The following is a 72089-nucleotide window of genomic DNA, read 5'->3' as shown; positions in this document are numbered from 1 at the left end:
GACTGTTCCCATGAGGCACAGGGTCAAGGCTGATTTGCATATGGCCATGTCTGAACTGGGGTGGTGTGGAGTGTAAAAAAACAATGGATTTAGGCCCAGATCTCTGTAGTGGGGTGAATGTATGACATTGTTCTGCATTCTGTCCATCAACTGTTGTTTTTGCATTTGTCACCCCTAGTGGGACGGGTTTGCTCAGACGTGAGTCCCATGCTCTCCACACCACTGGAGTCAAGCTATCCTGGCTGATGACGGCTGATAGCCACAAACCGGTCCTAGGATGCTTGATTCCGGTCCAGGGAAGACATGGCATGGCAGTTCGGTCTGAACTGTTCCCATGAGGCACAGGGTCAAGGCTGATTTGCATATGGCCATGTCTGAACTGGGGTGGTGTGGAGTGCAAAAAAAGATGGATTTAGACCCAGATCTCTGTACTGGGGTGACTGTATGACATTGTTCTGCATTCTGTCCCTCAACTGTTGTTTTTGCATTTGTCACCCCGAGCGGGACGGGTATGCTCAGACGTGAGTCCCATGCTCTCCACACCACTGGAGTCAAGCTATCCTGGCTGATGATGGCTGATAGCCACAAACCGGTCCTAGGATGCTTGATTCCGGTCCAGGGAAGACATGGCTTGGCAGTTCGGGCTGGACTGTTCCCATGAGGCACAGGGTCAAAGCTGATTTGCATATGGCCATGTCTGAACTGGGGTGGTGTGGAGCGCAAAAAAACGATGGATTTAGGCCCAGATCTCTGTACTGGGTTGAATGTATGACATTGTTCTGCATTCTGTCCCTCAACTGTTGTTTTTGCATTTGTCACCCCGAGCGGGACGGGTATGCTCAGACGTGAGTCCCATGCTCTCCACAAGACTGGAGTCAAGCTATCCTGGCTGATGATGGCTGATAGCCAGAAACCGGTTCTAGGATGCTTGATTCCGGTCCAGGGAAGACATGCCTTAGCAGTTCGGGCTGGACTGTTCCCATGAGGCACAGGGTCAAGGTTGATTTGCATATGGCCATGTCTGAACTGGGGTGGTGTGGAGTGCAAAAGAACGATGGATTTAGGCCCAGATCTCTGTACTGGGGTGAATGTATGACATTGTCCTCCATTCTGTCCATCAACTGTTGTTTTTGCATTTATCACCCCGAGTGGGACGGGTATGCTCAGACGTGAGTCCCATGCTCTCCACACCACTGGAGTCAAGCTATCGTGGCTGATGACGGTTGATAGCCAGAAACCGGTCCTAGGATGCTTGATTCCGGTCCAGGGAAGACATGGCTTGGCAGTTCGGGCTGGACTGTTCACATGAGACACAGGGTCAAGGCTGATTTGCATATGGCCATGTCTAAACTGGGGTGGTGTGGAGTGCAAAAAAACAATGGATTTAGGCCCAGATCTCTGTACTGGGGTGAATGTATGACATTGTTCTGCATTCTGTCCATCAACTGTTGTTTTTGCATTTGTCACCCTGAGTGGGACGGGTTTGCTCAGACGTGAGTCCCATGCTCTCCACACCACTGGAGTCAAGCTATCCTGGCTGATGACGGCTGATAGCCAGAAACCGGTTCTAGGATGCTTGATTCCGGTCCAGGGAAGACATGGCTTGGCAGTTCAGGATGGACTGTTCCCATGAGGCACAGGGTCAAGGCTGATTTGCATATGGCCATGTCTGAACTTGGGTGGTGTGGAGTGCAAAAAAATGATGGATTTAGGCCCAGATCTCTGTACGGGGGTGAATGTATGACATTGTTCTGCTTTCTGTCCATCAACTGTTGTTTTTGCATTTGTCACCCCAAGTGGGACGGGTATGGTCAGACGTGAGTCCCATGCTCTCCACACCACTGGAGTCAAGCTATCCTGGCTGATGACGGCTGATAGCCAGAAACCGGTCCTAGGATGCTTGATTCCAGTCCAGGGAAGACATGGCTTGGCAGTTCGGGCTGGACTGTTCCCATGAGGCACAGGGTCAAGGCTGATTTGCATATGGCCATGTCTGAACTGGGGTGGTGTGGAGTGCAAAAAAAAGATGGATTTAGGCCCAGATCTCTGTACTGGGGTGAATGTATGACATTGTTCTGCATTCTGTCCATCATTTGTTGTTTTTGCATTTGTCACCCCGAGTGGGACGGGTATGCTCAGACGTGAGTCCCATGCTCTCCACACCACTGGAGTCAAGCTATCCTGGCTGATGACGGCAGAGATTCCGGTCCAGGGAAGACATGGCTTGGCAGTTCGGGCTGGACTGTTCCCATGAGGCACAGGGTCAAGGCTGATTTGCATATGGCCATGTCTGAACTGGGGTGGTGTGGAGTGCAAAAAACGATGGATTTAGGCCCAGATCTCTGTACTGGGGTGAATGTATGACATTGTTCTGCATTCTGTCCATCAACTGTTGTTTTTGCATACACAAACCTTGCAGCAGCAAGCTTAAATGCAGAGTTGACATCAGGTTACATTCCTTGTAAACCAAGTGTATGCTATGGTGGGTCTGCAGCTCCTTTTTTATTGCTGGCCTGCCGGCTGTGCAATACAGTTGAGTCCTAAGGGGTAGCTGCGCAGGTAGGCCAGTGTGCAGAGTGATTTATTTTGGCTAGGCTGTTTGTAGGCCTGTTAGGTCTGGTGCTCCGGTTTCACTTGTGGTGTCCGGATAAAACAACCAACCTTGTGCTAAAACACATTATCCTGCAGTGCCAGTGACGAGGTGGATCCACCCCTCACAGTGAATCTGTGTAAAGTTGGTCGGGTAGGCAGCACACAGGAGCCTGGAAGCTGTAAATTACACACCAGCGGAGGGTGCAGGAAGTGGGGGTACTGACCTGCGCTTTAAGTGGTGCAGGGCGCAGTGGCCAAGACTGCAGAAAAGGGGAAATAAAATGAATGAATGCAGCCAGGAAAAAGCTTCCTCTGCACATAGTTTTGGCTTAGAGGCTCCAGAGAGGTTTTTGTACAGTACAATGCTTGAGCAGGTTTTGCTGCACCATCCTGATCACAGTGTCTGGCATTAAGTAGAGCAATTATACATTAATAGCTGCACGTGGGCCCACTGTGCATCTGTCCATTGCCTGTGCTGGGGACCAAAGTCACCCACGGTCGATAGCAGCTTCAGCGCCTGTTCGCCCCCCAGGGACAGCTGCAGGGCTTTAAGTGGGCAGGGTCCTCAGCACTGGCAGTTCTAAAAAGTAAGTGCTGAGATGGGTCCCTATCGGGCTCTCCATTTTTGCCCTCACCCACAGGAAGAAAAAAATACTTCTTAACTCTGCAGCAGTACCACCCTTCACTGCCTTTGATGTAACTTCAAAGGGACTCTTTATGGTTCTTTCACAGTCTCATCCTTTCAGAATTGAAGCATTTTCAATATTCTATACAAGGAAGCCATAGTTGTTGCTTATTTATCTTATGCAGCTGACAACCATTGGCAAAGCCAATAGACCTGGCTTGTTGTAGGTGTAATGTTACTTGTTGTATTATTATATATCTGGATGCAATGACAAAAGCAGCAAATTACTAGTCTGACAACACTATGTTAAGCACAGATTTTCATCTTATGTGTTTTAAGCTGAGCCCTAATTACATTGGCCACACCCCTTTGAGAGACACCCCAGTTTTCTCATCCCATAATAAAACCGTGGATGGCTGCACAGTGGCTCTAGATCAATAACTCCTCCTCTGGGGCTATTAGAATAGTGAGCAAGTCTTATCAAATATCAGTCCAACAAACATCTGGGGTAGGGAAAGTGACATCATGCATGATTTGATCCCAAATGATGCCACATGGCTAAACCGTTTTCCCACTGTTACCTTTTCATTGAGGAAGAGTATCAGAGAGAAAAATGGGGAATGAGGGAGTGGGAAGGAGGGCAAATGCAAGAAAGGGGTGGGAAAGGGGAGAAGGAGAGAAAGAACATGAACAACACATATTTGCAAAACTGTATTTTATGAGGATTAGGTGTGAGTTACTGCATTTTACTATTCTAGTGCCCTTCCATTTCTGGTGCTTTACAGCAGCTTTGAGATCTTCTCAGAGTTTCTTAAGTGGGTGTAATTACTGATATCTATATGTTTCCTTCATCTTCTTTGCTTGTTTGTTGCTTGCAAGAAAGTGTCACTCATAGTTAATGAATGTTACTCATAATTGCACGGAAATTATGAAAATGTCACACATAAGCAATCTGAAACCTTGGCAGCTATAGATCTAGAATCAGCAGTTGTTATACCTCTGCTAAAAAGGCAGATGCCTGATCCTCATTTCAAGCCAACTACTGACTTGCCTCTCACCTTCCCCAACAATTCATGCACTGGCTGGTTTTCCTAAAGCTTAGCAAGCACACATTGACCCTTTTGAATCTGGATTACCATCTCCACTTCACTAGCATAGCCCCCACACATTTGCCCAGTTTACTAATTGTGCACTCCACTGCTACCTCTTCTATTTCCTCATTATTATCGCTTTCTCCACACTGTTATACATTGTTGTCCAGCAAGCCATGTTTGCTACCCTCACCCCCTAGTTATTTGTGGTAGGACACTGTATTGGTGACGAACTAGGTGGATTATTTCAACCACCTACTAGAGGGGTTCCCTTAGAACTGTTTCTGCCCCATTAAAAAAACTGGCTATATTTTGCCCCCACTCCCAGCTTAATTCAAATTATTGATATTACACATGTATAATTGCAATAGATAAGTCAAAGAAAGCATACTTTCATATCACACTTTTAAGAGTTCAACTTCTCCACGCTCGCTTCCATAACACCCCACAGACAACAAACAGGCTGGCTTTCGAATAATTAAAGGATCAAGTACGAACTTTTCTGCTTTGCATTCAAACCACACAACATTCTGAATTGCACACTACAGAGCCAATCAAAAGCTTACAGACAGTATAAAATCCATTCTGCTCCATCTTGGTTTTGGTCTTTTAAATTACTCTGATCCATCCTAGTTAATACCCTCATGCACTCTTAAGCTGCACCAAGTCTTCCAAAGTTAAAGTAAAACCTCAAAATCCATTAAGTCAGTCTTGTAAACACGGCAGACTAAGTATCTCTGCCTTTCTTTCATCGTCCCTCTGACTACCTTCACGGTCAATGGCATTCCATAATTACTTGTAACTTTTATTATCATTTTTAAATATTTAGGAATATGTGTTGCTTACAGCTTGGGTCAGTTCTCAACACTCATAACCGTGTCTTCATGCTATATAAATGCTGGTAGCCATGATCTTTTGTGTTACTACGATCAGGACTTCAGATAGAAAGGCTTTCACATAAATACATACAAAACACTAATAAGAGAATTTAGGCAACAATAATTTAAGTTAAGCTCTGTCTCAGTAGCAGACTCAAGGTAGTGGATGGATATCTAATGAACTACAAATGGTAGATGTTATTAAATTAGCCAGTGGAATGTGCATATATCATTCTGAGTTAAAATTACAAATGTAGATAAATTATACAATTTAATGAACTCTTATAAAATGTGGCATCACATTATATATGATTCTTTGTTTGTAGTAGCGAGGTCCCTTAATGAAGCAAGCAGGTATGTTTTAACTCTTTTAAAAAACTCAAAATGGTTAGTGAATATTCACAATGGGATTGAGGGAAGGGAATACTCTAAATAATACAAAAAATAGCAGCCTGTATATCTAGGTGGCAACCATCAGTTCTACATCTGCTGTAGCATGGAACTGGAATATGCAAGCATGAGCCAATAAGATCAAACTGGAGTCAGTCAATTAGAAAAGGGGACACAGTGTGATTAAAGACGTAATATATAATGGATAGGGTACTCTGTGCACCAGCTGTCAATCCAAAAATGACAAGACTGGCATGGGGTGGATCTGAAAAAGGATTTTTGTCAGAACTGTGCCATCACAATTTTGAAGGTCCTGCCCTTTAAGGACATATTTAAGTTCCTTGACACCAATGTCAAGGAAATACTGCACACAGGTCAGGACTATCTGGATGGTGGAAAGAATCTTTATAGAAAGTTTGAGCATTTTACTGAAATTTGCCTTTGCACCACATTCATCTGGGAAAAATGTTGTTATATTATCTGAGGACGTACTGCTGCAGTAGTATGCGAGGAAAAGAAGTGAGAGGGTGCAGCAGTTACGTGCAAAAAAAGATTACCAGGTATATAAAAAACTCTGAAAAGACAAGCTTTGAGATTTTTCATGAACTGTGAATGGCAGGGTACATATCTGAAAGTGAGACGTGATACATTTAATTTTTAATCATTTTCTTTATCTAACATTTGCTTTTTGACCTCAACCAAAGTATACAATCTTTACATAACATAATATGTGTATTTGTAAAGCGCACGTTCAGCCAAGGGTATCTTGGCGCTGAATAACAGATGTGTATTGTTATCCAACCTAAAGATACTCATTTTATCGACCTCAGAAGGATGAAAGACTGACTGACTCGCTAGGATTTGAACCTGTTACCATGAGGTCGAACACAGGCCCCTACAGTGGATGCATTAGTTTACTAAGTCAACTGACTCTGCTTCATCATAACAACAATGTCAAATCATTCCTGCCAGAATGCAGCAGAAACAAGGAGCAATATATTGTTAAAATGACACAATTTTAAACATAATCTCCTTTTCTTTCAAATATGTATAAGAGACATTTTAAATATGTGTACGCTCTAAAACAGATTTGTTCAATGGGTCCATTTTAAGCAGATCCATGAAACCTTGGGGTGCCACCCATGGTATATCTGCTTATTATGGGGGATAAGAATGTAATTCTAGCCTCATTCAGTGCTAGGCACAAGTGCAGCACGTGAAACATATTTCGACTATCTTTCTGACAAAGGTGACAGAGGGAGGTTTTTGGGGGATTAATACTCCATCTCGCAATTACATTATTTAAAGTAAGATTCCCAAAACAAATGGACATAATAAACCATCTAACATTATGCGGGGTTTTGAAGTAAAGCTACAGCTGTACCAAATCACAGGAGATATCAGTACACAATGAATTCTAAGATTTCAAAGAGGTACAATGGCTAATGTCCAGTGAATGGCTTAGTCACGAAGAGTGGGATTTAAGAAAAAAATGAAGATGATCAGGTGATCAACCGTTGAGCAGTCCCACGTTACTTTCGAACTACTTCACTGCACTGTTTAAATCTATCTGAAAGGCAGAATAAACTAAGGAGTCTTGCCGAACTTTGTCCTTAAGAAGAGACCTCAAAGAGCAGTTAGAAGCATGAAGAAGTTCGTATTTACAGCAAATTATATTTACAGCAAATTATATTAACTAGAGCAGGGACACTCAAAGTACAACCTGGGGGCTGCCTGCACCCTAATGACCTTTAATTGTGGCGCCCTAGTGAACAACAGCACTGAGCAGCTGTTCACTTGACAGGGCAGGAACAAACGGGCATACTTTATTTACACATTAGCTAAGTTTAGTTCGAAAACTTTATTTCGGCAATGCTGCCTTAAAAGCACCATAAGAAACCACATAGTTAAAAAAGAAAAAAAAAATGTCACAACATAGAGTAACATTATACAATATAAAAACAATTACAATAGTTATTCTCTCACATTTAAACCCTTGATATCAAAGACTAAACAATATAAAAAGGGAGACTACCCCTCTACAAGTTAACCCTTGGTAACAATTAGGGAGAATCGAGCATCCCAGATAATCAATCTTTAAAAACAAGATGTAAAAATACCATCATAGAATATTACATTTTTTGATTAAAATGAATAAATAAACTATATGGGGAGGTAAAAAGATTTCAATATCAAATAATATCTTTTAAAATCAGGAGATTGATCCGTGGAAAACAACACCATCTAGTACTCAGTCCAGACAACTCACTAAACATCTGCGCTTGCACCACATTGCAAATAAGAATTTTGCTATAGCAACAACAACAACCGGGTGCGTGTCAACTTTAGTAGCCTATAGACCTCTCTATAGTTTCTTGTTCCTAGGTTCTTGCAAAGTTGGAGAATCTATTTAGATCTAGCTGGACGGTATGCTAAGCAAAAAAAGATCACATGGATCTCCGTCTCTTCTGACTCATTGCACCCGGGACATAGACATTGCCTAAATTGAACAAACAATTTCTTAGCTACAAGCGGTTGTATCAAGTCTAAAGCCGGCTCCAGGGTATATTGACAGGGGAGAGGGACAAATATTAAAGAAAAGAGGAGACCTGTGGTATCCTGTTAGGCAAATTGCTGGTTGAGGTTTTGAAAAGTGGTAGTCTGATTGTCTGGGTTCTGTGGGAGAGAAAGGAGCAGAACCACTTCCGTGCAAGATTACACATGCATTTCACGTAATTTATTTAGCAGTGTGAGGTGAGAGATGGTGTTGGAGACTGCTGATGCGACTACTAATATGAGCTGCCGAGCGGCATTGATCTGGTTTCTCTACTGTGGGAGTGTTTGAACGGAGCAAATCTAGTTAATGTTTCTCCTCTAAATAGGTAGAGTGCTAGTTGTTAATAGCTTTTTCCAATTGTTTGGAGAAGATGGAGAGAAAAATAGTTCCCTAGACTTTCAGGGTCACCAGAGGATTTTTTTAAGTAGGTGAATGACCTGAGCATGTTTCCAGTTATTTGAAAAAAATAGCCTTTGCTATATAAAGTTTGCAAATGTTTGTGATGATGGGAGAATATGGGGATCACTGTTTATGGAGTTCGGGATACAATATTAGGGAACAAGTGTTGAAAGGTGAAGCAGATTTAAAAGTTTTGAGGATGATGTGAACTTCAGTATGTGATAATGCATTCCAGATGGGAAGAGGCAGGTTACTGTCTGGAGGCTGCATATCAGAAGCAGCCAGTACAGAGTCCTGGGGGGGTTGCAAACAGACAATGGCATGAAGCAATTTGATTTGAGAAAGCAAGGACAGAGACAAGTCTTGAAAAAATTGGAGGGGGAGATACAGGAGCTGCAAATCTCTGGGGAGAGCAGTGCTTTGACGATATTGACCTTCTCTTGAGATGAGTTCACAGTGAACTCAAATATTTGCGCATAAAATGAGGCCTGACCATCTCTAGTGTGGTGTTCGTATTTTTGATGACCAGTTTGTGCAGATATTTGGCGGACAGTCGGATAACCACCATTTGCCTTCAACAACTTGCAGTTAAGTTTGGTGAATCTGAGTTCCACAGTGGAACAAGGACAAGAAGGGCAAATCCGGTGGGAAACAAAGCATTTGAAGGGGGGGCTTAATTTCGTTCAGGGCATTTGTTTCAGATTCCTTCTGAATGCTTTCTGATTTCTATATAACCTATGCAGTAGATGTTCTGCTGAAGTTCCGATGACAGTTTACATCAAATGTGACTGGGTTATCAAAACAGTCTACATTGATGTGTTCCAAATATGCATTTGTCCCCCATGTCTCACCATTCCTTTTCTCCCGTCTGAATTTCAGTTTACGGCTTTGATTCTTCCCCATTCTTCCGGTGCTAAGGATGTCGCGGTTTAGACTCACAAGGCACCTTCTGGAGCAAGATAAGAACATGACATATCCTATATGTCCACTGACTTTTGTCATGAAGGTTTCAATAGAGAATGTGTCATGTAAGTGCATTTTTTCATTCTATTTCTTTCATTGTCAGCAGCAAGACTACAACACCCATGATGAAGCAAGGGCTAATGATTTCCAGCTGCTAGTGGCATTCAGGGATAAAAAGTCTTAACCCATTTTAGACGATGTGTGTAAGTAATGTTGAAGTGTCCCAGTGGAGGAGGTATGTCAAGAGTGTGAAGGTCCTTCCCATTTCCTGTTCGGAAGACACGCACTGCCTGAGAAATTTGCAAGGGGCGTCTCCAAGAGAGTGGTGAATTGCTGTGCGATTCATCTCCCCGTAGTGAAGGCATAGGCAGCATTTGGGGACTATGCTGTTTGGCCAATGTTCCTTAGTCTCAGTTTGACAAGCGTGGTGTTTCACTCCACATCGACCTCGAAGTTTTTGACAGACGAAGGGCTGCATTCTGAAGGTGGGGGCTGAAGTCTGCCTATCACACTTGTCCTCAATACATTTCATGTTCCTATAAAAGTGTTGGGGAGAGGACGCTGTGGCAGTTTAGTAATCATTTTCAAGTACTTTGGCCTGCATACTTAGTAAGCGTATCATTGCCCTGCGTGTTGGAAAAACATTTCTTGAACCCCTCAGAGGGAATGATTTTGTGTGGCTTCTATTGAGAATGTATCAATGGAATAATTGCATGAAATAGAGTTCATGTCTTTAAGGTTTAATATGTTACATGGAATGCTTACTTTCTTCCCAAAGATTCAAGGTTTTTTCTACACATTGATGAATGTTCATGAACATTAACTCTCTATGGAGGTCTAAGAGCAATTAGATACTCAAGTAGGATTTATGGAAAAAGTATTGATTTAGGCTTTTCAATCCTTGTTTTTGTGGTATGTATGACAGTTCTGCGAGTAAGGTTACAGCTGCTCATTTATGTCAGGAAAGAAATTGTGGATGGTAATCGCTTCACTTTTGCTGTGTTTTTTCCTTTCAAGGTTCACGCTCAATGAGAGAGGATCCAATTTAGGGTATTGCTCAGTTTTGGGTTTTTTTCCTTGCATGAGAATACTGCATCATACTAGGTATTTACTGACCTCCTATCAAGATATATCTATATATCCATCCAAATATTGGTTGGTGAACAAGCCTGCCGGACAGGTGAAACGCGTCCTATCAGCTAACTGAATAAACTAATTCTGGCCAGTACACGGCGTCGTCAGTCCTTGCTTTACCAGGAAATTGCAGTTATTAACGGGCCTTGCCTGGGTGGTCCATTACGACGACGCACCCACTGTTTTGGTGCTGCGGCGGCTGTCCCTAAGCTTGGAGGAAAGATATATATATATATAGTGACTCAGACGAAGACCGGGAAGGTTGAAACGCGTCAGTCGGATTAAATTTAATTTGAAAAGAAACCTGGAGTGCGGTTCCTTCTTGCGGCAGCGCAATGTGACGAGTATATATATATATATATATATTTATATATATATATGCCCAGAAAAAGCACCTGAGTAGAAGTGACTTCAAGGACACAGTGGGGATTAAAAAGGGAGCCCTTTATTCTCTGAAAGTTGCGCAGCGTGATGCATTTCGGCTCTGCTGCCTTCTTTGGACGCTAGCTCGCAACGGAATGGTGCTGTTTCTCTCCGTGAAAGTCCTCCGGTGCTCCTAATGATAGGAGATCAGCTGACCCCGCCTGATTGGGAGCAGCTGCAGTCAAGTCCGTGACTACAGTTCCCAGAGTGCAGCATAATGGTAAGTACCAGAGCGGGGTTAGTAGCTGGTGTACCGAGTCAAGGGGGGGCCGTGTAGTGGCAGGCAGCATCCCAAATTACAAAGTCAGAGGTCCCTTGAGCCCCCAACGCCCCAGCCACGTTTGCAGGATATATATATGAATAACTTTACTGAGAAATTACCAACAACAAACAATAGTAATTCTTTTACTGTTTCCTTATATCTTTCGTTATTTTTTTGATGAGTCAGTTGATACAGCAATACAGCCTACACGTGTTTCGTGCACACTAGCGCTTCTTCAGGGCTCTCAAGTTAATTATTGTGGTTCACTTTCTAAAATGCATCAAGTCAAGTCGGTATGGTAAATGATGAATCCCCCTAATACAGGATATGCAGCTTTCTAACAATACGCCTGTCCTTCCGTTCGGTTCAAAGTGCATCATTTACCAGATCAACTTGACTCATTTTGGAAAGTGACTTATAACATTTAATACAGGCTACTACTTTTTATCCAATTGTGAATAGTGTAGAAGATGCAGTTGAGACAAACATATAGGATCTATTGGAATAGTATTGAACCAACACCCCGTTGATATCTGAATTACATTTATGCAGATACATTAGACTGAAGATTTGACTCAACTGACAGGATTCAGCTCATTGAACCACAATAATTAACTTGAGACCCCTGTAGAAGAGATAGTGTGCCCCAAATACGTGTTGGCTGTATTTACTGACTCATCGAAAGAATAAAGAAAGATATAAGGAAAAAGTACAAGAATTACTATTGTTTGTTGTTGGTAACTTCTCAGTAAAGTATTATAATTACTACACTGGTGGGGACCAGTAACTAAGACTGAAGCACCGGGCAATAGTCATATTACTCAGAAACTGTTAGAATATATATATCAACTATAATCCAGAATTTTTCATCCACAAATAGTCGGGCATAGAGACTCCAAATTAGTAAATGCTTTTATTCTGCTGTTACATGTCCATGGCGCTTTTCGGCCACCATCAGTGGCCTTGATCACATATACATATTTATACACACATATTAATAGGGATTTACCTGGATTATAATTATTTGTTCTTTTCTTACAGGTCCCTCTTCTTGCTGTTCCCCTCCCATTACCCTTTGCCTTGCTTGATCGCCCTAGCACCTCATACCTTAATGGTAAGCTGAATTGTGGATGTTAAGAGGTGGACCACATTGTACATCACTCTGATCCTGAGGAGCTACCTTGCAAGCATGAGTCTTGAGAAAGAAAGCTTTTTCTCATTATCTCTCCATTGTCTGATTATTACTTTATTTATGTAGATAGTACAAAAGTACTGATAATCATTTTCCAGCATAATAAGGAGGAAAAACTCCAAGGAGTAGGATCAAGAGTGTCGCTACTGGATATGGTTTAGTTTCCCCATGTGCTCAACATATCAAGACTCCTGGTCCTTCATTTTATTGAGGGTCTTTTACACAGACCGGGTCCTGCGGGCGGCCAATGTATCTACCAGGCATGCCGCCACTGTGTCCAGATGCCGGCATACTCCTTCTCAGCCCTGGTTCTCTCCTGAGTTGAGGGAGATGAAACTGGGGTGTAAAAAGCTGGAGCGCATCTGGAGGCGCGTGTATAGCTTGGAGGCAAAGGCCGACCTGCGCTCAGCCCAAAAAAATTACTATGCCGCCATTAAAACTGCCAAAGGGAACTATTTTGCAGGGAGAATAGCCAAAGCGGAAAATAATAGTAGAGACATTTTCTCTATAGTTAAAAGCTTTGTATCCCCAGTCGCTGAAACTACTATATCTCCGTCCTCTGAACAATGGTGTGAAGATCTGTCGGAATTTTTTATTAATAAAATAGCAAAAATTCAGCATGACTTGCTTTCCGCATTACCTGAGGTTGGTTCAGTGGATGGTTTTTCTATCTGGCCAAGTCATTGTGAAACTGAACAGTTCTTAAATTTCTCGATGGCTGCAGAAGGCGATGTCTTGCTTCTCCTTCAAGCTCTTAAATCGGGCTCCCCCTCTGATCCCTGCCCTGCTCGGGTACTTTCAGAGGTGGCGAGCAGAGTATGCAGGGATGTTGCTGAGATAGTGAATCTTTCTCTATCCTCGGCAGTGGTCCCTGTAAAATGGAAGCAGGCAAAGCTGTTGCCGCTTTTGAAGAAGCCTGGACTGGATCCCACTGCCCCTGGGAATTATCGCCCTATATCTCTCCTGCCAGCACTGGCTAAAATATGCGGAAAAAGTGGCTTTCCGTCAACTGGAGAGTTTTGTGGAGAGGTCTAATGCTTTGCATCCGGCTCAGTCCGGATTCAGGGCGGCCTTTAGCACAGAGACAGCTTTGGTGGAGATGGCGGAGTCAATTCGGGAATGTTTGGACGGGGGCGGCAGAGCGGTCCTGATTTGATTGGACCTCTCTGCCGCGTTCGACACCGTCCCCTACGAGCTCCTCCTTGCCAGGTTATCTGCAATTGGCATTGGTGGCAAAGCCCTGGCTTGGTTGTCCTCTTTTCTTTTTGACAGGACCCAACAGGTCTGGATGCCGCCATATGCCTCAGAGCCTAAACCACTTCTTACTGGGGTGCCACAGGGATCTACCCTTAGTCCCCTACTGTTCAACATTTACATCACCCCTCTGGTGTATCTAGTGGAACAGTACAGGGCTAAGATTATAGGGTATGCTGACGATACTCAGCTGCTCTTTACTTGGCCAGACGAACATCTGGACACCTCAAAGGTCCAGCTCTGTTTGTCTTCTGTTTTTCGGTGGCTAACCTTGGCTCAGTTAAAATGCAACGAGGAAAAATCAGAGGTCCTCTTCTATGGCACCTTCCCCCTTAGTTTTAAAAACTCACTGTGGCCTCCGAGTTTTCCCAGCCCTAAGGTGATGGGGGGCCCGGCTAAAAACCTCAGTATATGGTTCAGAGAAGATTTACGGTTTGGGGACCATATAAAGAAAGTATCGGGGACATGTTTTGCTACCTTGAGAATGCTACGGCGATTCTTCCCATTGCTCCCTAGAGAAGCCAAGGAGACTGTTGCCCGGGCACTTATTCTGGCAAGGTTGGACTACGCGAATGCTTTGTTTAGTGGCATTCCGGCGTACTTGGTTAAACGCCTGTCGGTTATCCAGAATGCCACTGTACGCCTCCTTTTTAATGTTCCAAGATGGAAAAGCGTTCGCTCCCACATGTCCAGTCTTCATTGGTTGCCTGTGCCACAGTGCATTCTCTTTAAAGCCTTGGTGCTCTCTTTTAGAGCCACCCATGATCAGGGGCCGGCCTATTTGAAAAGAAGATTTACCCTCTATGCTCCTACTAGAGCTCTTAGATCGTCCTCTTTGTTCAGAATGACCCTTCCTCGCTTTAAGCGAACTAGATTAGGTGGCCAGTCCATCGCGGTAGTGGCAGCACGAGCCTGGAACGCTCTTCCCCTTAACTTGCGCTCCATCCAATGTGTTGCCCTTTTTAAAAAAAGCCTAAAAAACCTATCTTTTTAGAAGTGTGTCTTAAGCTGACTCTTGCTGTTTTTCTTTCTGCTCTTCCCCTCGCGCCAGGATACTCCCAAGTAACAGAGCGCGTTATAAAATGATTTATACATACATACAGTCATCTCGTATGACCTTATGAAAAACACCAGTGTTAATACACCAGTCTTCTCATATAGGATCACCCCTTTGATTATGTACACAGACATTAGCAATGTAGTCCTTTTCATCAGACTTATAACACTAAGTACTTTAAAGCAGAAAGACAAGAAACAGAATAGGCCAAGGCCCAGAGGGACCTATAATCTTACTTTTTGGTTGTTCGATGTACAGTGGTTCCTTGCTTACAAAGTGGTAGAAGAACTCATGGCAAATAAGTTGCTGGGGTTTTAAATTCAGGAGCTCTATGGTAGGCAGTGGTCAATTTACCACTTCAGTGACAGAGAGTTTTGGGTATTGGCAAGTCCATCTTTGAATGTTCATGGGAAGGGAGTTGCCAGATTACTTTATGAGTATTTTATCCATGCCTTCCCAAAGCAGGAACAGGCAGAGGCAAGTAGAAGCCACCATGTGTTGCCCTTGTCTTTAATTGAAAAAAAAAGCATGAGGATTCTCTTCTCGAATTCAGCTTGAACTGGTTTCTGTATGTCCCACTATCTATACTATACCCAATCATTCTAAATTGCCTTTATTATGTCAGCTTAGTAAATTCCCTTTGATAAATTAACTGACTGCTATGTTACTTGTGGTTCTTAGCTGACAGGATAGTTATGAGCCACCCTCTAAAACCTATTAAAGAAGAAATTGTCCAAGTTACATAATTGTGTCGGTTCACTGAAGGAAGAGTGAGATAAACCCTACAGCTCAGGATAATGTTAGATGAAGAATGTCAGTGCCTTGCCTTGTGTTTTATAGTACTAATTATCTAGGTGACTTGTGCTTTTTTTGTCACCTAAAAGTATTTTTTAAAGTAGCAGACACACATGGCATGCCAAGTAAGTTAAGCACATGTCCCTTATAACCACCTCAGCCACTCCAGCTCCAACTGCCAATACAGCCTCAACACAGGCTTGACATTCTAGAACACATCATAGGGATGGTAGCGGTATGAGCAGCACCGATCTGACAGAGTTTGATTGGAAGTACATTTTAAGAAACATTACAGATGTGTTGTCTTGCTCAACCAATTCTGCTTATTAGATTGACATATGCTTAGCTTAACAATCAGTAAAAATCATAACTTTATAGGAAACACTATTATGCTAGAACTCTGGCATGATCTGTCATGGGCTATCATACAAAAGGAAAAAGACATGTTAATCAACCACTTCTGGTAATTTTAAATTAAAACAGTTTGCCCCACAGTGAGATACCAAGCCATGTAGCTTCCACAAATCATTTGAGAGCAATATCTAATAATTTATTTGCACAACCGCATGACATGTTGCACATATTATTATCTACAAACTCCAAGGTACAGCTTATTGTGAAGATGTTATTGCATACAATGTGCCTCTTCGGTAAATCTTCTGAATATCCGTTGAAAACTTGCATACAAACAGAATGTATATCCAATGATTCTTCACCAGCGTCACAATGCCTACACGGACTAAAGATTTTACATTTACAGAGCCAAGGTCTTAGTGCCAAAGCTGATATTTGACCAAATCTGATAAACATTCTCTCATGCTTAATATAACAAGCATTTACAATGCAATGGTTTTGCCTTTGTTAAAGTTAGAGCTATTGGCATTGCTCTTGACATTATTTTTATTTAGTTTTTTTTTTAACATAAATAAATGGCATTGTCATTTACAATAGCAGGGCAGGGCACAGGGAAGGGGGGGCGAGGAGAGACGAAGGAGAGCTGAAGGAGAGCTGCGGGCTCAGGGAAGGGGGGCGAGGAGAGACGAAGGAGAGCTGCGGGCTCAGGGAAGGGGGGCGAGGAGAAATTAAGGAGAGCTGCGGGCTCAGGGAAGGGGGGCGAGGAGAGATGAAGGAGAGCTGCGGGCTCAGGGAAGGGGGGCGAGGAGAGACGAAGGAGAGCTGCGGGCTCTTGTTGTAATGCTTGCATGGATGAGTTGGTGGATGCATGGATGGGTGCATGCATGGATGGGTGTATGGATAGATGCATGGATGGGTGGATGGATAGATGCATATATACAGCCAATCCCTCAACAATTTATGCAATCCACCAACCCATCCAACCAACAACCCATACATCCATGCATCATGCATACATCCATCCATCATGCATTCATCCACCCACTGCGTCCCACTCCGACCCCTCTAAATATAACTAATTTTTTCTGTATATAGAGATGACTGTATTCACTAGTATATGCAGTAGACCTTTCTACTCTAACATTCCTATGTGACTCTTGCAGTACATCTATTCATATCCCTTCTATATGTATATAGAAATATAACGAGAATCAACAGTCTCTTCTTTGTGTGACTACATCTAGTACATTTCAATTGTTTTCCTGTTTGTATCTTTTACTTAACGCATGTAAATCAAAGTCCTTAGGTTTGGCAACTGGTTCTTATGTGAAGCGCTCTGACACCTTCGGGTAAAGTTCGCGCTACATAAAATCACATTAAATAAAACTTTACCCCACAAATCCAACCATCCATTTGTGCCTAGGCTTACATTTTACGGCCTCGAAGCACACAGAGAAGGGACAGTTTACTAAGTCGAGGCTTTGTAGGGTGCATGGCAGGGGACAGTTTTAGGCGCCAAGGGAGGGTAGGGAGCAGAGTCAGAGTACTTCACGGAGGTAGGGGGCAGTTTTTTATGGTTCAGGGCAGGGGGCTGCGTTACTTTTTGGAGCATGGCCTTATTTTAAATGGCTCAGTTCAGGTGGAGGAACGGCACAAAACATCAGGCAGACAGAGGGCAGAAGGACACAAAAACGAGGGGAAACAATTATAACTGAGGGCAGATTGGCACAAAAAAACAGGCAGACAGAGGGAAGAAGGACACAAAAACGAGGGGGGGTGATTCTAACGGAGGGCAGAACGGCACAAATCACGAGGCAGACAGAGGGCAGAAGGACACAAAAACGAGGGGGGGATGATTGTAACAGAGGGCAGAACGCCACAAAACACCAGGCAGACAGAGGGAAGAAGGACACAAAAACGAGGGGGGGGGGGTGATTCTAACGGAGGGCAGAACAGCACAAAACACCAGACAGACAGAGGGCAGGAGGACACAAAAACGAGAGGGGGATGATTCTAACGGAGGGCAGAACGGCACAAATCACGAGGCAGACAGAGGGCAGAAGGACACAAAAATGAGGGGGGGGTGATTCTAAGGGTAGGCAGAACGGCACAAAACACCAGGCAGACAGAGGGAAGAAGGACACAAAAACGAGGGGGGGATGATTGTAACGGAGGGCAGATTGGCAGAAAACACGAGGCAGACAGAGGGCAGAAGGACACAAAAACGAGGGGGGGGGTGATTGTAACGGAGGGAAACACTGCTAAATATATACAGAGCAGATGTTCAAATCAGATGACCTGCTTATAGGATCTTGACAGACTCAAAAACAATGTGTACGTTTTCAGCTGACAGGAACATGTCTGCTGCTGCCGCAATAGCTCACCAGGTTGCTTGCTAACCAGAAGATCAAAAATCATCGATTTCATGGTGATGCCTGCTTGGGATACGAGGCTATTTTAAAATGCCCATTATTTACAAAATGACCAAAAAGAGGATCATTATATTCAAGAAGGCTTTTGTTTTTGTTATATTTTAAGGTGTTTAACTGATTTGCTACAATACTATATCTTATTTTAGACAGGAGACCGGGAAATAATTTTTCCAGGTGCATACCAACATTTTTGCCGCATTCTACATCTGCAGTCCCAGAATGCTCTAGCAAAATAATCCTCATCATAGCAACGGGAGGGGGGTTTTGAAGAAGGGCGGGGGAATTAAACCGTTCCTTGAGCAAAACTGCATCCATTTTGGGCTAAAACAATGGTGTCCACAATACTGAGCTAGAATTTGAAAATCGTGCTTCTAAAATGTAGAGTGATGAATTAGTTGTTTAAAAAGGACCTGCAATTAGAGTAAATCAAGCCAGCTGACAGGTTTGAACCCTCAGGCTCATGCGTATCCCCATGAGAACCCGAGACCAAGTGAAAAAAATGCATTAGCCACGCGCTTAAATGCAATACATGCACGGTGCACATTGTGTGAAACTCTAGGACCGAGACCAAGTGAAAAAAATGCATTAGCCACGCGCTTAAATGCAATACATGCACAGTGCACATTTTGTGAAACTCTAGGACAATGGGCCCGGACAAAGCATTCACACCAGCTAATCTCCCTGATCCCGTTGTTCAGGTCTTAATAGGTACTTGTAGGTCTTAAAAAAGGCAAGGTTTCGTTCCATTGTGCAGTTCTCTGGTCTTGGTGCGCTTCGCAGCGCTCTCGTACGTCCCGTACGGCTTCAACGGAGGTGCCCTACTAAAGCTCACGCTTCTCGCGTGAGCCGGCGTACGACGCGAACACTGTGGAAGGCAGGTGTGCGGCGTACCAGCAACCGTATCAGAAGCGCACTGTTCTCAGTGCGCGGTTGCAGCGTATGCCTCTTACTGGCGGGTAAGGTGCGCACAGTCTCGCTGGCCAGAGCAAAGGGGGCGAGGCGTACCTGGTGACGCGTCCGGCTGGCTTTAGATGCAGGAGGGGTGTGGCTGTGTCCCAGGCGCTCGGATGCAGAATACGAAGCGCCCAGTTCTCCTCATCCCAACGTACAGTTCTTAGTGCACTCGCTTCAGCTTCTTACCAATAAGGACTACGATGCACACAGTGTCCAACACACTAGGAGTCGTACTAGCCTCAGGAACACAGCAAAACGTTGCGCACCCGTTCAAAGCGCGGCCCGAGCAGGAAGGCGGGTGCCTTCAATGCCGGACCAGATTCGGGGGCATTCCCGAGACTGACGTAGCCAAAAGCCAAAAATTCTCGGGAACGCCCCCGAATCTGGTCAGAGATTGACGGACAGAGCCTTCTCCCAATGGCTAGCCTCCATTTATGGAGCTAGCCAATGAGAGAGTGGGGACGGTCCAGTCCCCACACACAGATATCATTAAGTTTTTCCTAGCGCATGCGTACTTCGTACGCATTGGCTAGGCAAAACCTAAAAAAGGAGTTTGCGGTCTCTATGGGGCTCATTTGGAAATGGATTATGAAGGAGGCTTTCCTTTATTTTCCACTCTTGTTATACAGCATCATCTTGACAACGATCACATCCCTCAAATAATAACCATGAATTATTACATGTGCAATGATGCGATTTCAAAATGTACTCACGTGGAACCACCAAAAAGAAGATGGCCTAGTATTGAAGACATACAAGAAGGTCTAGGTGAGTTCATTAATTTCAAGCATACTGTAAACCCCTGATCTGATTACAAACCCTTCAACCTCCATGTCTTGAATAGTTATTCACTTAGAGCGCTGCTGTACCTTATTTTTGGGTCATTTCAAATCACTCGTGCAAGGGTGAGCACCATGACCTGGAAACCTTTGATCAACAATGTGTCAGTCAATGAAAACTTGATTCAATGGATAGACAAAAGAAAACAAGAATCTGTGAAAAGATGATCTGGGATGATAAAAATTAAAAAGACAAGAATTTTTGGGGGGAATGGGAGGGAAAGGGGCACCACTACAGATAATCAAAAAATGGAGAGGCTGCCCCCTCTTCCTCTCTCGCATAGGCGGGAAAAAAACAGAGCCAGCTTTCTTAAAGAAAGAAAGAAAGAAAGAAAAAGAAAGAAAGAAGCTAAAAAATGGGCTCTTTGGTTCTGTAATTACCTTAGGCTTATGCTGATCTGGTCTTTGGGAGGGAAACGGTAGCGCTGGGACACTTCAGTCGAAGTAACCACACGCTTTATAAGTCATTATTATTCTGCGAAGTTGAACACATGTCACAGCTATTTAAAGAAACTCTGGTGGCAAAGGAAGAACAGGTCAGCGGGTTAGTCCACTAATGGAACACCGAATAGGTGGACGGAAATAATGTGCCCCTTGAAAGCCTCCGAAGGGAGCTTCCCCAATGAAGGGCAACGATGGTTCTCAAGCAGTAACTATGATGGCGAGCATCCAAGCACTGTCTTGTATAGAAAGTGATTTTTTACCGAGGAACTGTCCTCCGTGCCAGGCAGGATCAGCAGCTAAATGTGCTCTCGGGGTTGGATTTTCCCTCAACTTACTACCTGCATTTGGCGCTATTTTGTTAGCACAAAATGCCCCATTGCTTCCAAAATGAACATGAGGGTGCAATGTTTGCTAAGAAACAGTGCTAAATAAAGCAAAACAAACAACAAGCGCGAGCAGCCGATCGCTACATGTGCTCTTGGGGTAGGATTATTATCCCCCTTCCTCCTGGAGGGAGATCAGAGCTTTGCCTAGTGGCACTTTCCACTTATGATGAAGTATTGCAGAGGTTTACTATTCCTGCTACAAAGAATGTGTACCCACCAATCACTAAACTCTGTTTTATGTAGATAGCTCAGGAGGTTACTGCTTTTGTCACAGAGACACTTGTGTTACTTACAGTTCTTAAGTTACAACCCTTACATAGCATAGTGAGCTATATGCTGCCATCAAAGAGCAACATGCAAATTGCATGGTGTAGGTTAGAATGTTATATCCCCCCCCGCCCCGCCCCAGCCCAAGCCTTTCATTATCCTAATCTTTGGTAGAAATACACTAATATTAGTAAAGCCAACTGCAGCCACTGTGATACGTTTCAAATCCAGAGTTTGTGCTTCTCCAGACTAAACACTTAAAATATACCGCCTACTAGTATTGGTGACCTGTGACTCCAACAGCACCTCATTATTGGATGTAACATTTCCTATAGCCCGATTCACATACGTACGAGTCATTGGCTGTGTATGTTGTGTGTGATGGGAAGTGCTCTGACACCCTACACTGGTGGGAGTAGCGCTATAAAACAAATGACATGCATGTGAGAAAGAGGCTACAGAGAGAAGGGGCCAATAGTGGAGTTTGGTAGTGGGTGGGAGTTACAAAATGGTGGGGGAAGGGGAGGCCAAAAAAGACTGTCTCACTGGGCGCCACCAGCGCCCAAACCGGCTCTGTCCTTAATGGAGGGGTTCCTATTCTGTTGACTCAACGTCGACCTCTCAAACTAGTCCAATCCATATAAAGTGAACATCAACACAGTCACTCATTCAAAGAAGTCCCTCTCCGCGGACTTCTACAAGGGGCGAGCAGATGACTAGACGAAGCATGTTTCAGCGACATCACTGGTCCTGTCCAGGACGTAGATTTACCGAAGCAGTGCCTGCTGGGAGATGTAGTTTTGGTTCTCTTCACATCAATTTTACAACAAATTCTCTCCAGAGCAATGAATGAAAGACCGAAACTACACGGATAGTGCCAAGGTGACACGGGACATTTGACCTTCCTTAACACCCAGCCCCACTGGCTGCGCGTGCAGAGGGGCAAGTGTAGTGCTGTGCGGGGGCAAGTATATCGGGGGTGACTTACCTCCGACTTGAAGGTCACCGTTCCTGCCATGAGAGTGGCGTCCTCAGGCTTCCTTCCTCCTCCGGCCGGTAAGAAAGGGGCGCTCCTGTCCTCAGCACCCTGATGGGGAGTCACCGTCTGGCAACGACCCTGCGGCCTCCCTCCCTCTTTCTAAACCGAGCCCGCCCTCCTCGGGGTCACACACCCCTCTCCCCGCTGTGTGAAGAAACTCAGGGCTTCCCCCTCCTCTGGCCTGAAACCCCCGCAGGGCCTTCCCCGCCCCGCTGGCCTCAGTACTTCAATCTTCCCTCCACCGCCGCAGCGCTAAGCGCACCAGAGTCCGCCTCTCCCCGCTAGCTTCCGAGTGACTCCCCGCTCTGTTCAACGCCCCAGGTGAGTTCCTTCTCCGAGTACCATCAGTATCACTTCCGGCCTCTGACGGAGTTCTCGTCTATCTCTCCCTCCCCCTCAAGTGTCTCTTTCAGGTGAGGTCGGTGGTCAGACAGGTTTTCCCGATTTCACATTTTTGTCCCTTAAAGGCACAGCGCCATTCTCAAAGGCTGATTATCCTGCGTGTGAGGAGCACGCCCGTCAGGTTGCGGGAATGAGACTTGCCCCGGGGCGCCCGTGGCCACACCATGACATCTGCCACACCCTCAACCACTGGAACCATGCGATTTTGGCGTAATTTCCGCATAACTATATTTTTGCCGTTTGTCAGATAAATCATCAGCTGCATAATATGCAGATTTTAACAAACACATTATTTGTAGCTCAAATGGTTCGAAAAAAAAAAAAACAAGTCAGGTCCCGGGCCGGCCAGCCAATCACAGCGCGGCCCGGGGAATGACGTCACGGGGGTGTCCCGGGCCGGCAGCCAATCGCAGCACGGCCCGGGACAAAGGGGCGGGGCTTAAAAAAAGCACCAGAAACGCCCCCGAATCGCGTTTTCAAGAGAAAGCGCGATTGACAGCCTCTGTCTCCCAATGGCTAGCCTCCATTTATGGAGCTAGCCAATGAGAGACAGAGGCGGGTCATCACCCCACATAGAACTCAAGAGGTTTTGCTAGCGCATGCGTACTTCGTACGCATTGCGTAGGCAAAACCTAATAAAGGCTCAATGATGTGCCTTTCAGGTCTTAATTTCAAGTATCTATCATTGAGAGCTGACGCAGTAATATACTGAGTGTGTGTTTATCTGTTTCGAAGCTCAGGTTAGTAATTACAGAACTTAGCAGTTTTAAACAGAGTTTTACTATGTGGAGAATTATTGGAGAGAACGTTGATCTTAAATATGCCCTTCAGCTCCCTGGTATAAAAAGAGGAGTACACTTATAGTTCACTTTACTTCTACCAGAGTAAACCTGGAACAGATAAGGTGCAGAAGTATGCACCCTAAACCAGCATAGAGCTACAGTTTTCACTGCCAGCAGGTTGATAGCCATTACACTCAGTTCCATTCTCAGCAGAGGTTATGGGGTAAATGTTATATGTGCTGGTGCGTAGTACTTTTCAATCCAATGTAATCTATAAATCAACCATGCCTATACAAACTGATACCGCATAAAGTACAGTGCTAGGAAAAATGGCCCTCCCATACTGTCTACCAAATTGTCCGAGACAAGGTACCTTACTTTTGTCACTAATGTAAACTGGACATAAGGACGATCCTAAATCGGTATGAGACTTTGGGCCTGATTTAGACTTTGGTAGAGAGGGTACTTCATCTCATAGGGGACTGAGCCCCCTTTCCACCAAACTGAAGGTTCATGCACGTCATTTAGAGCCATGATGGTGGTTCCTAACAATGCAAGAGATGTTTGTTGGGCCTGCAGACATCTCTACCCTCGCCATGGTGGTAGTAAAGTACTTTGCCATGCCAATGGTACATACTCTGTTCACCGAACTCTATAAAACCCATTATCTGTTCAATCAGTTGATGTTACATGGATCAATCAGAGCTTATTAAACTTTGATTTTGGTGCTGTTAATCGCTAAATAGTTCATGCAGTTGGTCATCCTGTTGATCAATGTCTGAAGGCCCATTTTGGTTTGACTTCTAAGACCTAGATCATCTGCAAACATTAAAAGCGAAAGCTGGAAACCTCCCAATTTAGTAAATGAATGTATCACCTTTAAGTGAGTGGGCAAGTCCTCTAAAAACAGGTTGAACAGAATAGCAGCCAATACACAGCCATTCTTATGAAATGATAGAGGGATCAGCAGACAGAGTATAGTCTGCACAAGTGGCAGAGGATATTAGGTCCACCACCCTGACAGACTTCCATCTGCCACATATTTAGATAGCCACTGGCCCAGTGGTGTTCGGTGTATCCTGACAGGACCCACAGTCATCACCATCATCAAAATAGGTGTTTCTTATTGAGAAACAAATAACTAATGACCCCCCCCCTGACTCCCACACACAGGAGGTTTTTTACCTGGGTGTGGAGAAGCCAATATCTTTTTATGTCCTTTACCACAAGTTTTACATGGAGGAGAGGAACATGTAAAAAAGAACATCATCCATAAATAGTGTTCGCAGCTGTTAGACCTGTAAGCCTTAGGGTGGTCTTATCCTAAACCTTTTGCCTTCTCTCCTCCTGTTTTACTGAATTTGTTTTTGTACGCCTTAGGACTCTATGCACTTTGCCACTGCTAACCAGTGCTAAAGTGCTTGTACCCTCTCCTCTAAATATGATGAAATTGGCTTACACCCAACTGGCACATTTAATTTACTTATGAGTGCCTAGTAAAGTGGTATTAGATGTACCCAGGGCCTGTAAAGTAATGCTACTAGTAGGCCTACAATACTTAATGTGCCATCCACTTAAGTAGCCTTTTTAAACATGCATCAGGTCTGCCACTGGAGCCTGCAAACAGTTTTAGTCCTTTCTTTTTAATACATAAAAGTCACCCCTAGTGTAGGGCATTTAGCCTGTGGGGCAGTGTGCAGCTTTTTTAAAAAGTTGAACACATTTTTTTAAGTTTTACGTGTCCAGGTAATGAAACACTTTTAAATTGTTTTTTCACTACTGCAAGGCCTCCATCTCCCACAGGATAACATTGAGTTACCTTATTACATTTAATAAGTGCTAACCTTTGAATAGACGTAGGTAGGGAAAGTTAAGTTTGGTGTCAAAGGAATTGTAATTTGAAATCCTCTTTATAGGTAAAGTCGGATTTTAAGTCACAATTCTGAAAATGCAGGTCCCAGGATGCTTGTTTCCGGTCCAGGGAGGACCTGGCCTGGCAGTTCGGTCTGGACTCTTCCCATGGGGCACAGGGTCAGGACTAATTTGCATATGGCTGGGTCCAAACTGGGGTGCGGTAGTGGGCAAAAGAACGATGGATTTAACCCAGATCTTTTGACTGGGGGAGAATGTTTGCATTGTCAGCATTCCGTCCATCATTTGTTTGCTGGTACACTTTTCGACCTAAGTGGGATGGGTATGCCTAGAGGTAGGCACCTTGCTCACTGTGCCACTGGATTCAAGCTAGCCTGGCTGAAGAAGGGTGACATACCCTGAAACCGGTCCCAGGATGCTTGTTTACGGTCCAGGGAGGACCAGGCCTGGTAGTACGGTTTGGACTGTTTCTAAGGGGCACAGGGCCGGGACTGATTTGCATATGGCTGGGTCCAAACTGGGGTGGCGTACTGGGCAAAAGAACGATGGATTTAACCCAGATCTTTTGACTTGGGGAGAAAATTTGCATTGTGAGCATCCAGTCCATCATTTGTTTGCTGTAACACTTTACGCCCTAAGTGGGATGGGTATGCCCAGACGTGGGTCCCTTGCTCACTGTGCCACTGGATTCAAGCTAGCCTGGCTGAAGAAGGGTGACATACCCTGAAACCGGTCCCAGGATGCTGGTTTCCGGTCCAGTGGAGAAGTGTGGCTCACTGGTTAGAGGAGGCAGACCCTGAAGCAGAGGTCAGACCGGGACTAGGGTTCAATTCCCGACGCGGCAGGGTCTTGAGCTCAAAATGGCCACAGACTCGATAATTCTCGCTTCGGTGCCTACTCAAATCAGGGGTTCACACTCTGCAACTCTGGGCAATAGCTTGCTCAATCTCCACTACGGCCCCCCGCAGCGGGATGCCTGGCTTTCACCTTGGGGGTGCCCAGTTGGGGCTATCTCACAGGGAAAAACCAGGACGGGTTCCCAAAGCAAGCGCCTTGAGACCCTTTGGGGTGATTAGTGCGCTATATAAGTAGCCACATTACATTTTTTTTTTTTAAATAGACACTGATGCATTTTGCACTCAATTTATCACTAATTGCTTCATTTTCACAAAATGTGCCAAATTAATAAGTGAAAGCAAGTTTCGCACATAGTGTCAAAAATTTGCTGAACATTAATTTGTAAACTTTCCCCTCCATTTGAGGTGGTCAGTAAATAATTGGCAGGTTTGTTTTACTATCTTTTTTCATTGGTACAGACTAAGTTGTTAGTTGTCAACATAATCCTAATCTTCTATGTACTTCGTAATAAACCTGCTGGATGTAATTTAAAAATACGAAATGTGGGGGGGCATGGCCGAGCCGAGCTGCAAGATGGCCGCGAGATAGTGTGGCTCTGCCGGCCGATCACACGATCCGCAATTCATCTGGTCACAGAATACTCATCCACACCTCACAAAATAGCAGAATGTTGGCGAGGCTTCCCCCTGGTGCCTGGCAGTGGTGCTTCCTGATAGGGTCAGTGGGCCCGCCAGCTTAGTGTCTCCTCCTTGGGACTCTGAGCAACATCCTGGCAGGACTTCGGTGCTGAACGACCTGGTGGGGCTAGGATCAGAGACCCTACATACTGTGGACAGGCTCTACAGGAGAAGAGCAGCCATGGGGAAAACGGACAAAAAGCAGGCCATAATCACCTTTGAGAAACGTTCCTCCAGGTTGCAGGACATCGACTTGACGCCGCTAACTGTGGTGCCCGTAACACAGCTGGAACCCGAGCAAGAGGACCATATAAAAACTATGTTGCGTGAGGTAAAGGTCAGTCTGACTCGATAGACTTTAAACTGGACTCCCTAGAGCTGAGAATGGACCATGTCTCACAAAAAGTGGACAAGCACGGAACCAGAATCGATACGTTAGAGACCAGAGTCTCGGAATCGGACAATCGTCAAGTGGAGACACAGGAAAGCTTACTTCGCATGAATCAAGTGCTCCAAGTCATTAAGGAACGCAACGAAGACTTTGAAGCGAGGTTGGGAAGAAACAATGTTCATATAACGGAAATTCCAGAGTCCACGAATATAATAAATATGGAACAATACGTAGAGGGCCTCCTGAGAGAGCTGTTCGGCCCTGAGCTATCGGCGAAGTTTTTGATGGAGCACCCACCGAACACTGGGGCCAAGACCCCCCCTGGTGCTCCACCTAGAACAATTCTGGCTCGCCTATTAAATTACAGAGATAGAGACACCATCTTACGGTTGGCCAGAGAGAAAAGGGACATACAACATCAGGGTAATAGCATCGCGTTTTATCCAGACTTAAGCCAAGCTGCATGACAAGAATTTATCCCAGCCACAAAATTATTCCAAAACACTGGTACTAAGTACGCAATGCTGTACCCCGCGAAGCTGAGAGTGCAGACTGGGGGCAAGCCTATGATCTTCACCGAAGCTAGAGCTGCTCTGAAATTCGCCAAACAGACTGAAAGAAAGCAACACAACAAGGAGATGGCTTCTGCAGAGTCTCCGAGTAGCCAGCTAAGTGATAATGAATAATGTTTGATATATGTCTGGCTGGTCCCCGGATGTGCAGTACACAGCCCGCGGCTGTGTGTCCAGCGGTGCTTTATGGGTATTATTTGCTAATTGGATTTTCAAGTTTGATAAGGAATGCAATTCAAGTAGTCAGAACGCTTGACCACCCTGTTGCTACAGCGATGGGGCAGTGCGCTGGCAAATCCACGTACCTCTGGGATGATGCCCTTCAGCCCTGTGTTTCAAGAGCCTATGTCTAAATTGGGTGGGTTATTTAGGGACGCACAACCTGATGGGGGGTTGGTGTGGGTGGGAAGGGGTTGTTCTTGTTTTTTGTTGTTCAATGCAGTACGTATCAGACCTGTCGAAAAGTATTTCCTTGCCGGGTAGCATAGCACACCTTCAAGAGACAATCGTGACATATTATACGAGCATATTTAGTGAAATGCTGGGATTAGGATCTAGTGCTGGGAACCCCCTCGTCCAAATGTCATATTAAACCTGTATTACTTGGAACGTCCATGTGTTACCCATTACACGCATGGGTTATCAACATAATGCACCACGCCTACAAACTTTCGGAACATGCTCTGGTGGCGTTGGTTTTCTCGGTGCCGAAACCCTACATACAGCCATATACGTGGCGTCTTCCTCCCAACGCACTCCTACATTGAGCATTTAGAGAAAGTCTTAGGACACAAATCACAGACTACTTCGAACACAACACGGGGTCGGTAGACACAGAGGGAACATTATGGGAGGCGTTCAAAGTGGTGATATGGGTGTTCTGCATAGCTGGACAATCTGGTGTGCTCCGCGACATCCGGGGACGTCTGGGCAGATCGGAAATAGAAATACAAGCATTAGAGGCACAGTACTTTTACTCGCCCACTCCCATAACCCTCGCTGACATTTGCACGAAACTGACAGAATTTCAGGAGGCGGCGGTCCGTGAGACTACATGTTTACATAAGTATGCAAATGTGCGCCGATATGGGGAGGGGTACAGAACGGGCAAAACACTTGCAAACTTTCTCCGGGCTCCTCGAGGGTCCACATTTGTCACTGAACTTGTCACCCGGATGACACGACAGCACGCTCCCCACCCACCATTCTTGCCACCATGACAGAGTTTTATGCGCCGCTGTATACTTCTTGATCCAATGCACCTGACAAAGTCCTGCAGGAATATTTCAACTCGGTGGAGCTACTCTGGCTTAGCAGGGCCCAGCGGGACTATTTGGACGTCCCATTTACTGTGGAGGACCTGTGCCGCGTCCTTGGTAGCCTGCCTGCTGACAAGGCGCCCGGTGCGGACGGCCTAACGGTAACATTTTATAAAGAATATTCCGAGCTCTTGGCGCCACAGCTCCTGACCATCTATCAAGAGGCCACATAATCGGGCGTCCTGCCCGGCTCTATGCGAGAGGCTATAATTATTACCATATTAAAATCTCATAAAAACCCCTCGCAGTGCGACTCGTACCAGCCACTCTCAATGATCAATCTGGATGCAAACATTTTTGCCAAACTCCTGGCTACCTGTCTCCCACCTCTGCTTCCCCTGATAGTCAGACCAGACCAATCTGGTTTCATACCGGGGAGGTCGACGTCCCAAAACCTTAGAACGCTGATTGCGCTAATACACTATCTCGCCCCACATGTTCATGTGATTGCGGCGCTCTTGGACGCCACCGCAGCATTTGACTCATTGGAATGGGGGTTCTTATTCCCGCTTTTATACAGGTTGGGCCTGAATCCGCTCTTAATTAAACAAATACAGCTGCTCTATACCATGCCCACAGAGTGCTTGCGGGTCAATGGTCTGACTTCAGACCCGATATCTAACACAAGGGGCACCAGACAGGAATGCCCCTTGTCACTATTATTATTTGCAATAGCAACCGAGCCACTGGCGGACAGAATCAGGCAGCACCACACACATCGAGGAATCTGGTTCACCACAAGGGGACTCACTGTGTCAATGTACGCAGATGATGTTACTCTATACATGATAAACCCTAAAGACAACTTTGAGCCCGTGACACGTGAAGTAGTGCACTATGGAGGGCTATCTGGAGTGACGGTATATTGGAGCAAATTCGTTATTATTTCCCTGACATCTGAAACGCAAACTTTGACACTGATTATCCTATGGTCTGGGCGACTAGGCCGACACGATATTTGGGCGTCTGGCTCAGTAACGACTTGCAGGAGATATGGGCAACTAATTATGGCAGAGTGGTGGACTGGATTGAAGATAGAGTGCGGAGATGGAAAACGCTTTCCCTTTCCCTGATAGGCCATATAGCGGTGGCCAAAATGGACATCCTGCCAAAATTGCTGTATCTATTTGTGAATGTCCTAGTCCCCCTCACGATGAAGTTTTTCAAATGACTTAGTTCCCTAATGATTGAACTGGTATGGGCGGAGAAACAGCCTCGGATCTCCTGAGAGGTACTCATGGTACCACAGGCACAAGGCGGGCTGGCGGCACCAGACTTTGCCCTTTACGCGTATGGTGCTCAGGCTCAATTCTTACATTATTGGATACACCCCACCCCCTTTCAGCCTCACGTCGCCATAGAGTTGGACAGAGCTGCCCCCTTCCACTAAACACTGCCATTTTTCAAACATTCAAGCACCCACGCAATGAGGTGAACACTGTAGAAATGCTGCGATGGGCATGGGGGAGATCACTGTAAGCGCGCAAACACTGACATACCCTACGCCCCTTCCATGTCATTGGTTTGAGCCTACATGAATACATTGTCTGACTTTATACAATTGGAATTTTGATTCAGCCTTTGGTGTTTATTTTCCAGGCTATGAGTGGTATACACAAGTAAGTAATGCCATGAACACCGGTCTTACACCTTCATCTTTTCAAGGCCCTTTGGAAGGAAATACTGAACACATCGTGGCTCTAGAATAGAGAGGTCTCTGTAAACTAAAACTTGCAAATCAGTCAGAATTATATACCAAAACTTACTTGTAATGTATAGGTTCAGAAAGCGGTCTAGATGATTCAACTATTTATAGGAAACTAGATACATTAGTCCTGTATGTACCTGTATAAATATATTTAACCTTTACTACTTCAGGGCATTGATGTACCATCCCAAAAGAGTAGGCACCTACAAATAAAAGTCAAAGGTGATTGTCAGCTAACCACCAGTGCAAGGTCATCCAGTGAACCATCACAACCTGACAAGGTATTTGATATTTATATGCCTGCCATGTCTAATTATATATGTGTGCTCTTTGTTTGTACACTAGTGCAGAATACAGCCACTGTTGGGTAGTACTCATGCCATGTGGTTCTCAATGGTGCTAGTGTGAACAGGAGAAGGTAGACTTCCTAGCCCATGTTTAAAGTGCACTTCAAGGGCACATCGAATAAAACCAATCATAACACATCCATCCTGATCGCTGGGCGAGGAAACCATACATCATCTATCATCCGAGTAAGAAGCAGAGTGATAAAAGTTGACTGGTTATCAGTCTATAAAACTGTACTAATAAGCCTTTGACACAGAAGAGCAAATGCACATAACCCATCCTGGGGATCCAGGAAAGCAAAAATACATTTACACCTGACACATACAAACCTTAGGACTCTACAAATACATCAGGGAGGTAATAACCTATTCTCCTGCATGGACAGGCACACTTCCTCCCTTTCTAGTTTAGTGTTCAGAATTTTCCTACATCTATGCAGAAATTGTAGTCCAATTAAGATGGAGGCAACTATACTGTGTAAGATGATATTGGTTCAATCCCCGTCTGTTTCCCTCTTGAATCCACCTGTTTATTGGACTCCGCTATGAATCCCTGAGTGACCCATATGACTGGGTGGCAATAGATAAAGCCTGATCCTGTGGTTAACCCACTCTCTCGCTACACAAGTAATCAGCAGGTTGAAGTCTGGCTCAATCTCTTCGTCGCGGTTTGATTCACATAGACGGGCTGAATCGCATAGAGAGACTTGGTGAAATCTGCATAATTGTGTCTTGATAAGGCCTGTCAACTGTCCATCCAGCCCTTCGGTCTCCCGTGTACAAGGTTTTTTTTAATCACTCTAGGTTAACTGGATCTCCCCTGTAAAGGACAGAGTCAGGTTACTCCCACGCATGCTAAGCTTGGAAAGCCAGACATTTGGTGAAGCGACAGCCCTACAGCAATGCCCTCTGTTTCCTTCACAGACCAACATTATTTGTGCAACACTGTAAATGCTCCTGATTTGTAAGATTCAAATATTTCTCTTTTTATTATTTTGACTCCTGTTGATGGGTTAGGGTTCCATCACACTGAAGACCATTTGCCAGAATACATTTACCAAATTCAAGTCTTGTGATCACAGCACATGGGCTGCTATTTTCAAGTAGTTCTAAAAAATAGCCGGTTTTCTTTTTTTTTTAAGAGTGGAGGTAGAAGTTGACTTGCGGAATGTACAACACTGAGGTAAAAGCTGAATTTCTCCCCCATTTAGTTATCTAGGATTAAAAAGAAAGGAAAAATCACATCATCACTCAAAAATACAAAAGAATAACAAGCATATGAATGCAAAATTCATCAATGTTTTTACCTTTAAAATTAACACATGGAAACTGATAAACATACATGCGATCATTATCCGCCTAGTACAGGAGCGCTTGCAGTTTGAGGATAACAGAATACTTGGGAGGAAAAACCACATACATAAAACCTGAATTCATTCCTCAAGAGAAGAAAAGGATAATATGTGAAATGTATTTGCTTGGGATATAATTTTAGAATCACATCAGAAAATCTACATATGCAAGGGACTTGGCCCTCAAAAAAAAAACAATGTTTCCAGACAAGCACTCCAGAATCTTAGGTATCAGTACTAAAAAGAAAGGAAAAAGAAAATTAGAAATTTTAAGTTCTCCTCATAGAAACCAAATGTATGCTTCCATATCCTAAAAAAATCAAATCTGGTGTAGTCTTTCCAAATAGCGACTACAAATGTTAAAAATGCCAAATATATCCATTACTGTGAATGTTCATTACAGGAGTACTCATGACATTAAAAGAACTGTTGAACATTACAATTGCATTACAACAACCTTGATGTTGAACAAAGCATTCATACTGAGGAGTAAGTCTTGGGGTATTGGCTCTTTATGGCCCCAATGTTTGCTGTTTAAACGTACCAATAACGATGCCAGGTTTGCAGAACAATTAAATGTACTGAGGTTCCTATATCACACCAAACACAGGATAGTAGCTAATAAAGGATGTGCCTTAAGGTTGATCCACTGCAATGAGAAAGGGAACACACAAAACTAACAACAGCCTTCAGCGACTACAAGTGATCCAGAATCAAGCCTCAAGCCTTACCACCTCTGCACAGTGTTTTGCCAGTAACACACCACTACTTGCCCGACTTTATTTGCTCTTTATTTATTTATGATACGGACAAAGTGGTCCCAGATACTAAAATCAATAAAACATAACTAAGAAATTTTTAGAAAAATTTACACAACATTGTTTTTATTCACAACGTTTACCTTACAAAATCAATCATAATATACATTCATAGATGATCACAATTAATGCCCCAATGTAAAAGGACAGGGAAGGGTAGTGTGGAGTGGTGAGGGTACTGGAACTAATATGAAAGTGGTCACTATGACCTCAATACAGCAAAAATAATAAATCAACAAAACTAGAAAAATCTAAATTTCTGAATTCATTCAAGAATTAACATGCCTAGTACAATCACAAATGATACATAAAAAAAGGCTGAAAATACAAGGAGAGTGTCGACGTTTCGACCCAGAACTGTGCAGGTATAAACTGAAACCTTGCAAGAGGGTCTTCATCAGGACAAGGGCACGGAGCGGGGCAATAAATCTGTATGCAAAGTTAATAAATCAGTGTTAATACTGGTCATAATGATCCATCTTATTTATAAAATAGTTAGAAATGGACAAGAGAGAGAGCCGTCACATCTAGAGGAGGAGTGTACTCAATAAATAATACATAATCCAACGTTGTTTAGATGAAAACCTGGAGAGGGGTCGTGGTTCAATTAACAAGGCCCATTATCATATAGGGTGATGTATTCAAGGGACATGGTAGATTTGATGTTAAGAGACCAAGCCCAGGATAAATTATACTGAGGTCTGGTGACAAAAAGACTCACAGTTTACAGTTGTGAATATCTGATAATTCATAACCATTGATGACTTACTCAAAAAGTCAAAGGAATCGAAAATGTCTTGATACCCAACATTCAAAAAACATTACAAAAAGGACACACTGGATTACCTTCTAGTGGCGAAGTGTAATCTGAGATGGGGAGCAATCCGAGACGAAAATCGGGATCCAATACAAAATGGATTGTCAAAAACCATTAGCACGATCAAAAATAAAGTTGTTCCAATAGTATAAACTAAAAGAACCTATTGGCATACCTGAAAACCTCGGTAGAGTTGTTGGACCGAGTAGATTCTTAATAGTGGGTCTGTCCACTACAGCATTCAGTCTGTTCTATAGGAAATATACAAGGAGGCTCACTAGTAGCAATATATCTTAAGGACATATTCATCATTGAGAAACATTAGTTTATGAATATATCACATACCTAAAATTGTGCACGACGGTATAGTATAATGCAGGTCCGGGTAAATACTCAATTGAGGTTGTTTGCGAGTCCGGGTAAATACTCGATTATGGTTGTTGGTATCCGGCTTCTGAAAGTTATAGAAGCAATTACATTGTGATCCTACCGCCAAAAAGTTTTCTTCAGAATCAAGTATTAACGTGGCGAGCTACCTACCTTGGAAAGTTCAAAGTCTGTATAACGGATACCTCGTGTGGACAATAATAGAGATGGGATCTGTAACGACATGAAGTCGATAGATAATTAATATCCCATCTCCTACAGATCAGTGCAATGCGCTAACATGCCAAATAATTACAAAAACTCATACCTTCAATGCGAGACACAAATGTTACAGCACAGGTGGACTTCCTGGATCTTACCATTTATAACAAGGATGGCACCCTACAAACAACCCTCTTTCGCAAACCAACTGAGCGGAATTCACTCCTTCAGTACGGGAGTCATCATCCGAGGTCCCTCAGGGACAATTTGCCTATCGGTCAGTTTTTGCGACTTCGCAGAAACTGCACTGAGAAAGCAGATTACATGAAGCAAGCTGAAGACTGCTACTAGTGAGCCTCCTTGTATATTTCCTATAGAACAGACTGAATGCTGTAGTGGACAGACCCACTATTAAGAATCTACTCGGTCCAACAACTCTACCGAGGTTTTCAGGTATGCCAATAGGTTCTTTTAGTTTATACTATTGGAACAACTTTATTTTTGATCGTGCTAATGGTTTTTGACAATCCATTTTGTATAGGATCCCGATTTTCGTCTCGGATTGCTCCCCATCTCAGATTACACTTCGCCACTAGAAGGTAATCCAGTGTGTCCTTTTTGTAATGTTTTTTGAATGTTGGGTATCAAGACATTTTCGATTCCTTTGACTTTTTGAGTAAGTCATCAATGGTTATGAATTATCAGATATTCACAACTGTAAACTGTGAGTCTTTTTGTCACCAGACCTCAGTATAATTTATCCTGGGATTGGTCTCTTAACATCAAATGTACCATGTCCCTTGAATACATCACCCTATATGATAATGGGCCTTGTTAATTGAACCACGACCCCTCTCCAGGTTTTCATCTAAACGACGTTGGATTATGTATTATTTATTGAGTACACTCCTCCTCTAGATGTGACGGCTCTCTCTCTTGTCCATTTCTAACTATTTTATAAATAAGATGGATCATTATGACCAGTATTAACACTGATTTATTAACTTTGCATAGAGATTTATTGCCCCGCTCCGTGCCCTTGTCCTGATGAAGACCCTCTAGCAAGGTTTCAGTTTATACCTGCACAGTTCTGGGTCGAAACGTCGACACTCTCCTTGTATTTTCAGCCTTTTTTTATGTATCATTTGTGATTGTACTAGGCATGTTAATTCTTGAATGAATTCAGAAATTTTGATTTTTCTAGTTTTGTTGATTTATTATTTTTGCTGTATTGAGGTCATAGTGACCACTTTCATATTAGTTCCAGTACCCTCACCACTCTACACTACCCTTCCCTGTCCTTTTCCATTGGGGCATTAATTGTGATCATCTATGAATGTATATTATGATTGATTTTGTAAGGTACACGTTGTGAATAAAAACAATGTTGTGTAAATTTTTCTAAAAATTTCTTAGTTATGTTTTATTGATTTTAGTATCTGGGACCACTTTGTCTGTATCATTCAACTACCCAGGTCCCAGTGACTCATTGGGTCAACCCTTGTTCTTTCAATCTTTATTTATTTATGTCAGGATCTGCTACAAGGTCTGCGCATAGTGCACGGGGTCTTCTTGGAACTGTCACTTCTTATGGCTACAAACGTTAGCAGATACGCTTATACAATCACTTTTTCATTTTGTATGCGTAAACCTGTATAATACAACTCTAGCTGCAAGGCAGTGGTGCATTGCACAATTCAGCGAACTAGTGGGAGGGAGAACCTGAGGTAGAGGGACAAAAGAGGATGATGTGAGGTCATGACTAGCCATGTTAAGGGCTGTTGAACATGATGGGCACAATGCTGGGGTATGAAGAGTAAGGAGTGCCATAATTACACATATTGAAGCAAGATTGCTCAGAGGATGGTCTTGTGCACATTTCTGAACTATAGATAGGAGGAATGGGATTCCATATCTGAAGTACACAGACTTAGAAAGCCTGAGGTCCTGTTTAGTTGTATCTTTTCACCTTTGATCTGTTGATGCCACTGTAAGCCAGTCAAAATTCTCCTAAAGACTTCACCTTGGCTGGTTGGTGTGTTGTGTTGGGTTGCCTCACATGATAGCTATGTGAATGATGCAGATGAATTTGAACAGGATGCAAGCTAGTAGAGGGAGCCAGTGGAGGTCTTACAGTATGAGAGGTAATCGGTTCAACAGGAAGTTTAATTGTGCGTTTTTTGTTTTGAAGATTCCTTTTAATATGAAAGCTCCTGGGCTGCTAAGTTGTAAAGTATTCCATTTGAATATCATCCAGCCACATTTATTATTTATTTTACCTTCCTATAATAATGAGCTAGCACCTTTGGGCTTCTAGGTGCTTTGCATTTAAATCAAAATGTTAAGTTGGTAGGATAACATGTCTAGAAAGCACCAAGGAGAGCATATCATTAAAAGTACAAAAGGATATAAAATCTAACAGCAAGGTATAAAAGAGGCCATTGAGTACAAGCGAAATGGGTTAGGATGATATATCTCTGCAGTGAGGGGAAGCAACCCACAATTAATGCAAGAATAGATGGCATGTCTTTATCTTTTGGTGTAATAAGAGAGTGTTGGATTCCAATGTTGGAGAGGGATTCTAGATTGAAATTGATGCTCCAAGGTGAGTGGTTCGGTTAAGTAACGACACCATGCGCAATTGAAATATTGATCATGTTGGACCACTTGAATTTCAAGATGTGCAAGTTGCCCTTTTATAATACTGGGATAGTTATCATAGTAATTTTTTACTTACGTTTCTGGATGATTGTGGAGAGGTATTTTCCTTGGATTGGAGTGAGGGCTTACTAATTAGTAGGTAACTTAGGCAGTCACGTGATTTTTTTAAAGGTGATGGTTTAATTCTGTTCCTGATGTAGCGAATTTGTTAGAAAAGCATTGGAATTAGCTTACATTTTGTTTGGGATTGTGCCCCCCAGGAAAATCCGAGCCTCCTGGAAGGGCTCAGTTATCTTCACCATACATAAAAGCGGAAACATGGCGCTCACCAAAAAACTACTGCCTGGTCACTTTGATAGACAACGAGGCAAAGTACTACGCAGGCACCCTATTAGAGGAACTCCAAGTTTGGGCATCAGCAAATTCCATCATTCCACTCAACCAAATCGGTTTCTCTAAACATACAGGCACAACCACCAACATCCTGGCCATGTCAATGCTCACAGACGTAGCAAGAAGCACTATACAGTCTATCCATCTCTGCCTCATTGACTTCAGAGCAGCCTTTGATAAAATAGACCGGGCTAGGCTCTGGAGGAAGCTGGTGGACTGGAATTCCTCGCAGTTACTGATGAATATGCTGATTCTATTCCACACAGATACCTGGGTCCGGGTGGAGCTGGGCAATGGCTCACATCTCTCTAGACGGTTATAACCACCAGAGGATTAAATCAAGAGTGCAAGCTCGCTCCCACACTATTTAACCTCTATATGGCGGATCTGAGGCAGTGTCTCAACTCTAGCAATTTGCATGCCCCTAGGCTGGGGGGCACTAAACTCAAGTTTTTTATATGCATATGATCTGGTTCTGGCGAGCCACACACAGGTGGGTTTCCAACATCTCCTCAATGCAATGCTGGATTACTCAACAGAGAACCTCGTGGAAATAAACCTTGAAAAAACCAAAATGATAACCATCAACGGTGGCAAGAAAAAAATCCCAGCCTGGTACTTGGGGAAAACACGGATCCAAACCAAAACAAACTATAAATACCTAAGTATAGAAATTGACACGGGGGGTCATTTTGCCATGCAGAAGGAAGCAATCAAGAGAAAAGGGATGGCAATGGCAGTAATGCTGAGAAATCCCAAACCAAAGTTAAGAGGCTCAGTCCTGACACCTTCTTCCAGGTGGCGCGATTAAACATCCTACCAGCAATTACCTATGAAAGTAAAGCCCTAAGAGGCAGAGATGCTAAGACTCTAGGCAACACACTAGTTAAGGCTATCAGAACAGTCCTTGGCAAGCCAAGGTGTATCACAGTCTGTTGGCATAAGATCAGGAATGCAGATGCCAACACCCTCATTCATCTCCTATGGCAAGAGCTGCAGCACCGAAGCACGTCACCTGTCAGGAACTTTCTTCAAGAATCTCATTTGAGCACTGGGCTATCTCAGGCCTGGGATACTACAACCAGCCATGCAATTTTTAAAAAACGTGTTTGGAAATCAATAAAACGCCTATCACTGGTAGAAGACAAGGCCATCTTCTCAGGCCGTAGCCATGCCTGAATGACAATCGGCAGCTGTAAGTCACTCATCCCTCAAAAATATTTCAATCTAGGCTACTCAAGAAGGGCAACGGAACAATTCTTAAAACACTGTTTCGGGATACTTCCTTCAATTCTGCATCTCCCGCCAGGGCAAAGGGCACATTTCTCTAACTGCTGTCGATTATGTGGGTTAGCAACAGAAGATATCCTGCATCTGCAGAGAATAGAAGGACGAACGAATCCGACTGCTCAAAACTCAGTTTAACTCAAGAGGGATCCACACTCGGAGACCAGCAGCTATGACCTGTTTCAACGCAGTGGACCTGCAGCTCAACTGCAGGTTGGTACGATTTCTTGCGCTGTTGGAAAGTGCTAACTGTACCTTAGCAGCCGCAGGCATAGCTGCTATGGGGGAGAGTAACATCTAACCCATAATCGAAAGCTGGGTCTGGTGCCTCAGTGGACTAATGCATCCACTGCAGGGGCCTGCGTTCGACCTCATGGTCACAGGTTCAAATCCCAGCGGGTCCACTCAGCTTTTCATCCATTTGAGGTCGATAAAATGAGTACCATTGAGTTGGGTAACAATATACATCTGTTATTTCAGCGCCAAGATACCCCGTTGCTGGGGTGAACGTGCGCTTTACAAATACACCTGTTATGTTATGTGTGTAACCATCGCACTTTATTCCCCATGACCCGATCTTCAATATCAAACTGTGCTACTTACAGGACAAAGGGATATACTTACTCTGCTTATGGACGTACTGCAATTATGCACCAAAAGTTCGAGTACCAGCAAACTGGCTCCCTTGTTCAAAAAAATGCTGCTAAATACTTTTTAAATCACGGGCAGTAACTTTGCACTAGATCACTAGATCATCTGCGCCACATGCCCTGTGTTCCAACCTTTAAAACCACATTTTCTTGTGGCCAGGACAAAGAGAAAAATTCTACCATGTTTTCAAACGCACTGCACTTGTGCACCTTGTAATATGTAAACTCTTGACTTTGACAAATGCCCCCTCGTCAACAAAATGCTGCTAAACATGTTTTAACATACGTCTAGTTATTGTGTTTTACTTTATTTTATTGCACTCTTTTTAGACTGCTTGTATGCACTGGTTTTAATTAACCATGCAAATTAAATTACTTATTATCATTGATTATAGTACTTATTGTATAATAAAAGACAAGAATGATGCCTAGTAAACCAAAACACAAACTGTTCGTGTTCAATAGTCCATAAGTTTGTGAAATATCTTCTCATAGTGAACAGGCTGCCAAGGTGAGTTTGTGGGCTGTGATGTGCGGCGACCTAGGCGTTAGAAATCAAAGTATCATACAAAATTGTACGCATCTTGTGTCTGGATATTGTGTGGAGGGGAGAAGAGGAAAGAGGAGGTGAAAGATGACCGGGGAGAAATATCGCCAAAGTGCTTCCACCAGGGCCCCCAGATAGTATTTATGTTTATATATACACTATATATATATATAGTGCACATGGAACTTTGTAAGGTTAGACCTGGTAAGCGCCTTTACCTATGCATAGGATAGGTAAACACCTAAGCTCCCAAATGGGTGGAATGGGAAAACAGTGTGAGAATGGTTTTATATAGTGTATATTTTTTTATGGTATTTTACTTATAATTTTAAGGATTTTATGATACCGTGTTTTCGCTATTGTATTTAACTATGTGAGAATTTTTTATGGTACATGAATTTTGCTATACGTTGCACAAGTATTTAACCATATAGATGTTTAAAATCATGTCATCTAAATGAATTAATTCGGTGACCATATTACACTGTGTTGTATTGCACATTGATTGTTCCCTTTACAAGTCCGCTTTCTAGGTCCTTGTGTTACCATCCAATCACAGTTAAGCACTGGCACTTTAAATAGTTCACCCTCACTTATTGTCGCTGTCCTGTGAGCAAGGCACTAGGGTGCCGAAACGTCATGGAACCGACAAGCGAATAAATTAATCTTCACCGCAAATCTGGTCCGTGCTTTGTGTTCCTGCGCATGCTGAGGGAGAGTTGCAGAGCGCTGGAAAACTTTGGTTGTTAATATATTTGGTCGCCGGGATCTACGCGACTATACACGAGACCCTCTCCAAGAATGGAGATTTCGCAGGTCAACGCCATCACAAGTGGATTCCCACCCAGGTTTTACCTGGGCGTCTTTGTCTTCTGGGAAGAAGAAAGGGTTTGACCCCTTCTATCAGTACAGCTGAACCGGAAGTAGTAGGAGCCCTCGGTAGCAGCACGCCTGCAGCAGGACTGAGAGACGGAAGACCCGAGACGAGCATCACGGCACCGGAAAGAAATACTGTATCGGGATTGAAGGCGGAGAGCTATACGGTAAAGTGGCAAGCAGCGCGATTGTTATATCTTAGACATTCGGCTACTGTGACCACATAAACATTTCGCATTATTATCATGTCGGCTGACAGCGTGAGGGAACGGGAGGCTCAAGTGAATACCATGTTCTCTGAGGAACTCTCTGCTACATCTACCGCTACACGTGACAAATCAGACACACATGGGGGCACAAGCACCGACACGCTACATAACAAAATTAAAGCCCTGGAGAAAAAGTCTCGCCAAGAACAAAGTAAATGGTGGGAGGCGAGGTCCCTACAAAAATACATAGAGGTAAATAGAATACCTAGGGGACTCAAGATATTATCATCACCCACCTATGAAAACCCGAATCCGGATTTGATGCGGGAGTGGGCGGACAGATATCTGGAGGCATCCAGACGTTTAGTACTGATCCTTATCAAGTATGCAGAAATTGACCGAGCAAAGCTCCTTGAAGAGATTGCAAAAATGTATGAGGAGTTGGACGCATTGGGCGTATCGGAAGAAAAGACCAAACTTCTAACGGAAATGTCTACCCTATTAAAAAAAGAGGAAGAGAAAATAATTGGACGTAAAACCTGCAAATTTGCAAAGGATAGACAAGACTACTTGTTAGGGCAAATCTTCACTTTCTCAAGAAAGTATGACGGAGTGCGGAGGTCAACTGGAAGCGCGCAAAAAAACTTACACAGCAAAAGAAATTATAAACGGACACAACCTAATGCCGGTGACTCGACAGCCTCTGATTTCAGCTCGGAACCAGGAAGTGAAAATTAATCCAAGTTCAGGGATACTAATGCCAAAAGCAGCGATAATAAACCATCTCCAGGTGAAGAGATCACTTTTTTATGCGAGGAACGCCTCCGATCCCTAAGACCGGGAATGAGAAAGAATTACAAAGAAAATGGAAAAACTACGCCCGCAGAAGGAGGAGGAGGGCGAGGGCAAAGTCAAGGGAACATGGGTCAACAGAAGAGAAGAGGCAGCAGGGGTCAGTGGTACAAGAAATAAAGAGCCACACCGAGCAAACGATAATAAATCTAACACCCATGAAACTGACTACCAAGGAGGAGAACATTCTGAGATTGGGTTTATCGTATCCACCAAAGACCAATTTAAATTATGCAGCCACTATGTGGACTTCTACAGAGCGACCCGCAAGTTGAAATTAAAAAAGTACCATAAAATGCTACAAAATGGGACAACCAGTGAAACCTATGAGGCTGAATAAAATCCCTCATTGACCCAGGAACTGGATACTCTATGGTCAAATGAGGGGGACGATACCATCAGTCACAATATCGATGATAATAATGGTTCTGGTAATATGTCACAAACTACCTTGATACCTAACAGGACGAACCTGACTAAGCCACTCACCCCATTTAAACCGCCATCGACATTTTGCCCTATAATGCCCCGGGACGTAATTGATGTGTTCCATGAGAATCTGGTGAGCGACCTGAAAGATTTACATGGGAGGATCAGCAAAACAAAATACAGACATGATCAATTGACATTTGATTTTGAATCATTGGTGGGAAGGTTTAAGAAGGATAATAAGGTGATTGTCCGCCCCAGTGACAAAGGGGGCAACATCCTACTTCTAACAAAATCTGACTATGATAAGGAGGCATTCAATTAACTCAACAATTGGGACCACTACGAAAGACTTAAGGGGGAAGAAGTTAAAAATATGCAGGGTGAATACCATCTTTTGTTACAAAAATGGAAGGCAAAGAAACTTTTGAGTGAATCGGAGTACAAATATCTAAAAACAGATTACCCTGTGACACCCTCTTTGTACTTTATCCCGAAAGTCCACAAGGACAGGAACAATCCCCCTGGTAGACCCATCATCTCGGCCAGGGGGAGTCTATTGGAAAGGACATCTATATACATAGACTATTTCCTCCAGAGTCATGTGAAAGGATTAGACTCATATGTCAAGGACACGGGGGATTTCTTGTCAAAAATCAGCGATATACAGGTACGAGAGGGAGATTGGTTGATAGCCCTCGATGTCACTTTCTTCTACACAAGTATTCGCCACTCGGATGGTGTGGCAGCAGTACAGCATTACTTGGGGAGGAGGGATTTGAAGTTTCATCAACACAATGACATGCTGATTGTAATGTTGAATTTTTGCCTCAAACATAATATATTTATGTTTAATAGTCTAATATAAAGGCAGTTGCATGGTGTGGCTATGGGGGCCAGTTTCTCCCCAAGCTTCGCGTGTCTTCACATGGGAGCTTGGGGGGAACTGGTCCTCCATACACGGTACCAACACGAAATGAAGAATCATGTCATTAGTTGGCATAGGTTCATTGATGATTTGTTCGTGGTATGGAGGGGAGACAAGGAAGAGGCTTTGGGATTCATTGATCGCCTCAATGACAATGAACTCAACATTCATTTTACAGCTGAGTTGAGCCAGTACCAGGTCCCGTTCCTAGACACATTAGTGTATATGCAGAACAATAAACTTGAGACCAAACTGTACCGAAAACGTACAGCTGGAAACACCACACTCTATGCAGGAAGTACACACCCCCACCACCTCATAATGAGTATCCCGTATGGCGAGATGTTGCGCCTCCGAAGGTTATGTAGCAATGAGCAGGATTTAGTGGAAGCCCAAGCTGCTAGCGCTGTGAGATTTCGAGAGAGGGGGTATACCCAGAAAACGATTGACGAGGCTATTAATAAATCTAGAAGCCTCAATCGCCAGTCCCTACTTGCCAAAGATAATATCTCCGCCAACACAGTCACAGAGGAAATAATCACGGACTCCATGCCCAATCAAGGAGAGGGAACCTTTAGGATTATAACAGGCTACAGTTCCCACCACAAGGAGGTGAGGAAAATTATCAACAAAAGTTGGCCTATAGTACTGAAGGACCCAGTCATTGGGCACAGTCTTCCTAAACGGGTTAGCATTACATACAGCAGGGCGCCCAATTTGAGGGACCGACTGGTAGAGACAGGTCTGGAAGTATTTGCTAAGACAGTGTGGTTTCAAAACAAGGGAGGCTTCCACAAGTTCAAATCTTGCAAGGCCTGCACACATGGGGTCAATCGCACAGGATATCGAGATGGATTTGGAAACAAGGAGCACAAAATCTCTAAGACCCTAACGTGCAAAACGGATTTTGCCGTATATATATCCTGGAATGCCCATGCCCACTACAGTATGTGGGAAATACGAAGCTCCCTGTCCACAAGCGAGTGCTGCAACACTTACGTGCTATTACATCACAGGATAATACATACCATGTTGCACGACATTTTAAAACCCACCACAATAGCAATAATAAAGATCTCAGATACTTTGTGGTAGACTCTGAGTTGGCAAGCAGGAGGGGAGGTAACAGAGAGGCAAAACTGAGAAAACTTGAAACCATATATATATTACAACTTAACAGTAAACATCCAGGAGGTCTAAATGTTACGGAAGATCTTTACACATGTTTACACTGAAAGAATAGGGTCTCGTACCACGCAAAGTAAAATCAAGCAATCAGACAAAGTGGTGGGTCTAAGATAATATCCGAATATTAGGGATCTTGATGATGGTCTTTTTAGTCTATTTTAGTCTAATTTACTACGATCACAGGTCTTATATGTATAGTGCTTATTACCAAGATGGTATATATGGATATTTATATCTAAATATATATGTTTAGAATCATCATATTGTATTAGTGTGAGATTGACCCAAAATCCCCCCCTGGGTAGAGACCACTAGAAAATATCAACTATGCTGGTTTACTAATATGCTAACCAACTCTGGTAACTGGACACATAACAATAGGATCAACAATAATGTTATGTCATTTTATTCCACAGTGTCCACTGTACATCTGGGAGATAACTATTGGCACAAGAACAATCTATAACTGGAAATAACTCCCTTGAATAACAGAATCAATTCAGTGACTCCTGATTTAACTAGATAAAATGGAACAGCGTATCAAACCAAATACTCATATCGATTGGGAGCTTTGAACATAAGAATATAAGAATGTTTTTTTTCTGCCACATGTGTAACTTGGATTATTTGAAATAATTTGTATATTTATCTCATAATGATAAGGCTATACTGATGAACTAGCTCCAGAATGCGTGGATAGGGATGCACAATTGTATACAACTCATTTATGACTAAGCATATAAACTCGACATATGTTTAAAGTAGTAGGTCATCTATATATCCATATGTCTAGAGACACAAGATGTATTTCTCCTCTTACGGTAGTTTAACTGGGCTCAGTTAAATAGTTTAACAACATATGTCTGAAGAGTCATGAGTAGTTAGAATGGGATTTTAATCGCACGATGCACTTTTTTTATCATAGATTTGCACTATCAAAATATGTCATAATAGACAGTATCTTGACAGTCCGGTGGGAAACAGGACACAATTGCACATGGAACTTTGTAAGGTTAGACCTGGTAAGCGCCTTTACCTATGCATAGGATAGGTAAACACCTAAGCTCCCAAATGGGTGGAATGGGAAAACAGTGTGAGAATGGTTTTATATAGCGTATTTTTTTTATGGTATTTTACTTATAATTTTTTTTTTTTTTTTTTTTTTTTAAAACCTTTATTGTGCATCAAAAAGGAACAAATACGGGCCCATAACCAACCGGCCGGCCACGGATACATTCAAAGCACCAACGCATGCAACACGGCGACACAGTAACATCTTGGCACGAAAGCAAATATTCGAAAGTTACACTGTAGATCATGGCGATACTGCGTCTCAGGATTAATAAAGGTTTGTTTTATATTTTCTGGCGGTTAGGAAGGTCAACATCCGCCCTTTTAGCATAAACAAAGAAATCAAAAGAGCAGAGTCCGTGTAGGCATGACGTAATAGTAACCACAATACTATCATGCAATCATGAAACTCAGAATTAAATCACGTAGGCGGAAGGGCGGCTCTGAAATTGTACGCAGGATTATAACAGTCAACGTCATAAACAGTGCCCATCACCCCCCACCCACCAACTATCCCAAACACGGACCCAAAAGAAAATAAAGAAAGGAAAACGAAGGCAAAAAGAAAGAAAGCAAAAACAAGGCACCATAGAAACCGAAACCAAACTCAAGACCCATCCCCCAACCCCCACCCTACACGCATGCAGAGGCTACGGCCTACCCCCCCCCAGCAGTGTGTCTGTCGCCCAATAAACCCGAAATATAGAATAAGAAGAGAGAAGAAAAGGAAAGAGTATAGATGACTTCTAAGATATAGGGAGTAAGAAAAGAGCAATCTAATCTATAACTCCCAGTAAAGAAGAAAAGAGGGGGAGGAGCCAACCGGATACTAAGTCTCTCGGACACCCCAACCATGCATCCTCTCCTACCCTATACACCGTAACAAGAATAGAGAATATACAGCACAAAGGAAGGTAGGGAGAGCACAAGTGTCATATCAGTACAGACTTAAGAGACGTCCCCTCCCGAATCCCCACCCGTCAATCAAACCCAAGTAGTCATATCCCCTCATGTGTACCAGCAAAAGCAGTGAGCTACGAGCATAACACAAAGCAAAGAGCATCACATTAGCACATTGTAAAGAAGTGCTGCAGTCCGAGACCTCGCCAGCCAGGAATGTACCATCCACCAAGGGAATCCGCTAACCCTGGCCAGTCCGCACACGTCTCTCCGGCCAGAACCCTCGTGGGGCAACCCCCACCAGCAGAACAAAGGAACAAGATGGCCGCTCTCTGCAGGGAGTTGTTGTTCCGAGACAAAATGGACGGGTCCATTCCTGACCAGATCCATGAACCCCACTGAATAGTGCCAACAGGTGCCCCCAATGGTGCAAAATAATCAGAGCCAGAAGCGGGGCCAACTGAGCGTGGGCAGTCAGGCGAAGTAGACGCTGCGCCTGCGGCGCCAGTCCCGAAGGCAGCAGAACCATGGCAGAAAGCATGAGCTCCGATAGGGGTGGAAACAGTGTAGCGCTGGCGAAGAAAGCGGGCATCAAACCGCGGTCACCAACACTGCCGGAGAGGTGAAGTGTGGAGCACTCATGCGGCAACAATGTAGCCCGACCACGAATCAGGATAGGCAAAGCGTTACAATGAGATAAGCAAGCCAGCGGTGTACGAATCACTCCGGGCGCAACAGCCTCAAGTCTCTCGCACAGCGACAGAAAGCCTTCACGCATTTCTGCCCGCAAGTCTTCGATGGCATCGAGAATAGAGCCACAAGTTAGAGCGGCCGGGGGTTCCATCATTTCCACAGTCACAGGCGCGGCCACCAAGACAGTACAGTGCCCAGGGTCCCGCAGCACAGTCCAGTTGTTATCCGAGGCAACGTTGGTAATCAGTGCAGCCGGACCAGCCATCTTAGCCGCCCCACCGGGGAATACACAGGGGCGCGTGGGCGCAAATATCCCGAAGCAACAGGGACTCAGGTCGTAATAGAAGCCGCACGCAGGCAAGACGGAGCAGGAGCAGGCTTGTGGGGGGGCTACGGTATTCAGACGTCGGCCACCATGGGGGGGGCTCGGCGCCCCTCACCTGTAGATCCCAGCAGCAGAGGCACCAGCGAGAACCCCCGGTCGGCAGGCACACAGTTCAGGGCAGGCGTAGACCCCTAGCAGACAGCAGCGTTAACCAGGGCGCCAGGTCCGCTCCGCATCCATAACCCCTCGCAGCTCCGGCAGTCGCCATGTCTGGATCCCAGCCTGGGCATCGGTAACGGGGGCAGAAACGAAATCCGCAAATCGCTCGAAAATACATCGGGTTTTGAGGCAGGCAGGGACATCGGGGGAGCAACAGGCAATTCAGCGCTCTTACGCCGTCCTCCCGCTAGTATGCCATGGCAGGAGAAAGCTCAGGATATCGTCGCGAGGAACAAAGGATCGAGGAGCCGAGAGACTACACGTCCGTCCTCATCGCCATCTTGGCTCCTCCCTCTTACTTATAATTTTAAGGATTTTATGACACCGTGTTTTGTATTTAACTATGTGAGAATTTTTTATGGTACATGAATTTTGCTATACCTTGCACAAGTATTTAACCATATAGATGTTTAAAATCATGTCATCTAAATGAATTAATTCGGTGACCATATTACACTGTGTTGTATTGCACATTGATTGTTCCCTTTACAAGTCCACTTTCTAGGTCCTTGTGTTACCATCCAATCACAGTTAAGCACTGGCACTTTAAATAGTTCACCCTCACTTATTGTCGCTGTCATGTGAGCAAGGCACTGGGGTGCCGAAACGTCATAAAACCGACAAGCGAATAAATTAATCTTCACCGCAAATCTAGTCCGTGCTTTGTGTTCCTGCGCATGCTGAGGGAGAGTTGCAGCGCGCTGGAAAACTTTGGTTGTTATATATATATACCGACCTAGGGCACATGTGTACAACCTATCCACTCCTGTATGGCCAACAGTGCTATCTTAGGGGCAAGGTCACTACCTATCCCACAACAGAAGACAGCATGCTCTCAATGTGAGACCAGTAACATAGGATTATTGGGCAGCTCCAAACCATGGGTAAGAACATACATGTGGCAGTGTTTATTTAGGTTTTATAGCACGGTCAAGAACAAAGGTTATCAGCTTAAACCCCTGTCCTACTTGTCTCCACACAATGTTGTAAATTAAATGCATATTTAAATTAAAGGCCTAAAGACCGTACCTATAACCACGTTCAGTCTGGAGTAAAGTGTGCTCACTGAAGAAGACGGGCGAGTGCTTCCACTCACTAATAACACACTTAAGTATAATGCCTCCATTTATATATATTTGCTCATGACGAAGGCCATAGACCCATAGGGGCTGTTCCAGGCAGAAATATGTCGACCAGACCACTAGGTGTTGTGGATCAGTAACTCATCCACTAAACACCAGCTTTCTTTGTAGACGTATCCCTATCCTACTCTTTTCCCTGAATAAAGATTCATCTAAAGGATAGGAGATCATTTTAATCCACTCACCACATCCAGACACACACCCTGCTGGAGGAGGTTTTGTTATCACTTGTAGAATGGGACACTCAATTGACAAGACCCGATAATGCTATCCACCGAACCACACTAAGAAGAGATTACATACACTACAGTCTGTGAACGTGTGTGAAATTGTGTGTGCTGGTCATCCTTTTGTAGTATTGTTTGGAGGTATACTCCTTTGAGGAAAATTAGGAGACTGTTCCTCCTGACCAAAGCACCATATTTGAAAAGATTCACTATATGTGACAGGTGCGATTTCTCTTACCCTGGTCTCACATTTGTAATTCACTTCTTCCTCATTATCTATCTGAGAATGTTGTTTCCTGCACAGCTTGTTATTGGTTTTTAAGTCCGTTCATATGATGGAGACTATCCTTATTCTCTGGACTTCATACAAATGACAGAGTCCAATTGTTTCAAAACGACTGCAGACAAATAAGTGTAAAAAAGAAAAAACAAGGCAGCAGGCCTGTTCCGTCTATTCACAAAGGATCTCTAGAACATGCCTGCATCCTTCATGACCAACTCAAAGCAGTTTCGTTTTTATAAAAGTGCTGACAACTCTCGAAAAACGCACAAATGTGCGTGAACACAAGCCTGATGGAGAACATGGCGGCTAGCAGGTTCGGCTAGTCAGAGGCTCCAGAAGGCTCGGATGTCCGGCGGGTGCTAGCGTAGAAGGTGTGGCTGACTCGGAATCTCAGAATCCCGATTATCTGACAACTCGTGTGAGACGGAGAAATCTCTCAATACGAGCGAGTGTCCAGATTCAAGTTACCCCCTGAACGCCGTATCTGCGGCGGCGTTCCGCTGCTCTGACGGCGGCTGCTGCCGCTGCCTTCGCTTCTCGCTACCGGCCGGGGGGCTTACAGCGGCGGTCTCGGAAGGGGCTCGGCAGCAATTAACTGGTGTTTGGGCATTTTTGGCGCGTTTCCCTTAAGCAGGCTGCCATCAAGTCGAGAATCTAGATAGACTGCTGAGCTCCAACACGGCGGCTGTGGACATCTCCGCTGTGAAATCTTGTCAAGCTGACGAAGGAAAGGTGAGAGGCGGGCTCTTACAGTGGGCAAAAGCAGCAGTGGAAGTTAGGAGAGGTAGAGGAGTAATCCACAGGCTTTGTTATAACGGCAGAGATTTGGGCACCATACACCATAAACTACATGACCCACAATGCAATTGGAAGAGCCTGCAGGATAAGGAGACATACATTGATAACAGTTATACTGGGAATTCTACTGGGGATTCTACTCCTACCAGAGAAGTGGGACTAGCTGATGTATCTCGTATGTCTGGTAGTGGTTCGCAAGGAAGCCAGGCTTCCGGGTATACGCTCAGGAGTAAAAGTGCTAACCAAAGAAGTGGAGGTGGACAGGCAGATATCCCATTGTCAGCGAAATCAAAGGTTAAGGTTACGTCTCTTAAAAAACGGCTAAAAGAAATACTTCTAAAGCCCAACCGCCTATTAACAAGGCCAAACCGTCTCCCTCATTGAAGGCTTAATTTAAAACAGTCCCGACTGTATTGGAACTCAAACACTCAGACGAGGTATCGGTATTGGAGGCTTTGGGGGATTTTCAGACGCCTAATAGATTTCGTCATTTGAGTCATTTGAGTCAGCTAGTACAGGATCAAGGCTTAGAGCAAGAGAAGTCTTTGCGGGTCCCAAAGATGCAGATCGCCGATAACGAGCCCAGCGTACATGATAGTTTTCTAAAAAATTCTACTACTAAGGGAACTGTAACTACTTCTAACTCTGGGCTTGATTCTTTAGTTATTTCAGCTATACCAGGTATAGCTGCTATACCAGCAAAGTCCAATATTACGATTGCCCATGAAGACGACAGTAAGACCACCGAGACTTTATCTAGCGATCAATCAGTTTAGTCAATTCTTTAGGCATTAAGCCAAGAGGTTAAGAATGGATTTGTGGCTTTGCAGAAAAAATCAACAAGAAATTAAGGTATACTGCGAGAAGCTGGAAGAGAAGTTCGATGCATTAGCAGTGCGCACCGCTGAATTGGAATCTACGGTTACTGACTTAAAAACACTAGAATCTCAACATACCAGGAAACTACAAGATCTTCACCTGCGAGAGTTGGGTTATCAGGAGAAAATGGAGTCGCTAGAAAACGCGCAAAGAAGGAACAACTTGCGTTTCTTGAAAATCCCGGAAGGAGCAGAAGGGAGTAACATCAAAGAGTTTGTGGTGAAGATCATCAAGCAAGCTATGGATGTTGATTTTTCAGAACAAGATTTGATGAGAGCCATCAAGCGAGTTCATAGGGATCCGTTTCGACAAAACCCTAACATAACAAGGCCAAGGAAGATACTAGTCCATTTCTTGACATATACCATAAAAGATGGGATACTTAATAAGGCGCTCCAAAGCAGTTCTTTATCGGCTGAAGGAATCACCTTTCAGATTAGATCTGATGTGTCCTCGATCACAGCATCTAGACAGTGGGAGCTTGGTAAACTGCTAGATCCCTTCAGGCAACTCGGAGCCACTGCCCAACTGAAGTTTCCAGCTTCTCTAAAAATAATGTACAAAAACAAAATGAGAGTGTTTAAAAGGGTTGAGGAGGCAGAAGAATATCTCCAAATAGTTGCAGAGGATAGGAAAAGAGATTGAGGGAGCAAGGTTAAACATTGACGATTTAATAAAACCCCCGTTATGATTTGATGCTCTTTTAAGACAGGGTTGTTTTCCCTTCTAAGTTTTCGGGGTTGTCCTTGTCCTTGTTCTGTTATTGTTATTGGTTTGTCTGGAGTCATAATTTAATAGCCCGTCCGGCCATCCGAGGATGGAGCCATGAGGCCTCGTGAGAGGCTAATGAGAAGGAGGGGGGTTCTCCAGGGGAGCACAGGGTACCATGGGTTGGGGGAAGGGCACTGGGTGGGGAGAATGTGGGAAAAAAAGAAAAAAAAAGTCCAAACCGCCAAAATACATATCTATCTGCTCTCTTCTTTTAAGGAAAAAATGTTGCAGAATAGGGTAGCCCCGTTGGTACATATGAGGCTTCTTTCATGGAATCTTAATGGGTTAAGAGTCAAGTATAGAAGAGAAAGGATTTTTCAATATCTTAAAGATTCGCCCGAACAGATTTTTATTGTCCAAGAGACACCTTCTACAGAGCAGGTGCTAAGGGATATTTGTAGTAGCAAAAAATGGATTCAGCAAATCATAGCTACATCACAGTATAGTACTAGTAAAGGAGTCGCAATATTGATCAAAACAAACCTGGCTATTTCATTACTTGAATCAAGAGTCGATGAAAAAGGGAGATGGGCCATCGCAAAGACTAAATATCACTCCTATAAGTTCACAGTAGCAGGATGCTATGGACCAAACTTAGATGATCCGGTCCTACTTAAGGAATTGTTGGGTGAGCTTCTTGACTTCGATGATCCTCTAATTCTGGCAGGAGATTTTAATTTAGTCTTGGATCCACAGGCAGATAAATCATATATGCTTAAGTCTTCACATAATCCCAAAACAAGCTCTCTATTACTAAATGCAATGAATCAATTTGGTTGGGTAGATATCTGGAGGAAGAAGTGGGGCACAAAAAAAGAATTTACTTTTCACAACAAGAGGCTGCGCCATAAATCTAGATTGGATTTTTTTTTAATTTCAAACCAGCTCGCGGAGTTTGTACATGAAGTAAAACATTTAGGAGTACATATTTCTGATCATGCGCCAGTTGTTATAGCTTTGAAACTGTCGGGGTTTCAGGGCAGTAGAAGATGCACTATTGACAGGAGTATTCCGCTAGAGGAGGAGGTAATAGAGAAATTATAGATGGAATCCAAAGCTTTTTTTTACATAAATTTAGGTACAGTTACACTTCCGGTCGTTTGGGACTCATATAAAGCTTTTCTAAGAGGGATAGTATTGGCTAATCAGTCCTCTAGACATAGAATGTATAGGGCAGAGATAGCTGAGTTAGAGTTAAAAATTACTACATTACAACGTAAGTTATTAGATCAAACCCTATCGAGGGAGGCAGACATTCAGAAAGAACTGCTAGGATATAAATCACAATTGGAGCAGACATTAGATAACAGACTTAGAAAGCGCAGGCAAGCTAGCTCTCTTGCTCATTTTGAATATGGGGAAGCTAGCGGAAAGCTTTTAGCCTGGAAAGCCAAGAAAGAGCAGAAGAGGAACACAATCAAAGGAGTTCAGAAGGCTAATACAGGCTTAATCTAAAAAAATAGCACTGACATTGAGGAAGCTTTCTTTAATCATTTTCAGGATGTCTATAAGGAAGATCTTGTTCCACAGCAAGGTACAATCCAAGCATGGCTTACGCAATATGCAGTTCGGCAAATCGATGATCAATCATCAGAAAACTTAAATAGAGGAATAAGTCTCCAAGAAATAGTTGGGGTAATAGAGTCAGCTAAAAATAGTAAAGCTCCGGGCCCGGATGGGCTGCCGGCCGAGCTATATAAAGTGTTGGCCCCAGTAATTTTCCCTGTCCTACAGTTGTTGTTTGCATCTGTATTCGAAGAGGGAGGAAAAATTCCTTCTTCTCGGGATGAGGCTACGATTGTTCTTGTCCTCAAACCTCAAAAATCCCCACTTAATTGTGATTCCTATAGACCCATCTCCCTGCTAAATCTGGATTACAAGTTTTTAGCAAAAATTTTAGCAGAGAGATTGAATGGGGTAGTGGGTAGGTTACTACATTTAGATCAAAAAGGTTTTGTGAGGGGGCGCTCTATCAAGATTTGACGCAAGCATTAGTGGGCACAATTGATCTCGCTGTTCTATATAAGTTACCGATGGCAATTAGAACATTAGATGCTACTAAGGCATTTGACAGCGTTAACTGGGTATTTTTAGCTCAAGTTTTGGAAAAGTGCGAATTGGGTAAGAATTTTTGTAGATCCATATCGACATTTTATCATGCCCCAACAGCAAGAGTATTGATAAATGGTAGTCATACACCATCCATAAAAATAAAGAGAGGTACAAGACAGGGGTGTCCTCTCTCGCCCCTCCTGTTTGATTTGTATATAGAATCATTGGCTGAAACATCTAGACAAGATCAGCGTATTTCACCATTCAAATATAAGAACTGGGAGAAAAAAGTGTCTCTCTATGCTGATGATATGATGCTATATACTTCGGACCCAATTAACACAATACCTGCTATTTATAGCGGTGCCGAGCAGTTTGGCCAAATCTCAGGATATCAGATTAATCAATCTAAATCTGAATGTATGATATGGAATATAACGACTCCCACTTCAATCTCTATCATAAAGCATGAAATAAGATATCTGGGGATACAATTTACTCAAGACTTAGAACAATTAACTGATAGAAATCTGGCGAAAATTGAGAGGGAGTCTGCTGAATCTCTGAGAAGCTGGTCAGTTCTTCCATTGACTTTAATTGGGAGGATAAATATCATTAAGTTGATGCTTCTCCCCAAATTAATTTTCCTATTTCAGAACATCCCGTTAGCTTTTAAAGAAGATAAGCTAAGCAAAATCCAAGCTAAATGGAATTCCTTTGTTTGGGCTTCAAAGAGCACAAGGATCGCATGGAAGAAGTTGCGCAGCAAGAAAAGGAAAGGAGGGCTTTCTGCACCAGATTGGAAATGTTATGCCTGGACATTGCTACTGAAAGCGGGGATAATGCTATTCGATATTCCAGATGAGTCAGAAACAGGTATTATGTTTCAGACAATGTTATTGGGGGCTCAAGGAGGGTCTCAGGGATTTTTGTTTAAGTTTGGGGATCCACGTTTTTTCAAGAAGGTGCGGCTAAAGGTCTTGAGAGATATGGCTTGTGTCTGGGCGAGGGCAAGAAGGGCACTGGCTATTCCATATTATTCGGCACTGGCCCCAATATGGGATTCACCTGGCTCCCCTGAGTGGACTAGAGATTCATTGGTTACTCCTCTTCTAGAGGCTAATTTAAAATCCTGGGGGCAGCTAATTCCGGAAGGGGTTCTATTAAGTTGGGTGGAGATATCCACCCTTACGGATAATAACTTATCTAAGTTCAAATATCTCCAAATCAAGAGTTGGAGCCAGGCAACTACAGGTGAACTTGCTGCCAAGTCAGGGCTGGAGGAATTTTTATTGAGCAAGACTAGGCCAATAAATACATCAACTCTTTATTGGACCATCTTGGATATAGAAGAAGGGGATTTCTCCTTGCCGGCTTATTTATGGGGAGACCAAATTTCAGACGCTGACTTGCAGGAATTATGGCAAGTATCTTTTAATCTGCTTTATATTACAGTCTCACCTGCCAATTTAAAGCGCAACCATCTTTTTTCTCTTCACAGAGTGTATTGGTCTCCTGCTAGGCTGGCAACATTTTCTAAGGGTCCTACTCCCTGTTGCCCTAAGTGTAAACAGGAAAAAGCTGACGACCTTCATATGTTTTTAACTTGTCCAGCCTTAAAGAATTTTTGGGATATGGTAATAAAAGGTATTGAAAAGCTGTTTAATTTCGATATACAGGTTAGTATACAACTTGTTTTTTTTGGAATTTTTTCTAACTATGAGGTACTTCCTCAAGATATAAATAAATTGTCCTTATATTTAATTATTTTGGCACGCAGAGAGATTTGCAAACTTTGGGTTAAAGATACTGCACCTGTATATTTAGATTGGGTTAGAGCATTAAAGAATACACTTAATTTAGACAGAATTAGCTGGAATAGAAGAAAACATTTTTGGATCCCCTGTATTTAATGGTTGGATAGTATGTAAATGGTAAATAGAAACAACTTTGTCCAATGATTATGCCTTTTTGCAGAATGAGCTACCCCAAGGAGCAGTTCAAGGGCCTGGAAAGATAGACGAGCTGAATTGAAGTAATTCTCCTAGATACCATTGGGTACCAGGCGGGTATCTGCAGAAAAAGCATCCATTAAGATCATCAGAGCTTGAGGAGAGACCACTCTGTAGGGCAGGAGATGGTTTGAACCTCTCGCTCTGAGAATATCTTTCTTTTTTGGCGTATGAGGACGAATAAAAAAAAAAAAAAAGTGTTGACAACTCTCTACTTTACTAAACACTAAGTCACACTGCATGAACCGTCCTCTTGGCAGGACCCAATCTACTCGGAGGAACAGAGACTGCTACACAGATGTGTACTAAGTGGGGTACCCATTAGGCTGAAGAGAGGTAACTGAATTCTATTACAGGACCGGAGGCTTCAGATTATGCTTCTCTTTCTTTTACTGTAAACTCACAGTAGCCAATAAACGTACAGTTTCATAAAAATAAACCAAATTAACCATGATGCTCGGCCTAAGCCACGCCTCCTTAGCCCTATAAGAGCCCTGGTAACAGTCCCAGCTTCCTCTTTCTTTGCTGCTCACACAGCAAGAGATAACTGCTATGCTTCTTATATGATTTCATTCATGACTTGTTGATATTACGATAATACTGTTAGCAACGCTTGTGATTTATATAGACAGCTTGTTCGCTGTGTGTATTGTGTGTTTACAGGTCTTTTGCCTGAGTTGCTGAGGTTTGCATTTGTGCCTCGCGGGTGCTTCCCGCGTGTAAGGGGCCGTCTGAGGCGGCATAGCTGAGAGCGCTTCAGCGCGCTTACACGGAGCTCCGCTCCGATCCTGTTTCTGACACCCTGATCAAAGCGCTTCTCGCGCACCAGTGCCACCCGCGTTTGAGGTCGGATCTTACCTCTGGGGCTTCCGGGCACCGGCAGGTAGCGCAAGGGCTCTCCCTCATCGCCCAGAAGCGCATTAGAGCCGCGAACCACCCGGCCGACGTGTGCAGCGTGACGCCCGCCCATTGGGCTATGTTTTGATAGGATTTGGGCGCATGTTGTGCTGCACATGCCGTTTTCTTGCCTAACCACCGTTTTTCACCGCGTTTTCGACGAGCTGGTGGAGAGTGACAACAAAAACTGGTTGTAATAGTGGTTTCTGCCTAATTGGAGTGGGCACACGCTCCCTATATTTTCTTCTTGGCTCCTACACCCGGCTGGGCTGCAAGAATTTGACTACAGCATCTGCTGAGGGGGTCTGGTACTGGTTACTCCGGTTTTTTTAATTGTGTGCATTGGGCTGACCCCTCCCTGACTCCCCTAGAGCCTACCTCTGGTGAACACTAATATTTAATTTCAAGTTACCCCTCTATTGGATATGGAGGAGTGGGTGTATTTTGATGAGGAGGCGGGGGGAGATACTTATGAGGAGCAGCCTGCAGCTGCAGTGGAGGACAAGATTGTAGAGGCCCTCGATGCTTCGGTCCAGGCCTCGGTCAATAAGGCAGTAGAGAGCACAGTGTCTTTGACTGTGCAACAAGCATTGGCGGCTGCGCTCAAACCAATCACCAAGCAGCTGGAGAATTTCGCGAAACGCCATGGGTTTACCAAAGATAAGTCGGTTAAAAAGGCTCCACCAGCCACTAAAGAAGGCAACAATGACCAATGGCCACACACTGGCGCGTTAGGTTCCCTTCCGGCGGCATCAGGGCAGGATCATGGCTACACGGCCAGTGGCAAAGCTAAGAGCAAGCAACACTATGTGGACACAGACACTACTACCACCACAGGTACCGACACCACAGATACGGACGAGGAACCGCCACCGAAGAAGTAGGCAAAGAAATCCGCCTCTTCGGCCTCAATACCTCCTCCTAATACCCCCTTTATCTTCAATCCTAGCGAGATCGTTCACCCTAGATCTTCGGATTGCAGTCCCGGCCACGGCTGTGGTGGAGTACCTACAGGAAAACATTAGAAAGGGGTTTTATAAAGAGGTTCGTACCACCTGAGATCTGAATGCCCTCGACCCGATCTCGCCCATAAGGTGGCGGAGACTCCAGAGATAGACGTTAGCCTGTTGACATTTTTTTAAAAATTTGCAAAGGATGCTAAGAAAGGAATCAACCGCGCCTGGTGCAGTTGCCAAGATAAAATGCTGGACGTGGTAGGTCCATTGGCAAAGATCCTCGAGATGGCGCTGCAAGCCAAGGAATCCAACGTGCCGGTTGACCCAGATATCCTAGCTGGTTGGACCCAGCGTGCCATTTGTTTGTTAGGCAACGCTAATTGCGCACTGTCCACGGAACGGCTCAGGTCACTGTTAATGAGAATGGACTCTAATCTGACGGAGTTGGCAGCGTCAGAACCGGGGCCCTTAGCTGAGGGTAACCTGTTTGGGGAGCTCTTCGTGAAGGACGTCTCCAAGTACGTGGGGACCTTCACTTCGCTAGATAAGGCTCAGGCCGGAATCAAGCTTGTGTTTCACCAACAAATTTTTAACGGGGCCGGACGAGGTCGGGGACGCTCGCCAGGCCGTTTCGCCAACCAAGGTCCCCCCAGAGGCGATTTCGGAAGAGGTCAAGGTGACTGGGATTCGACCAGAGGTGGTACGTTCTATCCCAATCGACGCCGGTTCAACAGAGGCAGATTCCAAGGAGGTGACAACAGGGCAGGTTTCCACGCCCAGAATTCAACAGGTGAGCGCAATCGATTGTTTTCCTATTGCATTGGGGGGTCGCACAAGACATTTCATTCACAATTGGGGTCTTCTGACCCAGGACTCGTGGGTCTTGTAGACTGTTCAAGGGATTTAGCTAGAGTTCTACGAGACTCGCAGACAAAGGACCAGTCCGAGAACTCTCCATTTTTCCCAACAAGAGAGAGTTTTTATAGACGAGATAGAAGAATTGCTTCACAAACACGCTATAGCGGTGGACGATTACAATCCACACGCGTTTTGCAGCAACATCTTTCTAGTTCAGAAGAAGGGAGGAGGTCACAGACTTGTGTTAAATTTGAGGGACTTCAATTACTTCCTGGTATACAACCATTTCAAGATGGAGGGCATTCATCTGTTGGCAGATCTACTGCGGCAAGGCGACTGGATGGTCCGTTTGGATCTAAAAGACGCCTATCTGCCTATTCCCATCTATCCACCTCATCGCCGATTCCTCCAATTTCAGTGGAACGGACGATGGTTCGAATACTCGGCCCGTCCTTTCGGGCTTTCCTCAGCTCCTTGGTGCTTCACCAAGGTGATGAAGCCGGTGGTCGCACACCTTCGAGAACAGGGTATATGGTTGATAATCTACCTGGACGACATCCTGATCATGGCGCACCTTCAGAGAGGTCTGGCTTACTCAGACCTGGTTCCCCTGTCACAGGAAGTGAGAGACGAGATGCAATGGTGGTTGAACCACGTGGAGGCGTGGAACGGCAGGGCCATTTTCAGGTCGCTGCCCGAAGTGGTTATAGAATCCGACGCCAGCCGTTGGGGCTGGGGGGCGCGCTGTGGCGCAGTTTCAACAGGAGGAAGATGGTCTCCTCAAGTCTGGAGTTAAACATAAATTGTCTGGAACTCCTAACACGATCCTTCGCGATCAAGACCCTCTCCCCGCAGCAGACATCGTGTTGCATTCTTCTCCGAATGGACAACGTCTCTGCGGTACGATACATAAACAAACTGGGGGGGACGTGATAGTCCATGCTGGTGCAAATAGACACGGATGGATTTTTGGCATTATTGCCTCAACCGTCAGATCACGGTTATAGCAGAATACATACCGGGACAGTCCAACGTGGTAGCGGACTGGAACTCGAGACACCTGCGGGATTACAGCGATTGGCAGCTGCATCCCAGAATGTTTCAATGGCTACAGGACCTTTGGGGCCCTTGTCAGATCGACCTGTTCGCATCCAGGCTGAGCAGCCATCTGCCCAAGTTCTTCAGCTGGAGGCCGGACCCAGCGGCGGCAGCGACGGATGCTTTTCTGCAGGGCTGTAGGTACAAAAATAGTGGTCAGGGTTTAATGATTATCACATAGGTTACCTCGTAAAAATCTTCACATTAATGAATTATTTAAAGCTTCTTCTGTGCAGTACAAAAAATATTTATTCACACATATTCAGTGTTCAATTTCATTATCATAGGAAGTGTTAAAATTAGAAAGTTAACGTGAGCCAATTGCTTCATTGGTTCATACACATACTGAAGAGCATGAGTCTCAATTTTTCAGTAATAAACTTTCTCCAACATTTTTTCACATTATGACATTTTAACGCGCTCAAGGTGACAAAGAAAGGAGACAGTTTAAGTGGGATGGGTGTGATTGGGAAAAGGTGAGGACTGGGTAAAGGATGTTGTGACCATACTACAATCAAGGTAATATTCAGTACAGCCTTTACAGACTAATATAGTTCATTAGTTCCAATAGATTCTTTAACATAGGGTCCGTATTAATCCATAAGTGGCATCCTATGCTAAGAAGGTAGGTACATTCCGGTCTACGTTTCGACCCCTGGATTAAGGGTTGGTTGAAGCCTCATGCTGGGGTCTTCATCAGGACATTAACGGTGCGGGAGCGCCTGTAATTGATATAGTTATAGTGAGTGGAATGTATCAAGGCATTCAGCGTGGTTGTACTGTGGCTAAGTAATTAAACACAGACTTCTTACTTATTAAATGGCCGTCCAGTGGCCTTTACTGTTGGACCCTCGTCGGTTCCATGGTGGCTGGAACCGACGAGGGTCGAAACGTAGACCGGAATGTACCTACCTTCTTAGCATAGGATGCCACTTATGGATTAATACGGACCCTATGTTAAAGAATCTATTGGAACTAATGAACTATATTAGTCTGTAAAGGCTGTACTGAATATTACCTTGATTGTAGTATGGTCACAACATCCTTTACCCAGTCCTCACCTTTTCCCAATCACACCCATCCCACTTAAACTGTCTCCTTTCTTTGTCACCTTGAGCGCGTTAAAATGTCATAATGTGAAAAAATGTTGGAGAAAGTTTATTACTGAAAAATTGAGACTCATGCTCTTCAGTATGTGTATGAACCAATGAAGCAATTGGCTTGCGTTAACTTTCTAATTTTAACACTTCCTATGATAATGAAATTGAACACTGAATATGTGTGAATAAATATTTTTTGTACTGCACAGAAGAAGCTTTAAATAATTCATTAATGTGAAGATTTTTACGAGGTAACCTATGTGATAATCATTAAACCCTGACCACTATTTTTGTACCTACATTGCTGACCCAGGTCAGAGAGTTCTTAGGGTTAACCCCGTTAATAACTCCTTTCTGCAGGGCTGGTCGGGGGCAGTGAACTACGCGTTCCCTCCCTATCATCTCATTCCACGAGTAGCATCGTACCTTCTCAAGCAGAAAGCGGAGGTGGTCCTGGTGACGCCTCTGTGGAGGTTGCAACCTTGGTTCCCGATGCTGTTAGGGATGTGCTGCGACCTTTCCAGGATGTTGCCCTGGTCGGAATCCCTTCTTCTGGGACCTCTACGGGAACAATATCCATTGATCCTGTCTCAACGCCTAGCGTTGATGGCATGGAGGCTTTCAGGCAACAGTGGAATTTGCCTGGAGTTTCAGTAAAGGCTAATGACTTCATCAAACAGGCTTGGGCCCTTCCACGAGAAAAAGGTATTCTTCAGCCTGGAAGTGATGGTTATGTTGGTGCGTGGAACGGGACTTGGATCCCGTGGGGGCAAGCCTTTCACATGTTGTGAATTTTTTGTCGGAAAAGGCAGCTAGCGGCTTAGCCTATCGATCGGTGAATAATTTCCGATCGGCTATTTCTGCGGGGCACACCCACATTGATGGGAAAGCAGTGGGAGTGCACCCTTTGGTGTGCAAACTCCTCAAAGGCATACGTGTCGCAAACCCTCCCAAGCCCAAATATTTGGGGCTGTGGGATGTTTCTTTAGTAATCAAACTTCTGGATAGTTGGCCCTCTAATGACTTGCTTTCTAGGAAGCAGTTATCAGCGAAATTAGCTATGCTACTATGTTTGTCAGCTTGCAGGAGATCATCGGATGTACGTGCACTGGATATTACAGGTAGAGTATTTACTCCGGAAGGAGTTTCCTTTACTATTACAGGTCGCACAAAAACTATGTCTAGACAGATTGAATATAATGCCTTTCATAGTAATGCCAAACTTTGTGTTGTCCAGTGCTTGAAAGCCTATGAAGAGTGTACTCGTCCTTTGAGACCGACTGGGGTTACCCAGCTTTTGATCGCTGTGCAAAAGCCATTTAAACCTGTGTCCTCTGCCACTATTGCTAGGTGGCTTAAGTTTATCATGAAAGAGTCTGGTGTTGATGTTCAACTGTTTGGGGCGCACTCGGTGAGGGGTGCTATGGCTTCAGTCATATTTGTTAGGAGCTAATATTCAGGATATTATGCATTGTGCTGATTGGTCGTCTGAGTCGACATTCAAACAGTTCTACTATAAGCCGGTGGGAGATATTACATCTGTAGTTTTTGATTCAGCGTTAAACTAGCATAATCTAAAGCCTCCGGTCCTGTAATAGAATCAAAAATTAGCTAGCATTCGCGCCAAGAATGTTCAACTTTATTAAGGACACGGAGGCGAGGATTATCCCACCCGGCTATGTCATGGTATCATCACGCTTACCCATCCGCTAGTATATGCTTGATACTGGTTTTATACAGAAGTTACGGGTTGTTTATATTTCTTTCTAGGTAACGACAAGAAAAACTATTGAAGATTCTTCTGTTGAAGACTGAAGTAGGAACGCTGTTCCCTGTTATTCCATGTTGGAGACTATACTGAAGTTGAAAGAGATTTCCGTGTTATTCCAGGTTGGAGAATGTATAATACTTTTGGATATCGGACTTATTCTGCATGTTCGTGCAAAGAAAGAAGAAGCTGGGACTGTTACCAGGGCTCTTATAGGGCTAAGGAGGCGTGGCTTAGGCCGAGCATCATGGTTAATGTGGTTTATTTTTATGAAACTGTACGTTTATTGGCTGCTGTGAGTTTACAGTAAAAGAAAGAGAAGCATAATCCTCGCCTCCGTGTCCTTAATAGAATTGAAAATTCTTGGCGCGAATGCTAGCTAATTTTTGATTCCAATGATCAGATGAGACAGTGTATTCCTCCACCAGTCACATATACAGGATATAAATACCTCACGGCGGGAAACACATCTGTATATTGTTTAATATTATCCTCATTATTTGTATGCAGAGTGAGTTATTTCCTTTTGGTCCTGAAGAATGCCTGTGAACCCCGGCTGGGGTCTTTGAAGGGCAGAAACATGTTGACCTCAACCAGGGGTATATTTGTTGATAACCCCTAGTCCTCTTTCTTTTCAATCCTGTCCGTGGGTACCCAATAAAAATATTTGGTCCCCTGGAGACAGTTTTAGGATCTTTTTCTATCTCTTTATGCACTCTGCCTCTCACTCATCATTTTTGGTCCCCACTCTACAAAACACCTCAGCTACTCTTTTAGTCCGGAAGAGTTGTAGCCCACACCAGGGACCTTGTGGCCGTTCTGTGAGGAGGGTACCCTATGATGAAGCATGTCACCCTTGGGAGAGTGAGGGTTCTCGTCCTAAGAAAGGTCACTCCTCGCTATAAACAGGTCACACAACCTCTTGGCCCTCTTACTAAAAGTATTTTCCTCTTAGGAGATCTCTCCTCTATGGTTTCCCATTTCATGACCTAGTGTAGTCCTTCAAAAACGTTTCGAGAACGTACTTTCACTGAGTTGTTAACCGTCCACTTCCCAGCTACCCTTGCTATCACTTGTTCACTTGTTAACGTTATGCTTGTCTTTGATCCTTTAAGCCCTCTGTTTCCTTTTAGCTGGATTTGAGCTATAGAAATACCATATACATACATACATTCATCTTTTCAGACGCATATGAAGACACTTTTTACAATCCATGCAGAAGCACTTTTACTAATAAGAACAAGCCTGATGTAGTGAGGGATGGATGCTGCATCCTTTTATTTCGTTTGGATAACAAAAATATATTTCTAAATGTTTCTCTTGAGGCTGCTTTCTCAAATCAAGAATTCTCCGGTACTGCTAAATGTTGGGTTTGTGAAGTGCACATACTCCATTTGGACTTAGTATGTCTCCATCATGCCCCGTTGCCCTGTTTTCCTTCAGTGCTAACCTGTATACAATGCAATCCATAGGTTTCATGCTTTAAAATAGCTAGCCCTGCATAAGGGAACTGTGCACTACCCTGCAGTACATCTGGAAAGAACAGATTGAAAAAAAAACTTCTCAAACAGCACTTTAATAAAAAATGGGATGTATGTTGGGCAAGGCTTCTGAATTATGTGGTTTTGAGGCTGGGCATTTTCTACATAGTTATGTATTTGCAGCATTATCCACATAATCCATCATCTGCTGCATAATCTGTAGATTTTTACAAAAAATATTGTTGCTAGGTCAAATGGATCAAGCGTTACTAAAAACATGACAACACGTGTATCTGTGCAGTGGAAGATCTATTGTAAAGGTTGACTGGTTCCTTTTAGGATGATTATTACTGTATTTGGCTGTTAAACTGATACGTCGGAGGTGAAACTTTTTCCTAGCGTTAACCTGTGCTAAAATGACAAGATAATGAAGTACTATCACAAAATGTGCTGTATTATGCTGCCTAACTCGCCAATTTTGCTGCATAATTTAGTCAACAATGACACAATTTGGTCCTCACCGCCCCATGATTCCAGGTGTCTTGATGTTGGCCTAAACATATAATAGATCGCTTATTGCACACAAAACACCTGGCACAAATCTGCATTTGGCCTCACTGCTCTAATAATCAGACTAAATGCTGTGGGAGGAATGTCACCACTACGATTTCCCTAATACTGACTATTTAAACAAACACTGTTTCGTTATTTTGTTTAACTGCAGATGCATCCCTAATAATTAGAAAACAATATAAAGTAACAATAGACGATAGCAGTGTAACCAGAATACTATGCATAGTTAGAGGTAAGAAGGCTTTTCAGTCTCTCCGCGGAAGAACAATTCATTCTGAAAAATTACAAGTGACTTGTTGTTAACAACCTAACCACTTACATAGCTGGTTGCCAGAAGCCCATGTTCCAGGTATTAAAGCAACGATTGTAAACACACTTCAAGGGATCAGCAGCGAAGATCGGCAATAGTTCCATTTTCAATTCGTCGTGTCTTTAACTCATTCTCAATCCCTCCAAAACGGAATTCCTCCTCTTATCTAGCTCTCTCTCCCTTTCTCCTGTTCAACCCTGGATGGATCAGTTGAATTTACTCAACAGTAAACCCTTGTTGACTGCGCTCAATCCTTAGGTGTCATTCTTGATAATAAAAAAAAAATCAACCTAATCTCACACATCAACTCCATTGCCAAGAGCGCACGTTATAAGCTGCGCCTTCTACGGTGGATTCGTCGTTTCTTCCCGGAGAATGACCTAAAAACCTTGGTCCAATCGCTACTTCTCTCTAGACTGGATTATTGTAATTCTCTTCTGACTGCCTTCCCAAATCTCACCTCTCCCCCCTCAAATCCGTCCTCCATTCAGCAGCCCGCTTCATTTCAGGGTCCAAACGAAGTGACCACATCACTCCTATCCTGTCTTCTCTCCGTTGGCTTCCCATCGAGGCTAGAGCTATTTACAAAACAGTGTGAATCACCCACAAAGCTTTGCACTCTTCCTCCCCTCGCTAAATGGCGAATTGTCTGGAGGCTCAAGACCTTCTCGGAATGCGGAAAACGTCCTGCTTGAGCCCCCCTCCTTAAAAATGGAAAAATTGATGGCGCAATCGTTCCCAGGTAATGCGGTAAGAATCTGGAACTCGCTTCCTCCTCTGCTCCGTGCCATTACCTCCATCCAGGTCTTCAAAGCGGACCTCAAATCTCTTCTATTCCAAAGACACTTTCAGAACTAAATCCCTCCTTCTCAGACCCCGCCAGGAAGTTCTTTAGTCATTGTAAATTTGTCATATATATTTATATTTTTGTTTGTACATTCAGTGCTTGCTGTGTTTGATATTGTGTTCTTTTTGCCAGCGTTGTTTTGATTCTATGACCTGCTATTTTTCGCCAGGAAGTTTTTTAGTCATTGTAAATTTGCCATATATATTTATATTTTTGTTAGTACATTCTGTGCTTGCTGTGTTTGATATTGTGTTCCTTTTGCCTATGTTGTTTTGATTCTATGGCCTGCTATTTTTGTTTGTTCCATTTTTGTAACAGTTCTCTCATGTAACGTAACTGGTTCTATTGTACAGTTCTCTGACACCTTAGGGTAAAGTCCGCGCTTTATAAAAATGCATTACACAAAAGGTAAGACAAGATTGCATCAAAAGCGGCAAGAAGATAACTTGAAGACGTTTCATCTCCATACACGCATTTGAACCTTTTGGTAAGACTATCTTTGAAATAAACCAAGGAAAAGGAAAAATACCCGAAGACCCAACCAACTCTGGCTGTATTTCCTTTACTGTTACAACTTGCACACGTGTGCTCGCCTAGGAATTTGTCGTATTTTTAATAAGTAAATATTTTATAGGGCAAGCCAGCAGTGGGTTCCAAGTTACAAAACAACTTCCCAACATAAATCATAAGCTTGTTTTCGACAAAAGGAATATGGAAACAATAGTAAGTGCAAATATTGTACTTAGATATCATGCTGGTATCGCAAACAGGCATTAGCATATTTGGTAAATCCAGCAGTACAAACACAACGAAAGATCACAGTGAAAGCGTCTAACTAAAACATGCTGCTTTCGCCCGATGTCTGCCCCCGTCTCCCTAATTATTGCTATGAGAGAGTTAGAAACTTTTTCGTGCCCTCGTTCCCTGTGCTGGCTCAATTCAATGGTTGCAGAAACGGAAGTAAGTCAGTGAAACCCCGCCCCAACCACGAATGATACTGAAAAGGGACGAAACTTTCCGTAATGGCAGACATATTTTGGGAAGAAGTACATTTTGTGCATGTACATTGCGTGTTTTCTTTCTATGTTGCGGAAGTGTGAAGAATGTTGTGTGTAAAGTCAGCTGCCCGGTACTGTGTAAAATATGGTATCCTCTTGGGATTGTGTATCCCCTGCTCTTCGTCTTGCATAATTAGGCAGCTCGAACGGGGCCACAGTAGCCCCGCCCACCTCAGACGAGGCGAACGTCGGCTTTAGAAGGCAGAAGCAGCAGCGCTCCGAGCCGAGATCCTGCTACAAATGCACCCACCATCACTCTGCTTATTGAGAGAAAGGGTAACTATCATTAAAGTGCTTAACAGTTCTCCTGCCGTGACCTCCGACAGTTTCCACAACAGCCCAAAAATATTAATTAACTGTAAAACAAAGGAGAAAAATAAATGGAAATCTGGAACGAAATTAACACAGGGAAAAGACAGTAAATAGGGAGGGGAACCATGAGCACAGTAATAGACAAGTTAGGTATCGCATTTACGAGAGTTTCATAAATGCGAGACCTATTGCATTGCAAATGCTTGTTTCTTAGATTGTTTTAGCTATTTCTATTCTCAAATTCTACGTTCATTAATAAAAACGAGACAAAACCAACAATTTATCTCACTTGGAAGAGGTGTGGCGCCGTGGCTAGGGAGACTGAGTCCGGACAGAGGTAATGGGACAGAACACCTGCAAACATGGAAAGGAATACACACATTCAGGATAATTACCAACACTAGCAGCCTCAAAATTCTTCTTTAACTCAAATCCAATAGCTACATGATCGGCTCCAGGGAAACCAGATTTGTATATATACAGAATATTTACACAAATTAAATAAAACTGGAATAGAGTGCATAATAACACAACATAAGTGCAAACAAATTGAGTAGAAGTAGACATTGCCCAAAACTCAAACCCAGGCCAGCATACGAGGAAACTCCAAAAAATAGTGTATACAAGAAAGAAGAAAGAATTTACATGCTACAGAGAACCAGCGCCAAAAAGGAAAGGAAAAAGGGGGGGCAGGCAATGAGTGTATAACATGTACCAATCCCACATGCAGAGAGAAAATTCACATATACTACTCAGTCGCATACCCGTAGTTAAAGATGCACACAGAGCGGCTGGTTTTTCTAAAACAAGGGGCAACTTACGGCCCAGGCAGATAGGACTTCCCAGCAAGACTCTATAGAGAAAAAATATATAAACCAGAGCATGCATAGTAACCAACTAAGGAGATATCCTATAAGAGAGGAGGTCCTTAAGGAACTAAATGCACACCCCTCAAGGAGAATAGGGTAATGGAGAACCTACCAAACGATTTCCAGGAGGGTCCTTCTCCACAGCATACAAGTAACTCCCTCTGAGGGGCCACAGAGTGAGGACGGGATATCACACCTCGCAAGGTAGATGGGGTGACAACAGCATCATATTCTCAAGGGATCGGTGGCCTGAATAGCAGGATCGTAGCCTAGATCACACAGAAAAGGTACAAAGGACAACATAAGGTTCAACAGGGCCTAAAAAGTTAAACTGTCTGCAGAAAATCACAAAGACCCGGCACAGTCGCCCACTATGCAACCAATGGAAAGAGATGATCCATGGACAGACGCGAGCAGCAGGTAAGCCGAGATATTCCCCAATAAACTTTTTATTTTGCAATAAGGTATAGAAAAAAAAACAAAAAGAAAAAAAAAAAAAAAACAGTTACATGTATATCATGGACGCATAGTTTCTCATTAGTTCCCAATGCAATTCAGGCCCTGGCGAAGTCTCGTCATTTTCAAACAAAATTAACAGTTACAGTAATACAGATGAGAAGGAAATAGACAGTATATCTTAGCAGTCATGTGTATCCCACAAAACTTTCAGTTCTGGTCCAGTGCGCAATTTGGCCATTCAGCGTACAGCCCTGAATGCTTAGCCAAGTCAGTAAATAGAACTAAAATCACAACTGTGATAACCTAACAGGTGTCATCATCTCACAAGAACGTCGTATCCATACACAGATAAGTTCCCACCCACCGCACACAGTCCGCATATGTGTACAATGGTGTCCTCCAGGTCCCGCCCCAACCCATCACAACTCGCAGTAGTACACATCAGTCCCTCCCTCTTATTCATCGTCTTCATCCGATTCCACATCCTCGTCCTCCGGCAAGGGTGCACACGGCTCCCCCCTGTACTTGTTCCAAGGCAACCATACTTTATTCCATTTACGGGGACAAGCCCGCAATACATACACCGCCCTCTCCTTCACCATCAGAATGTCCATATTTTTAGTCCAGCCATGCACCGTAGGCACGTCTGGGGCTCCCCACTTCTGTGCAATGTCTCGTTTTGCCACTGTTACAGCTAACGTGACCCATAACTTTCCATACCTGCTCAGGTCTGTAGGGTCCCAAATATTTAATAGGCATTTACGGGGTTCAGGGAGAAGTGACACCCCAAGGACTTGGGATAACGTGCGCATGATTCGTCTCCAGACTTCCCGGATCAGTGAACAGTCCCAGAGTGTATGGAGTAATGTACCCTCCTCCCCACAGCCTCTGAGACAGAAGGGGTGCGGCGCCTTCTGTATCTTGTGTAGAAGTGTCCTGGTGTAGTAGGTGCGGTGTAAGATCTTGAGCTGGACTAATCTGAACCTAGCCGATATGCCCACTTCCCTCGGTGATGCCAGTGCCTCATTCCACTCAGTATCATCCATGTCCCCTATATCCTCAACCCACCTCTCTCTAAGTTTCTGTGTGGGGATCGCCAGATTGTTAACCAGTTTCTTGTACGTAAGAGAGGTCGCCTTCTGCTCCATAAATTCCGTCAATAACCTGTCCTCCAAAGGTGACGATTCAGGAAGTGCGGTGTCATGTGGAATGGCTTGAAGGAGGGCGTGACGAATCTGCACATATCTGAACGTTTCAGTGGGGCCCATACCATACTGTTGCTGCAGCTGTGAGAATGCAATTACCGAGTCCCGCTCCCAGAGGTCTCCCACCACCGATATCCCTATTTGGTCCCAGCGTGCAAAACCTTTGCTGGATCTCAAGTTCCCTAGAGACTTCGTGTCCCACAGTGGCGTCATTTTAGTAATCTTCCCCTTCCATCCCAGGCGAGATTGCGCCGCATGCCATAAGGTAGCCGTATGCAACGTTGGGCCAAGCAACGCACGAACCCGTGAGTGGTCGTATAACACTGACAGCATGCTATCCGCTCCTAATTGCGACCAGTCCGCTTTATATGCGGGGTCATCCCGCGGAACATGGATCCAGCAATTAATCACCTTAAGTTGGGATGCCCAATAATACAATTGAAGGTTAGGAAGGGCGATTCCACCGTCGTACCAGCCCTGAACCAATTTTGCATATGCTATACGGGCCGGGCCGTTGCCCCACAACAGGGCAGATACCTGCGCGGCCACCTGGCGGAAGTAGCGCGGAGCCACAAGGTGGGGGGCGTTTTCCAACACGTAGAGGAACCTAGGGAGTGCCATCATTTTAAATAACGCTGCCCGCCCTAGGAGGGTCAATGGAAGGGCAGCCCAATATTTAACATCTGCACGTAATCGTGTCAGAGGTGGCACCAGGTTCGCCGTGTAGAAGTCCGCCGCAGTTGCGGTGATGACAATACCAAGGTACTTAAAGGAGCCGTCCGCTAGTTGCAGGGGGCAGTCAGGCCTTAACAAGGGTGTCTGGCCCCGAAGGACGAATAATATGGATTTGGACCAGTTCAGGGTGTAGCCGGACGCCTTCCCGTGCAAGCCGAGATATTCTGCGGGGGGGCCTTCTTCAGCGAGTAAAACCGGGGCCAGGGGAACGAGAATAGAATTCAAAGAGCGGGCGTGCCAGCTCAACTGTGGATGAATACTATATCCACCCGTGTGGAAAAAGGAGAGATAATGCATACATTATGTCTAACGGCATGCTCCTAGTCAAATGAATGGCCATCCAGTCTCTGCTCAAAGTTACGGAGCAGAGGACATAGCCACGCACAGTACGCCTATCTGGATCAAGCAGGGGACCGGACACTCTACGGCGATGGGGTCCAACTACTGCAGCTCCCGAGCCAGTCCGATCAGAGTTTGAGGCTAATCGAATTAACTATTGAGCCCTCATCCAATAGCTCGCTGGAAGGCTTGGGAATATCAAGAAAAGGAACCTACTTAAAGGGCACCACCCCCATTCAATATGCAAACCGGTCTCCCAAGCCGAATTCCCGCTTACCGCAGAAACGGAGCAGCGTCGCCACCAAGCAGAAATTCCTGATGGCTCTAGAGCGGTCGGACGTCCCAGGATAACGGCGTCACACCGGCAACGCGACGTTTCGCAGTTATATTCGCGATCGCGTGAATCTGAAAACGTAACAGGACGTCATACGGGTAGACATAGAAGACAGACTGCTGAAGAAAGGGGTGAGCAGATGCTATCTCGACGGCCATCTTAACAAGGGGGCAAGAATCCAATAATCTAGAAAAACTAGATTTAGTTTTTTTTGCTAAACTTGAATTCTAAAGAATGCAATACTGGAACCCGAACCGGGAGAGTTGGTGCTGGGGACTCTAGGAAATGAAGCGGAAGGTAGATGAGTACCAGGGCTGGCAGACTGTGGGCTCAAGCTCCCTCCCCCCACCCACACATCCATAATCAACGCCTAACTCAATCAATCAATCATAATATTTGTAAAGCGCGCTACTTACCCGTGAGGGTTTCAAGGCGCTGAGGGGAGGGGGGGAGCTGCTACTGTTCGAATAACCACGTCTTGAGGAGTATCCTGACCGGTGTTGTGGAGTGCTTTGTGTGCGTGGGGGAAGAGCTTGAAGGTTATCCTCTTGTTGACGGGGAGCCAGTGCAGGTCTTTCAGGCGGGGTGTGATGAGGCTGCAGCGCGGGATGTTGAGAATCAGACGTGCTGAAGCGTTCTGGATGCGTTGGAGCCGTTTGAGGAGCTTT

General features: G+C 44.1%; 1 long non-coding RNA gene across 2 annotated transcripts; it reads right to left on the bottom strand.

Annotated features, from left to right (window-relative positions):
• Window positions 1–32379: 32379 nt before the first annotated feature.
• LOC144784491 (uncharacterized) lies at window positions 32380–71495 on the bottom strand. 2 transcript variants are annotated; one of them, XR_013601652.1, is made up of 6 exons: window positions 71365–71495; window positions 68462–68618; window positions 67770–67834; window positions 34783–34842; window positions 34588–34696; window positions 34417–34493 (listed from the first exon to the last, which is right to left on the bottom strand). It is a non-coding gene; the product is annotated as an uncharacterized LOC144784491 (long non-coding RNA). The 2 variants fall into 2 exon arrangements; XR_013601651.1 differs by lacking the exons at window positions 34417–34493; window positions 34588–34696; window positions 34783–34842 and adding an exon at window positions 32380–32470.
• Between the last annotated feature and the right edge of the window lie 594 nt (window positions 71496–72089).

The sequence above is a fragment of the Lissotriton helveticus genome, chromosome 10 (genome assembly GCF_964261635.1).
Source record: "Lissotriton helveticus chromosome 10, aLisHel1.1, whole genome shotgun sequence".
NCBI lineage: Eukaryota > Metazoa > Chordata > Amphibia > Caudata > Salamandridae > Lissotriton > Lissotriton helveticus.
This window is presented reverse-complemented; position numbering and strand designations above follow the sequence as displayed.